The sequence below is a fragment of the Capra hircus genome, chromosome 5, assembly GCF_001704415.2.
Source record: "Capra hircus breed San Clemente chromosome 5, ASM170441v1, whole genome shotgun sequence".
In the NCBI taxonomy this organism is placed as follows: Eukaryota; Metazoa; Chordata; class Mammalia; order Artiodactyla; family Bovidae; genus Capra; species Capra hircus.
Genome location: NC_030812.1, coordinates 100,104,403 through 100,176,491, shown reverse-complemented (window position 1 = coordinate 100,176,491; position 72,089 = coordinate 100,104,403). Strand labels below are relative to the sequence as shown.

The 72,089-nt window shown below is 39.7% G+C and overlaps 1 protein-coding gene across 11 annotated transcripts; it reads right to left on the bottom strand.

The window, feature by feature from the left end:
* RIMKLB (ribosomal modification protein rimK like family member B) lies at positions 13,323 to 58,591 on the bottom strand. Of its 11 annotated transcripts, XM_018048511.1 has the most exons (9): positions 58,099 to 58,215; positions 42,645 to 42,875; positions 30,544 to 30,774; positions 28,016 to 28,102; positions 26,798 to 27,001; positions 18,757 to 23,287; positions 16,467 to 16,544; positions 15,862 to 16,021; positions 13,323 to 13,821 (listed from the first exon to the last, which is right to left on the bottom strand). In XM_018048511.1, exons 2-6 carry the CDS (start codon positions 42,817 to 42,819, stop codon positions 22,824 to 22,826), a joined length of 1,161 nt encoding a protein of 386 aa, XP_017904000.1. In that variant the 5' UTR covers positions 42,820 to 42,875; positions 58,099 to 58,215; the 3' UTR covers positions 13,323 to 13,821; positions 15,862 to 16,021; positions 16,467 to 16,544; positions 18,757 to 22,823. The 11 variants fall into 11 exon arrangements, with proteins under 11 accessions (XP_017904000.1, XP_017903998.1, XP_017903999.1 ...); XM_018048509.1 differs by having other exon boundaries at positions 16,467 to 23,287; XM_018048510.1 differs by having other exon boundaries at positions 15,862 to 16,544.

Here is a 72,089-nt window from a genome sequence, read left to right as displayed (position 1 = left end):
ATAGCACCTATACACTTCACAGCAAGATACTGGACACTCTACACCAGCCACCACTATTTTATTACTGTGGTTATGTATTAATAATATGTGAGCCCCAGGGAAGAACAGGCTGTAACCTCAGCCCACTTAGAACAGTGTCTTGCTGTGGGAGGTATTTAATAAATATGAAAGAGTGAAAAAAAAATGAGAGCAAAAAAAGTCCTAATTAAGGTAATTTCAGCAAAAATCATACAGTAAGACCCTCCAAAAATTTGTTCTTCCATAAAGGCGACCAAAACAGCCTGGCACAAATGGTAACGATGTATCCAAGGAACATTTAGTAAGGAAAAAGAGCCAAACCTGGTAACAGCAATGAACTTTGCAGCATTTTAACTTATCTTAAGCCCACTCCCCACTCCCCACTCCCCAGTTCTGTGGCAGCCTTAAAAATAAAGCCTGCATTTCTAATACTGTGTGTGACTGCGTGCTAAGTCGCAGTCGTGTTGGATTCTTTGCGATCTTATGGACCTTAGCCCGCCAGTCTCCTCTGACCGTGGGATTCTCCAGGCAAGAATACTGGAAAGGGTTGCCACGCCCTCCTCCAGAGTATCTTCCTGACCCAGGGATCGTCGGTGTCTCTTAAGCCTCCTGCCTTGGCAGAGGGGTTCTTTACCACTAGCGCCACCTGGGGGTGGGGGAGCAGAAAAGATCTTATTCCCAAAGAAACGTCATTATTTGATCTATTCGCTAGGGGTTCCCTGGAAGACCACTGGCAAGGCTCTTTAACTTCACACAAACTTATCCAGAGCTAACAACCTTGGGGACCGAGGGAAGAGCATTTGCTGAATGTTTCAACATCACAGCTGCCTGAGATGTTGATACACACAATAGACTAACTGCAAAGCTTAAAAAGAAAAGCTGAGGAATGAGGTATCCATAGTGGCTTTGAAAAAGCCTGACATTGAAAAATTCTTTGGAATTATTTTTAAAAACCACAGAACAAACAAATAACAAGTTTAAGAAGCACCAAAATGATAAACCCCAAGGAGGCAGCAGAATCTACTTTGCAGAGCTGCCCCGTATTATTATTTGAGATGTTTAGTTTTCAATAAAAAATTTATGAGAAATAAATAAGTATCATTTATACACAGGGGGAATAAATCAATAGAAATAGTCCTGAGGAAGTCCAGATGTACTTACTAGGTAAAAACTTTGTGTTATTTTGTTTTTAATTGGAGAATAATTGCTTTACAATGTTGTGTTGGTTTCTACTGTACAACAGTATAAATCAGCTGTATTGTCCCCTCCCGCTGGAGCCTCCCTCCCACACCCCCAATTATTTTAAATGTGATCAAATCACATCTAAAGAACTAAAGAAAGTATGGGAATGATGTCTCATCAAACAGACAATATCAATAAAGAGAAAGTTTGGGGAACTTCTCTGACTGTTCAGAGAAGACTCTGTGGATTCTGATGCAGGGAGCATGGGTTTGATCCCTGGTTGGGGATCTAAGATCCCATATGGTGCAGGGTGCAGCCACAACGAAAAAAAGAGAGAAAAGAGAGAAAAAATTTTTAAAGGATCTAGATAGAGATTTTGATGTTGAAAAACATATATTCTATCCTGGGAAATGTTTTACATGCCCCCTTTTTTTGTTTTTGCTAAATTGCTTCAGTTGTGCCCAGGTCTTTGTGACCCCATGGACTGTATAGCCCTTGAGGCTCCACTGTCCATGGGATTCTCCAGGCAAGAATACTGGAGTGGGTTGCCATGCCTTCCTCAAGGGGGTTCTTCCTGACCCAGGGATCAAACCAGCATCTCTCATATCTCCTGCATTGGCAGGAGGGTTCTTTACCACTAGTGCCACCTGGAAAGCCCTTGTGTGCAGTAGAGAAAATGTGTTTTGCTACTGTTGGGTGTTGAAGTAGTCCATGGATGTCTGCCAGATGTAAAGTTGGTCAAGTCTATTTCCTTGTTGATTCTCCTTGCACTTCTTCTAACCATTATTGAAAGTGGGGTATTAAATTCTACAGTCATTATTGTTGAATTGTCTATCTCTTCCTTCAATTTTGTCCATTTTTATTTTTCAGACCCATTTTAGGTGTATATGTTTATAATTGTTACTTCTTCTTCATAGATTGACCTTTTTCATTACTTTTTTTTTTTTTTTGGTCTCTAGTAACGATTTTTGTCTTCCAAGACTGCATTTTCTGATATCGGTATAGTTACTCTAGCTCTCTTTGGGTTACTGTTTCACGGCATAGCCTATTCTGCTCCTTTACTTCTAATCTACTTGCACCTTTGAATCAAACATGACAACATATAATTGGATCACGTTTTTCCTTTTATATATCCATATGCCAATTTCAGCTTTTTGATAATTTAATCTACTTTCATTGGATGTATTAAAGGAACAGTTAGAATTTATGTCTGCCAGTTTACCATTTGTTTACTATTCTTTTTATTCCTCACTTCCTCCATTACTGCATTCTTTTTTGTTATAGCTTTCTGGTGGGCCACTTAAATGTTCTTGTTCCTTTACTATGTAATTTTATTTTTTTGGCCACAGAATCTTACTTCCCCAACCAGGGATGGAACCCAGGCCGTTGGCAGTGAAAGCTGAGATTCCTAACTACTGTACCACCAGGGAATTCCCTACAAATTTTTAAATTGTGTGTTTAATGGTTGCTCCGTGGATTATTATTAACATTTTAATCGGTTGCAATCTGACTTGGATTAATACAAATTCCATTTCAATAGTTTAAAGAAACTTTACTCTTACATAGCTCCACTCCCTTTATCCTACATATTGTCACCCTGCTTATTTAACTTCTATGCAGAGTACATCATGCAAAATGCTGGGCTGGACAAAGCACAAGTTGGAATCAAGATTTCCGGGAGAAATATCAGTAACCTCAGATATGCAGATGATATCCTCCTTATGGCAGAAAGCGAAGAACTAAAGAGCCTCTTGATTAAAGTGAAAGAGGAGAGTAAAAAAGTTGACTTAAAACTCAACATTCAGAAAACTAAGATCATGGCATCCAGTCCCATCTGCTGCTGCTGCTGCTGCTAAGTCGCTTCAGTCGTGTCCGACTCTGTGCGACCCCATAGACGGCAGCCCATGAGGCTCCCCCGTCCCTGGGATTCTCCAGGCAAGAACACTGGAGTGGGTTGCCATTTCCTTCTCCAAAGCATGAAAGCGAAAAGTGAAAGTGAAGTCGCTCAGTCGTGTCTGACTCTTAGCGACCCCATGGACTGTGGCCCACCAGGCTCCTCCATCCATAGGATTTTCCAGGCAAGACTGCCATTGCCAGTCCCATCACTTCGTGGCAAATAGATGGGGAAACAATGGAAACAGTGACAGACTATTTTGGGGGGCTTACAAATCACTGCAGATAGTAACTGCAGCCACGAAATTAAAAGACACTTACTCCTTGGAAGAAAAGTTATGACCAACCTAGAGAGCATATTAAAAAGCAGAGACATTACTTTGCCAACAAAGGTCCATCTAGTTAAAGCTATGGTTTTTCCAGTAGTCATGTATGGATGTGAGAGTTGGACTATAAAGAAAGCTGAGTGCTGAAGAATTGATTCTTTTGAACTGTGGTGTTGGAGCAGACTCTTGAGAGTCCCTTGGAGAGCAAGGAGATCCAACCAGTCTATCCTAAAAGAAATCAGCCCTGAATATTCATTGGAAGGACTGATGCTGAACTCCAATACTTTGGCCACCTGATGCGAAGAGCTGACTCATTTGAAAAGACCCTGATGCTGGGAAAGATTGAAGGTGGGAGGAGAAGGGGACGACAGAGGATGAGATGGTTGGATGGCATCACTGACTCGAAGGACATGAGTTTGAGTAAGCTCCAGGAGTTGGTGATGGACAGGGAAGCCTGGCGTGCTACAGTCCATGGGGCCGCAGAGTCAGACATGACTGAGCGACCAAACTGAACTCCTACCTTATGCTTAAATGAGTTTGTTGATTCTTATTTCTGCTCAAAACTCCTTTAGTGCTTGCTTCATTTCAGCTATTATATTTTCCAAGGGCAGAGTTCCCCTTTGGCTCCATTTTATTTTTTGGCCAGGTCACAGGGCATGTGGGATCCTATTTTCCTTTTTTTTTTTTTTTCCTATTTTCCTGATGAGGATCTAACCTGTGCCCCCTGCAGTGGAAGCTCAGGGTCCCAACCACTGGATCACCAGCGAGGTAACCTGGCTCCTTTTATAATATTTCTTTCTTTATTGATATTCTCTATTTGATGAGATACTGTTCTCATACCTTAGTTCTTTAGACAAAGTTTTCACTTAGTTCTTTGAACATATTTCAAATAGCTAATTTAATATATCTTAATATTTTTTTGGAAACTAGGTGTATCAAATAACATAATGTAACAACTCTGGCAATCAGATTCTCCCCTCTTCCCAGTTCACTGTTGTTGGTTCGCTGACCAGCAGTTGAACCCACGACCACAGCAGTGAAAGCGCCCAGTCCTAACCACAGGGCCACCAGGGCGGTCCCTTTTTCTTTTTTTCTTCTTCAGGACTTTCTTGCACGTACAGCCTGACTCATGAATATGGCCTCCTAGATTCCAGGATATATTGACGCTTTCAAAGCCCTTATGGCTAATTCACTCTTCAGCTTTTCCTTTTTTAGCTTTTTGGTTAATCTGTTGTTTGCCCCAGCTATGATCGAAGTTTGGTTTTTTAAAAACATTATTTATTTTACATAGCAGCCAGGTCTTAGCTGCAGCATTTGGAATCTAGCTCCTTGACCAGGGATCGAACTTGGATCCCCTGCACTGGGAGCATGGAGTCTTAGCCACAGGACCAAGAGGAAAATACCTGCTTTTTTTTTTTTTTTTTTTCCTTAAATATATTTTCATTTCACTGGAGTACAGTTGATTTTCAATGTTGTATTAGTTTCAGGGGTGCAGCAAAGTGATTGTTATATATATACACATATTCATGTTTTAAAGATCCTTTTCTCATATAGGTTATCACAGAATACTGAGTAGAGTTCCCCGTGCTATATAGTAGGTCCCTGTTGGTAAGGCTTATTGGTGAGCTTTGTAAAGTGTGGTCGAATGGCTTTTAAACCACGGCAATTTTTTTTTCCCACTGCTGAGGCAACACACTTCCGAGTTCCCTACTTTTGGTCCCGTGATATATTTGAGTTTTCCATTCTGGTTGGTGGGAATACAAACTGTTCAAGTCCTTTTGTGACCTGTGGGACTGTTCCTACTAATTTGAGGTGCTTCTTTTGTTGCCCTTGTAGGGGCTTCTCTGACCATCCAGTGGTTAAGACTTAGCATTTCCCATGCAAGGGGCTGGGTTTGATTCCCGGTCAGGGAACTAAGATCCCACATGCCACATGGCCAAAAAAAAAAAAAAAAAAAACCCTAAAAATATGTTAGACCATATTACTTCTCTGCTCAAAATTGTTCAATGCTTCTCAATTTCTTACAACATAAAACAGTGTCTCTACAGTTTTCTGAAGGCCTGTTAATCTAGCCCTTAATTACCTTTCTTCTACCATTGCTCTGTGTTCCGTCCATACTGGCCTCATTGCTGTTCCTCAAACATTCCAGGCACACTTCCAGCTTAATAACATTTACCATTTACTATCTGTTTCCCCTACTGTAATATAAAGCAAATGATGAGGATTTCTTTTTTTTTTTTTTTTGCTGATTTAACCCAAACATCTAAAAGAGTGTGCGGCACGTAGTAGATCCCGTAAATATTTGTGGAATGAGACTCTAAACCTAATCATAGAGCATTCAGGGTATTAGGAAGGTTACAGAACAGACACTCAGCCACAAGAGACAAAACAGAGATCTGGTTATCGAACACGGAGTACAGTATCAGAGTCTGGCCAGTAAAAAAAGATTCTTAGATGCCAAGTGTTATTGTTGGACCAGAGATATCTAATGTGCTTTTACTAGAGATCAGAGTTTAACCTAGAGAGTGGGCTAAGTGACGCAAACTGTGGGAAGCAGGATCTGATATTAAGTTCAGCCTGAAATGCCTCAAAAAGGGTAAAAATGTCTAATAGAACTTCAGGAGAAGCTCAGATGTGTACTTGGAAAATATTATTCTTACTAGAAATATTTGAAGACTTGCTATATAATACCATCAGACTCCTTTAAAAACTGAATTTGTCAAGATTTTTAATGCCACTGAAGATGTGAAAGCGGGCCTTAGAAACTAATGGTAGAACTGTAAACTTTTATTTAAAAAAATGTGCTAAATTATACAAAATGTAAAATTTACCCTTTTAGCCTCTTTAAAGTGTCCAGTTCAGTGGCAGTAAGTACATTTACATTGCTATGCAACCATCACCACTATCCATCTCCAGATGGTTTCAATACCACCCTTCTTATTATTTTTTTTTAAGATCAGTTTTCTCATTTATTTATTGGCCACACCACTGAGGCATGTGGGATCTTAGTTCCCTGACCAGAGATTCAACCTGTGATCCCTGCAGTGGAAGCTCAGAGTCTTAACCACTGGACCGCCAGAGAATTCCCAATACCACCATTCTTAAAAGGAAAAAAAAAAAAAGTGCAACAATAATTTTTTCCTAAAAGTATTTATATACGTATGTAATTGTTGGCTTAAAAAGAAACTTCTTCCTTCAGTATCCTGAAGGGATTAGTTATATAAGTAAAACCAGAAGAAAGTGTAAATGAAGCCCAGAGACCCATCTAATTCCATGTGTTCTGTCTTTGAAGTAGAAAAGCTTACAGTTCTGTTTAAGTAGAAAAACGTGTGCTACACTCAACCTCCTTTCAAAACGCCAGATCTCATTTTTCTTTCAAATATACCTTACTAGGAAGGCTGCGTGGCAGGTCCTCCATTCTTTTATTCTGTGATAGCTGCCAATACCAGTTCTCCTGGTCTAGACAAAGGTGGAGCTCTACACAGAGGGCCACCTCATGTGAAGCCAGCAGCAGTCTGTGTGGGCTGAGGTCTCTACTGGAGACAGAGGAGCATGCAGTACCCATAGAAGCTCTAAAAGATGATTTCTGCTTTTCAGGGTAGCAATTACATTGGTGTTCCCATTTAGGCCAGAGTTATAAAAGGCACAGAACATTTATTGCCTGTCGTCCTTTGAGTGGCCCCAAATTGGCAAGTTCGATTTCTTAAAACACATCCCAGCTGCATGGAGAAGCTCACTTCTCCCTTGATTTCCAGACTTGACCTCTGTAAGTTCTCTCTTTCCCATCTCCCCACCCCCACATCATCTTGTCCTCATGCCTCAATCTTTCTCATAAATTTGTCTCTACTGCTTCTCTTTTCAGACCTAGTCTTTGTATACATACAGTAGATTTTACTTTTCCTTTCTGGCCACACCACAAGGCATGCAGAATTTTCCTGTTTAGAGGTCAAACCCATGCCCCCTGCAGTGGAAGCTTGGAGTCTTAACCACTGGACAACCAGGCAAGTCCTTATTAGGTTTCTTCTGCTATATAACTCACTATCATAAGTTTAGGTATTTAAAACAACTCACATTTATTACCTCACAGTTAATGGGTAGGGAGTCTGGGCATGAGTCGGCTCAGGCTCATTTGATTAATCTCATCCCACTGATTAATTTTTTTCACTTCTGAATTATTATTTTATAATTTAGTGAACTCCCTTTTCTTTTTCACTTTATTTTTTTGGAGGCTAATTACTATACAGTTTTGTATTGGTTTTGCCATACGTTGACATGAATCCACCACGGGTGTACATGTGTTCCCCATCCTGAACCCCCCTCCCAGCTCCCTCCCCATCCCATCCCTCTAGGTCATCCCAGTGCACCAGCCCCGAGCACCGTCTCATGTATCGAACCTGGACTGGTGATCCGTTTCACATATAATATACATTTTCAATGCCATTCTCCCAAACCATTCCACCCTCACGCTCTCCCACAGAGTACAAAAGACTGTTCTATACCTCTGTGTCTCTTTTGCTGTCTTGCATACAGGGTTATCGTTACCATCTTTCTAAATTCCATATATATGCATTCAGTTCAGTTCAATTCAGTTCAGTTGCTCAGTCGTGTCTGACTCTTTGTGACCCCATGAATCGCAGCACACCAGGCCTCCCTGTCCATCACCAACTTCCGGAATTCACTCAGACTCACATCCATTGAGTCAGTGATGCCATCCAGTCATCTCATCCTCTGTGGTCCCCTTCTCCTCCTGCCCCAAATCCCTCCCAGCATCAGAGTCTTTTCCAATGAGTCAACTCTTCGCATGAGGTGGCCAAAGTACTGGAGCTTCAGCTTTAGCATCATTCCTTCCAAAGAAATCCCAGGGCTGATCTCCTTCAGAATGGACTGGTTGGATCTCCTTGCAGTCCAAGGGACTCTCAAGAGTTTTCTCCAACACATTTCAAAAGCATTAGTATACTGTATTGGTGTTTTTCTTTCTGGCTTACTTCACTCTGTATAATAGGCTCCAGTTTCATCCACCTCATTAGAGCTGATTCAAATGTATTCTTTTTAATGGCTAATATTCCATTGTATATATGTACCACAGCTTTCTTATCCATTCATCTGCTGATGGACATCTAGGTTGCCATTTGATTAATTTAAAGCCACTGATTACACATCTTATAGTTACAAAGTCCCTGGACCTTTGTCATATAACATAACCTAATCACACAATGCTATGCCACCATATACACAGGTCCCATTTAAAGAACGGGAAATATAGACTTCCCTGGTGGCCCAGTGGTTAAGAATCTGCCTGCTAGTGGACGGGACATGAATTTGATCCTGGGTCCAGGAACTAAGATCCCACTTGCCACAGGGCAACTAAGCTCGTGCACCACAACTGCTAAGCCTGCACACCACAACTACTAAGCATGTACACAACAAGATTCTGTGTGCTGCAACTAAGACACAGCCAAAAATAAATGAATGAATAAATACATGTTAAGAAAAAAACAGGGACTTCCCTTGTGGTCCAGGGGCTAAGACTGTGCTCCCAATGCAGGGGGTCTGGTTTTGATGCCTGATCAGGGAATTAGATCCTGCATGCCGCAACTCAAGAGTTCAAATGCCACAACAAAGACCTGGTACAGCCAAATAAATAAATAATAAAAGTTTCTAAAAACGAAAGGGAAATAAGAGCTTGCTTCCCTCATGGCTCAGACAGTAAAGAAGCTGCCTGCAATGCAGGAGACCCAGGTTTGATCCCTAGGTTGGGAAGATGCTCTGGAGAAGGGAATGGCAACCCACTCCAGTATTCTTGCCTGGAAAATTCCATGGACAGAGGAGCCTGGTGGGCTAGAGTCCATGGCATCACAAATAGTCGGACAAGACTGAGCAACTAACACACACATACATACCAGAGGGTGGGAATCTTAGGGGCTTAATGGCAGAAATATCTTTCTTCTCACTTCCTGAGTATCCAGAGCTATTCCAATTCATTTCCACTTACCAGATAGCTCTTCATATAATAAACCAAAATGCTTCAAATTCCCACTATGAGAACTGAGACTAAGGGTACTTTTTAAATACTTAGGCTTTGCTACTGTGTAACCATTGGAAGATCACTTAAATCTTCCAAATCTGTCTTAACCTTTCAAATACTATATCACCAGTAAAACAAGAAAATAATCTCTATATTACTATTCTCCATTTTCATTCCATTCATTGGCTCCTTTTAGAGAAGAAAACCACCCTCTTTCCCTTTTATTCTTGTGGAAAACTCATTTAATTATGTATTGTTGCTGCTGCTGCTGCTGCGTCGCTTCAGTCGTGTCCGACTCTGTGTGACCCTAGAAACGACAGCCCACCAGGCTCCCCTGTCCCTGGGATTCTCCAGGCAAGAACACTGGAGTGGGTTGCCATTTCCTTCTCCAATGCATGCAAGTGAAAAGTGAAAGTGAAGTCGCTCAGTCGTGTCTGACTCTTAGCGACCCCACGGACTGCAGCCTACCAGGCTCTTCTGTCCTTTTGGTTTTCCAGGCAAGAGTACTGGAGTGGGTTGCTATCGCCTTCTCCTCTATTACGTATTAGGAGGGAGCCATTGTAATGGAGTGCTATCTCACTGTAGTTTTGTTTTGCACTTCCCAAATGATTAGTGATGTCAGCATCTTTCCATGTGCTTACTGGCCACTCGTCCATGTTCTTTGGAGAAATGTCCATTCAAGTCCTTTGTCCATCTTTTGAATTAGATTTTTGTTCTTGCTGTTGTTTTAGAAACTCTCAATTCTAGATACTAATCCTTTATCAGATATAAGTTTGCAAATATTTTCTCCCATTTCTACTATTGCTTTATGCAAATTTAATTGTTCACAGTGTCTTTTCTTCCTTCCATCTTCCAGCTGAATTTTGGGATAGTGGAAGACAGAGATTATCACTTATAGTTCTTCTATAGATTATCACATAGTTAAGGGAAAAAGGGAGAAATTCTAGCTGAGCCATTTAGTATTTAGTTCCAAATGCTATTAGGCTTACTTTCAAATCTAAGAAAAACCTATCATTGATCATTTTCATAGACGGAAAAATTGGTGCGATAAATTCTCCACAATCACAGAATTAGCATGTGGCAAAGCTAAATTTTAGACTGCTTTAACTTGACTTTTATAGTATTTGTCAAATGATTAGGCTAGGGTTATAGAGACTATTGGACAAATAATAGGCTTGACTGGTCTTACTTCACTTCATTGCAAGTTCCTTGAACTTAGAAATCTGTATAAATCTACTCTAGGTATAATATATTCGTGTCATCCTAAGTCAGGACTGGCCCAGCGAAAACCAGCCCCAGTACATTTCAGGCTCTTTGGCACAGATGACTTACATAAAGTGGCCTGGAATTATGCTAATCCATTTGTTTACACATAAATTGAATTTATAAAAAGCTTATTACTTGTGCTAGCAAATATATGTTTCTGACTAATGTTGTCATATGTTTTCACTCAAATGGGTTTTCCAGTAGATGGGAGTACATACTTAAAGAGATAATAAAAATTGTTTTGGAGATATTGACTGGCAACTTTTTTTTTTCCGCTTTTAGTATAAAATACCCTAATTACGCCAAATATGGATGCTGCAAATATTCCAAGTGTGTGCTTAAATACTCAAGTTGATTTTATTAACTGGTACAAATGACTTCACCATCCCTATTGGCACCTTACTTCCTGGTTATTAACTAGATCTGTCAATTCTTTAACCCTACCACATTCCTATTATTGGCCAGTGACCCTCCATCAGATCTAGTGTCGCTCAGGCCAATCCAATAATCTGTCTGGCTTGTGGACTTGAGCCATTACTTTTTAAAACTCATGTTTACCACCCCATCCTTTGATGATAAATCACATGACCAAACTGTGGGATTCTCTTTGAACATAACCATGGAAAGCTCCAGCAATAGTTTTCCAGGGTTCAGTTCACTCAGTCATGTCTGACTCTCTGTGACCCCATAGACTGCAGCACACCAGGCTTCCCTGTCCATCGCCAACTCCTGGAGTCCACCTAAACCCATGTCCACTGAGTCGGTGATGCCACCCAACGATCTCATCCTCTGTTGTCCCCTTCTCCTCCCGCCTTCAATCTTTCCCAGCATCAGGGTCTTTTCAAATGAGTCTGCTCTTCACATCAGGTGGCCAAAGTATTGGAGTTTCAGCTTCAGCATCAGTCCTTCCACTGAATATTCAGGACTGATTTCCTTTAGGATGGGCTGGTTAGATCTCCTTGAAGTCCAAGGGACTCTCAAGAATCTTCTCCAACACCACATTTCAAAAGCATCAATTCTTCGGTGCTCAGCTTTCTTTATAGTCCAACTCTCACCAACCATACATGACTACTGGAAAAACCATAGCCTTGACTAGACGGACTTTTGTTGGCAAAGTAATGCCTCTGCTTTTTAATATGTTGTCTAGGTTGGTTATAGCATTTCTTCCAAGGAGTAAGTGTCTTTTAATTTCATGGCTGCAGTCACCATCTGCAGTGATTTTGTGGCCCAAAAAAATAAGGTCTGCCAGTTTCCTCATCTATTTGCCATGAAGTGATGGGACCAGGTGCCATGATCTTAGGTTTCTGAATGTTGAGTTTTAAGCCAAATTTTTCACTCTCCTCTTTCACTTTCATCAAGAGGCTCTTTAGTTCTTTACTTTCTGCCATAAGGGTGGTATCAGCTGTATATCTGAGGTTATTGATCTCTTTCCCAGAAATCTTGATTCCAGATTGTGCTTCATTTTTTACCATTAGTATACATATTACCCCCTGAAAATACTAACTCTTCTAGCAAGGTTGAATTTGTGCTAAAATTATTTTCAGTTGGTTACCCTAAGAAAAATCTATCTCCTTCCCTGTATCATTAGTAGAATTCTTTGATTGCATGTAATGAAAACAGTATAAAAAATTTTTTTGGCTGTGCCAGGTCCCAGCTGCAGCATGTAGGCTTTTAGTTGTGGCATGCAAACTCTTACTTGTAGCATGTAGGATCTAGTTCTCTGACCAGGGATGGAACCTAGGCCCCCTGTGTTGGGGGTGTGGAGTCTTAGCCACTGGATGACCAGGCAAATCCAAAGAAAAGAATATTTTTGTTATGAGCTAACGGGGGAAAAAATGAGATAAAAGGATTTTGTGTTTTAATTTATCTGGGCTGCAATGGGTCTTCATTGCAGTATGCAGGCTCGGTAATTATGGCACTTGGGCCTAGTCTTGGCATGTGGGATCTTATGTTTCCTGACCAGGGATCAAACCCAGGTCCCCTGCACTGGGAGTCTTATCCACTGGATCACCAGGGAAGTCCCAAGATAAAAGCTTTTTTTTTTTTCTTTAATATGAAATTCCTTAGCCAATGAAATGTGGAAATAATCCTGTCTGTATTGAGAAATCTCTCTCACACACACATGCACACACACAGTGATCCAACCAAAAGATCATGTGAAAGGAGCTTAAATAATAAAACTGAAAGGAAATCAAGAAAAATTCAGATTCAGCAGGTCTTGAATAAGATTTCAATAACCAAAATTTATAGAATTCAAGGACAGTATTTATTAAATACTCAACTATATGCTAAGAATTATACATGTATTATAGTTTAGCTACTACTTAGACATTAATCTAGTAAAGCAAGTACAATTATTTCCATTTTTCTTCTTATAAACACTCCTTTATGGCTTGCAGGTGACTTATCAAAGGCCATGTAAACAGTAAGTAATGAAATCAGAATTTGTATCAAATACAAAGGCCATTCTTTACCGAAAGTATGACAGCTGCCTCTGTATATACACGTATGTTATCAGATCTCCTACAGTTCAAATAAACTAGGTCAGACATGGTCTCCAGTCACAAGATTAAAACGTAGTGAGAAGTGCTATGACAGGTGTGTGCCAGAGCCCTGTCGGAGTGACAGGAAAAAGGCTGCACTTCTTCAGAGACAAAAACATGGCAACAATTATTCAGCATGGACAGATATATGGAGATGAAAGGGGTAGGAGAAATTCCACATAATCCATGTTTTAGTGTCTATCTTTTTGCCAAAAGTAATAACCATATCAGAATATATTATACAGAGATCAGTCTGTCAAGAACCAAGGAGTTTCAGCTTGCAAAAAGTGAAGAAAAGAAACAAGGAATGACCCATGGGGAACAAGCCTAGAAATACGGACTCAAGTGAATTCACACAAAATGTAGTGGACAGGGATAACTGAAAGAAGAATGAATCACACCCCATGCTGTTTCATTCCCAGTTCTGGTGTTTTTATTTTAGAAAGAAAGCACATTGAACTAAACACTGGAGAGCTACTGTTGCCTTGTTTTGTGTTACTTCTATCCTCCATTTGAAAAAGCATCCAGTCAAGATCAATCTTCATCCATTCTGTGAGATGAAAAGAACCTAGAGGGCAAAAACACATACAACTCACTCAAACCACAGATTTAAACACTATCTATAAATAGGATGAGAAAAAAGAAAAAGAAGATACACAGAGTAGCTAATATAACAATAAAAAATAGTAAATTGTCTAGACTGCTGCCAAAAACCATAACCATATCTTTCCGTAATCACCACACTTTACCTTGGTGGTCTCAACTGACAAAAGGTCTAAGGTATATCATCCTTACTTCTCAAATTTACTTGACTCTTCTTCAGGAGAAACTATTCTTATTTCCTGGAATTTTCTCTCTGGAATCAACAGTTCATTTATAGGTCCATTATTTTATCTATTTTTTTCAAGATGTTGCCAACACCACAGCCAAAATTTTGTTGTTGTCCCTGGAGTTTTGTGACTTATTTCAGTTAGACATCAAGTAAGCATATTTTTCTAGTGACCGATTTAAACTGTACTATAGAGATATGGGCTTCCCTGGTGGCTCAGAAGGTAGAGCGTCTGCCTGCAGTTCGGGAGACCTAGGTTCGATCCCTGGGTCAGGAAGATCCTCTGGAGAAGGAAATGGCAACACACTCCAGTACTCTTGCCTGGAAAATTCCATGGACAAAGGAGCCTGGTAGGCTACAGTCCATGAGATTTTGAAGAGTCGGACACGACTGAGCAACTTCACTTTATAAAGACATGTGCTATCTTACAAAAATCAACCTAATTTTAGACACTGAATTTTATATTAATTAAAAAATAACAGTTATACAATAAATATGTCAATAATATTACTCCCTAACAATCTTATCATATAGACAACAGTGTTTTATTTTAGTCAGCACCAAGAAGAGAAAAAATATCACAGAAAGTTACTCTAACAAAATGCCTGAACAAACAAAATTTAATTTAAAAGGTTTTTCCTCTAGTGCTCCAGACTACACTTGCAGTAAGTTATTCAATGAGCAATAATTTTGGCTCTGATTAAGATCCAAGCTGTTCATTTTCTTTCAGCTCTAAAGCACTGACATCTCCGTATACTAACCAAAATACGACAGAACTCTTTTTAAAAATTTAGAAATTGTAATCTTATTAACTGAAGCCATGTATTCTTATGTTCTATTCTAACATATGTAAAGCTGTGTTTAGCATTAATCAATTTTTAATAGGTGACTTTTTATACCATTTTAAAAAAGAAAATTCACCATGTATTTAAACGATTATATCAGTTATTTCGGCTTCATGTTACTGTAAATCCTTTCTTCCAAGTATACATAATCAGTCTACTTAACTATCTCCTTCTCCCATTGCTAGCCTAGAAATCTGTCAGAAAAAGAAATTCAGAATATAATGTTCTATCTTTGTTGCAGATTGTTTTGTTTCCCAGAACAGAAACAAAGGTAGGCCAGAGGGGAGATGAAGTAAAATCCACAGGGACTGAGTGAGAAAGAGAAGCATGGAGAGACAGAGGTAAGAGAAATACGAAGCCAGGTAAGTGGAAGAACAACCAGAGAAAGAGGAGAGGGAAGGCAGAGCCAAATAAGCAAGAGAGAAGGCGGATGTATGTGCAGAGGGACTGATGGGCAGACAGTGATAAAGAAATAGGACTAGAAAGGAAAGAGCAGGATCATTTTCAGCCCCAAACTTTGTCAAATTACATACTTCTATAGTTATCCACCTAATAATGGGAGGTTATATTTACTATGAGATAGCATAAATTTTTACCATCATTAAAGTCCCCATATAGAATATGTTAGTAACTTGATGGGGGAAATCTTTTCACAGTAAGTATCAGATCACCATGTTGTACACTTTCTTAAAATTTTATCTGTCACTTATACCTCAATAAAGTTGAGATTAAAAAAAATTTACACGTATCAAGATACTGGAAATCTCTAATTTTACATATTGCTCTTTTTCTCCCCTAATTTAAAGAATGATAGTACTCTACTTAGGACAAATTCATTCCACATCAAAAATTTATAGCCATTCATGGTTACACACCACAGTAAATTATGTAACACTGGTACTGGACTGAAAACACGTTCTTGAAATTAACTTACCATTTTAGAGTCAAGATCAGCAATTGCAGTCCTGTTTCCATTTCTGCCCTGTTGCTGGACATGGTATGTCACGTTCTCTCTCTTCTCCTATGCAGACTGCTAGTAGCCATCAATCTGAAGAATTCTTTCTTCTGCTGCCACCTACCAGTTTATTTCTCTGCTGCAGCAGAAGAGTATATAGAAAAGGTTCTCGCTTACTAGTCACATTAAATAGAAAGCTTCCTTTGTTTAATATTTCATATTTTCACATGTGCATGAACTTCCTGTTTCCCTGAAACCTCCCCACCAAAAGTTAAAACAACAAAAATCCCAATCACAGAAAATCAAAACAGGTATGATCAATGTTCATGCTAAGCTGGGGGAGGGGGAGGGGGAGAGATTCAGACACTCAGCAGTTGCCATCAAGGAGCCATTTCTTGTCTGTTAACAATTTTCTTCTTCACCTGTCCCTACAAACAATAAATGCATAACTTAACATTTTAACTAGGTAGTCTACAACTCCTGCAAATTTTAAGTTCAGAGACTACCAAAAGACTCGTGGAAGATGCAGCAATAAAGGAGTATTTTAAAGTAATTCTAGAAACTAAGGGTGTTAGGTGCTTTACCTGCTTGAGTTTTCAATGTTCTGGACTGCTTATTGCCCAATGGCTCTGAATACATTAAAACACGAACACATACGCCACCTACATTTAAAATAGGGTAGCATTTGTATGCCCATATAAGCAATGGGTGTATTTTTTTTTTTGCAAAAGAGTAACTTCATTAGGTCCTTTTAAAAGGACTAACCACCGGAAAAAAAAAAAAAAGGCACATTTTCTCATACTCTAAACATACATAGAAGAATTAGGGCAAAAAAAGGGAGACACGGTGACAAATGTAATAACTGTTGTAGAACTGGAAATTAATACCACAAAAACGCTTTTTCTCTTTTTTAGTATCCTGAGATTCACTTGTATTCAGATTCCCCTTATTACTGAGGTCTCGGTTTCATTTATTCTTTATTAGCTACTAAAGAACAATATGCAAGAATGAGCTAGTGATAATAATGAACTAGTAAAAATGACATGTTTTTGTTCCACCCTCCCACTACCTTTACTCCCAAGTAAAATCTTTTTTGGTTAACTTAAAAAAAATAAAGCAAACACTGACATAAGCACTAAAGAAAGGCTGGTCAACAGTGGCACTGCAGTGACATTGTTTCTTCTTTTTCATTCCTTCCCCCATCTCAAGCCCCACCCTTTGACCTCTGTATATGGGATGAGCCTGAGCAGGAGAGTTGCTGATGTCAGGACTGCGCCGTTCCCACGGATGCTTCTAGAGGCCTGCTGTGCTTCTGGGAACTGGGGCACAGGGATGGCTGTCTGACTGAAACCTAAAACAACAACAATTCACCCCACCCCTCATGTTCCCGAACCCCACAACAGCAGCCAGGTAATACGCTATATAAGGACCATCTAATATAGTTTGAATATGGTGAAATCTGAAAGTAATCATTCTTAACATGTGAGCGATCTTCAGGGAGGGGGAAGTGGGGAAGGCAGCGGAATGGAGGTTCACAAATCCTCCACGTTCCAAGTAATCACATAGTGCATACACCCTAATGCTAGCCATTCTTATCAGCAACAGAACAAGGTCCTTCCATTCAAGCCTATTTAGTATACATCATAAATTACTGCAAGAGTGCAGTGGGATTCCTCGGTTAGTAAATTTCAGTTCAAGAGATAAATATTTTAAATCTTAAGATGCTACGGGAATGATTATCCCTACCTCACAGGAGTGAACTGAAGCACAAAACAAGTTAGTAACTTCTTATATGCCTTTAGCAGTAGAAACCACATTACAAGCCAGGATTCCCTATTCACTAACCTGGAGGGTTATCAGATTTACAGCCTGCTTGAATAGGACATCCAAAGAGAAGTTTTGAAAGGTCCTGACTTCTGCCACTAAAATCCTACCTATTAGAAAGAGGATTATCTCCCAAAACTCCTATTAGAGCTAAAACTTCAGGAAGGACAGGAAAAAGGAAAAGGGTAGGTGGACTGGGATAGACAGAGGAGGGGATAGTATATTAACTAATGGGAAGGCTGTTAAAATGGCTAAGTTATATTCCTATTTCTGCCACTAACTTTGCTTCATGGAATTAATAAATTGCTTCAAGATCCTGTGCTTCAGAAGTGCCCTCCAATCTATTCAACCTATAACTGTTTGAATGTTTAAACTATTACTTTATGACATCTGCTGACATCTACCTCTTTGTGAGAACTAGTGTTTCAGAAACACTAAAATCATTTGTTCTGAAATCATGCTGCTCCTGAAATAAATACTCGCTGTTATCTTGGTTTCATTACCTTTCACTTTTATAATGAAGTCAGAGAAAGAGAAGCACTACTACGGTCAACTGAAGGCTATGATGAGTTTTTACCATATATATAACCTAGAACCTAATTTTACCTTTTCAAAACTCTAGTTTTCCATACCTGTCAACTCCTAATTGATGTCTTTATACTGTGAGCTCACTGTGTATTCGGAACACCAACCTCTGAAAAAGCTTAAGCCAGAGTAGCACAATGGAAGAAACATACAAACCCAAAACAAAAACAAAGCCAAAAAAGTCACACTCTGAAATAATCATAGACATATATGCAAGAAATGGAAAGATCTAAATGGCTAAAGCAAATCCCCCAAGAAAGTTCTGAGTTCATCCCAACTAATTCAAACTTTACCCCCAAAGGTTTTTCTATAACCAAATTATTTGCTAGATGAATTTACACATTGTTTTTTGAAACAAAAATAATTACAAACCCATGGGTGCTTCAAAGTACATAAAGAAAGGAACTTTTAAAAAGAAAGTAAGGTTAGCCTTGTGATGGAAAAAAAAAAGGAGAATCAAATTACCTGCCAGCAGGCTGGGGTTGTGCCTGAATCCAAACCGCTGCATTTACCATTCACTCTACAGCTGCATTATTGGGGGAAGGGGAGTTTAGAAGGGCACTGACCCCGAAAGTTCTCAATACTTCTCACTCATCATCAGGAAGGGGGAAGAAGGAAAGTTTTTTCTCTGGGTATTTTTTTGTTTGTTTGTTTTTGTTTTTTTGGCTCCTGAAAAGGCTGGCAAAGAACAGTAATAGTGCAAGCAGTTAGAATATTTCTTTAAAAACAATTTTTAAAATGCAAAACATTATGGAATTTAAAACACCACATTTTCGTTAATGTAGAAAGAGCTGTCACTAGAGTTAGGCAGCCACCCCAAAACAGCATGGCAAAAGGGCAATTGGTATAAAGGAAATAAAATACCACACAAAAATCCAAAACAAAACTAAAAACATTTCAAATTAAACCTGGAAGACTAGGAGATTCCAACAGCAGATTTCTGTCCACTACTGAAACATTCCAAAATCCAAGCTTCAAAGGCGCCTAAATGTATCTTAAATGAAATTGTTTTTGTTTTGTTTTTTAAGAAAAAAAAAAAAAGAAAGAAAGGAAGCAGTACCTGGTTATAAATCCTGCAATATATTACATTAAAAAATATCCTAGTACAACAAAAACAAATTTTAAAAGAAATTAAACAAACAAACAAACAAATAAAAACAGTAGCAGCAGAGGTTACCTGTCTGAGCACCTACATTTTCTTAGGAGGGGATCGTGTCTCACCAGCCATATAGCCCATAAACCTTCTCAAAAAGAGTGAGTGAGCCAGGAGAAAAATGTAACACAAGATTGGATTTCACAACGTCTCTAAGCGCCCCAGAACCCAAACTGGGGATTCATTGAAGGAAGAGAATTTCTTTTTCCTTGTTTTCTTCTTGAGAAAAAGAAGAGATGATCATGAAAGTCAATGACTTCTTTCAATGTCTTCAATACCTTCTCAAAAGTCTGATAAAGTGGTTGATGAAAACAAGTCTCTCAATGGATTTTTTCCTAAATATTCCAGGATGTTTTCTTATTTGATAGCATATACAGAAATATTTCAAAGTTCAGTGGAGTTAGAGCCAGCAGAAATGACCAATCAAAAGAAAATAACTATTAAAACTTTTAAATGGAATAGTTCATATCTGTATGTTTGTGTATATATATATAGTCCGCTTTTCATCATGGGTGACATAAAAGCAATATCAGAAAGAATTATGTTTAAATACAATTCAGAATACAATTTTAACAATATATAATAGTTTTACAATAATTCAGATTTTTGCATGATAACAACTATACATATTTGGTTAATACACATTTTTAACTCTCATAATAGCAATAAAGATTTTAAGAAATTTACTAAACAATATGAAAATATACTTAACTTTCACTTAAATATCTGAGCTGGTTTATTTGGGTTCTTCCAGTATGGTTTGTTCATAGTCTTTACTTTTTTGAGAGAATTCAAAAGGATATTTGTGTTCTTTAACTCTAAGATGACCATCCTTGCCCTTCTCATTCTAACATATGAGTGTATGATCTAGAAGTAGGTTGGTAAGGCTATGTTTTAATAAGAGTGTGAATGCACAAAAGATGGATAGTGAGCAAAAGTAACAGTGAAATAATCTCAGATACTTTTTCTAATGTAGTTGGTCAATTAGATAATTTTTTACAAGGCTACACCTATATCCTTCCTGGTGCCTTATCCCATCCAACAGAAACCTTGAGTTTTTCATCAAATAGAGAGGCTGTTCTACTTGCGTTTTAAAATTCACTGACCTATATACATGTGGTATGTAACTATTCCAAGTGTATGTGTCATAATCTATGTGGCAACCAGATGGTCTCTATACACATATGAATGATGATTTAATTAAAGTTCTCCCTTTTCAGTTCTCTATCCCAAATAGTGTGCATCTTCCAAAGTACGGTCATTCAGTAAAACAAGTACCAAGTGAGCCAGAGGTACTTATATATGCCACAGTATGTCCCACGATAACCTCGTACAAGTCAAAATTTTTTAGATGAGATTAGAATATCCTAAAGTAAACCAGAAACTCCTCTTATACACCTTTTTCTAAGGTGAAATGAGACACTGCACAGATTAGAGGTACTATTCTATTTGTCAACAATCAACCTTTCACTCCATTTTAATATTATTTAATTCTATGGAAAAGAAAACAAATTTTATTACATTCCTTTTTTTTTTAAAATGGGGAAAAACTGTACAAGTAAGCATGATCAAACCTCTGTTAGAACTGGTTAATACTGATCTTATTGCCTCGAAGTCTCTCTAGTAAGTGTCCAAGAAATTATGTTTAAGGTCCATCTGAAGGAAAAAAAGCACTGGAGAGGCAAGAAAGGACTTGGGTAAAAAGCTTCAGAGGATTGTAGGGAGATGGAACTTGCTGTTTAAAAAAATTACGTTGAACTCTGGATCATCTCTACTTCTTAACACACCTTCCAAACCATTCGTTGGAATAGTTTCCCATGCTTAAAGGCTCATATTATATGCAGTTTGAGGGCTTTTATGAATTCAGAAATAAAGAAATATAAAGAGAATATTGAAGGCTTCAGAGTAGGGCTATAAGAGACTGCTAAGTCCCCAAACAAAAAATGTTCAGTCTACCCCACCGCAAAATCTATGTGTAATAGGAAAAAATGCACAGCAAGAAGCAGAGGGAAAGCATGTAGCCTTGAATAAATCATACACTGGACAGTCTAGAATCAAAGTAAAAAAGCAAACAACACACATATACACAAAAGCCTAAAAAGCATCTATTCTCCTCATATCTTCAGGTGAGTACCTCTACCCAGCAGAGTACAGTTATGAAAACAACTTGACTGTTTTTTTTTTTTTAAGTAAAAAACTGTGTTTCCCATCATGCTCCATTTTCTAGTTTCTATCCTTTTTGATGGTTGGTGTAAACAAAAAGCAAACACATAAACATGCATGCGTGTGCAAGCACATGCACACACATGCACACACACACAACACCCTCTTAAAATGTGAAAAATGCAAATAAATAATGATGGAATCACTTCAATTTTATACTCAGGAACTTATAGGCCCTTGATTTGCCCCCCCAAAATATTTTACCTTGTCCTTATTCTTTAAATGCCCAACCACCAAAAGAAAAAAGGAAAAAATAAAAGGCTTAAATGCACATGTTTCAAGTCAGTGTCTTGTTAACAAAAAAGGTAGCATTTTCTTCACTTTGGCCATTGTTAAAGATGCAGGCATAGATCAGGGAATGTTAAGACTAGCATGTATTAAAAAAAATGCAACATTAACAGAGCATATGTCTTTCAAAAAAGGCTAAAACACTAACAAATACAAGTCAATGCACATATTTTTAACTAGTGCAATTTTATCTACAATGGAGTAAATGTTATTTTGTGTGCCAGACATTGCAATACTGTTCATTTCCCTTTTATCATGCAAACATGCCAATTTTGTCATTAAAGGAAATTTTTATTGGGACACACTCACATTGCCCTCCCACCCATATCAAGGGTTGAAAAAAGTCGCTAAGAGAGTCCCTTAGAATTTCGTAAATATGAAGATAAAGCTGCTAGTTAATAGTGTATAGGCTGAATTTTCAGATTTTTAAAAAAGAAAAAATTATAATTTAGGTGGATGTTTACCTCATCCATTAAAACACAATATGAAATTACACTCCTGTGAAATTTGTACCAACTGTACAAAAACAAAAAGGGCCATGAAAAAAATTATGATCTTCATGGCCTGAGAGCCTACACATTTCTGAGTAACTTATAAGAGTAACTACAAGAGCCTGACATTTTTCTGTGTCTCACCTCTTCTGCCTCTCTATCTGTAGCATTTGTAAATAAAAGTAACATCTTAATAGCAGAGATCATGTCTATCTCCCACTTTTTCCCTCCTAACTACTCCTACTCATCTTCCTGAGCATTTTTCATGAACAGCATTGCAAGTTGGTTTAAAAAAGAAAGAAAAAAGAAAGAAAAAAAGGAAAGAAGAAAAAGAAAGTTTTACAAGGGTTTTGTTGGTTAATTATTTACCGGTGGAATCACTCCACCAGGAGTTTGATTTCATTGGCTAGCAGTTGGTTCATGTTGAATAGGCCCCCTGGGAGCTTGGTGAGCAGCTCTCGCTCGGTGGTTTCAGGGTCGCTGTCAACAGAGCTGGAACTTGCGCTCATGTTGTCGACAGCAGTGTTGGCTGGGGGACCCAGCTCCGGCTCACTAGTCTCACTGGCCGTGGACACCACGGAGAGCAGGGACATACGCCGGGTGAGCCGGCCAGAGGGCAGAAGGGAGGCGGCATAGTCCGCAATGATACCAGCTACATCTAGATTACAAGCCTTATCAAAGGCGATGAAACCTACATTTGCATTGGCCTCGCAGACACAGAAGGAGCCGTCGTCTTTCATCAACAGGTCAATGCCACACACATCCATTCCTAGGATATTAGACACCTGGATAGCTAGCTGCTTCCCTTGTTCACTCAATGAGCACATCATCCCGACACCACCTGACAAAAGAGAAAAAAAGAAATGATAAATTTTTGGAGTAAAACTAAAGCAGACCTTAAAAATAACCCCACTAAGGTTAATCATCTCTTCAAAATCTTCTAAATCAATAGCAAAAACAAAAGTGCTATGCTAATGTAAAACTGGGACTCTGAAGTCTAGGACTCCTTCATTAGGGAATCCCCTTTGAAATTGATGAGTACTTTTTCAATGTTATATTTTCTGAAGACAATGAACTTTGACTAAAGCCTATCTTACTTGCAATAACATGGAACTTTTGCAAAAATACAGTTAACTATTTAATATTGTTATTGGTTTCTATCAGTTCCAGATTTTAATTTGTAAAAATAATAGAGATGCGTAACAGAGACTCAGAGAAGGCAATGGCAACCCACTCCAGTACTCTTGCCTGGAAAATCCCATGGACAGAGGAGCCTGGTAGGCTGTGGTCCATGGGGTCGCTGAGAGTCGGACACAATTGAGCAACTTCACTTTCACTTTTCACTTTCATGCACTGGAGAAGGAAATGGCAACAACCCACTCCAGTGTTCTTGCCGGGAGAATCCCAGGGACGGGGGAGTCTGGTGGGCTGCTGTTTCTAGGGTCGCACAGAGTCACAACTGAAGCGACGCAGCAGCAGCAACAGGGAACAGAATCTAGGAACATGGTTCTCTTGCTCAACAGCCCCTATTCTATGTGTCATCCCTAAGCTGAAAGGATCCTGGGGCTTAAGGCAGTTGGCTGAGTAGAGGGGAACTCTTTGCTGGTATCTGAGAGAAAAGAATTAGAACTAGATTTTCTAATTTGGTGACCAGCTTCAGGAAGCTTTAGATAAGGACCAGAAAGCAAAAGAACTCTGACAAAACCTTGGCTTTAAGAGCTCAACAGAAGGAAAGTTGACCTCACTACTATGTGAGTATTGCCTGACCCCGAAAAGACCAAAAGGGAAATGCGCACATGAGTAGGATTCAGGTACCCCTCCCCACCTGCCCACCACTATCACCATCACCACCACCACCAGTGAGGCTGGGAGAGTAAGGGAGAGAAGCCCAGGAAATAAGAGGGCTTCATGTAACTGCCTCAGCAAGGGAATGACACACTAGTCAACGAATTAAAGACTGCTTCTCGGCACCCACAGTACTGATGGATCTTTAATGCTCCGAAACCATTTGCAATGCTCCAAATAACCTGAGCAGAGCTCTGATGTGATGGGATAGTAACAAGAACAAAAACAACAAGCCACCTACAACTTGAATAAAAGAAAAGCATTAAGTTCAAGTTTAGCACAAAAAAACTCTCTGAACTAAAACAAAAATGACTACCCAAGTTAAAAACTTCCGTAGCAGAAATGAAGGAGAGTTGCTTTTGTAAGTATAACTTATAACTTGGAAAATCTAGCTTAAGAAATATTTTGAAGCACATATAAAAACACTGAGGTGAAGCCACAAACAAAAAATTGCTAACTGAATCAGAAAAACTCCTCCCCAAGAAGGAAAGAAGAGTTTTCTTGAGGCTTAAAACAAGTAGGTCTGATAGAAACAGCTTACTAAAATCCAGGTTGGACAGACTGAGAAGAGACACATATCTAAAAATATACTGACAAAATATTGAGCTTTTCAAGTAAAAGAACCAAAAATAAAAGAGAACAAAACAAAAAAACTTACAAAGAATATATATTACCTACCCGCCCCCACTTCACCCCCGCTGCCCAATCAGAGTAGATTTGGACATTCAATTGAAAAAGTGTAAACTATAAAGCGGGTTTCCCAGGTGCCACTAGTGGTAAAGAATCCACCTGTTAATGCAGGAGACACAAGAGACACAGGTTTGATCCCTTGGTCGAGAAGATCACTCACAGTAGGAAACGGCACCCTACTCCAGTATTCTTCTCTAGAAAATTCCATGAACAGAAAAGCCTGGCAAGCTACAGTCCATAAGTCCACGAACAGTCGGACATGATTAAGCATGCACACATCAACTATAAACCAGCAGAACTGAAGCAAGACTTTTACAATTTCAGAATTCTATCTCAGCCAATACATCATCCTGAAAACTCAAGATATGGGAAGGAGCAGCTGGGGAATAAAGAGTGATGAGTAATAATTCTTGCAATATGGGTATGTGTGTGTGCATTTCCAGTTGCTTTAGTCATGTCCGACTCTTTGGGACCCCATGGACTGTAGCCCACCAGGCTCCTCTGTCCATGGGATTCTCCAGGCAAGAACACTGGAGTAGGTTGCCATGCCCTCCGCCAGGGGATCTTCCCAACCCAAGGATTGAACCTGTGTCTCCTACATCTCCTGCTTTGCAGGTGGATTCTTTATCACAGAGCCACTGGGGAAGCCCCAATATGGGTATAATTAACCGTAAATAGATAAAGACAGCCTGGGAATGGATAAAGTAAGCACTTGATTCTTGAAGCAGAAGAGATAACTCAATAAAAGAAATTCTAATCCATACTTGAACTAAAACTATTAAATGGTTTTACCAGAACAATGGAATATAAACCCAGGAAAGCAGAAATTTTTGTCTGTTTTGTACAATGTTATATACAAAATACTGTTAAAACAGTACTTGATGCTGAAAAATATTTGTCCAGTGAATAAATGAATCAAGAGGAGGGGAGCAGGAAGTAAAGTAAGACTGTTCTCATCCTCTCACTGGGGGAGAGAGGGAATAAGAGGTGGTACATTTTCAGAGTAAAGATTTCAAGGAGTCTGGACATGAAGTCTTATACTAGTGAAGGGATCAAGGATGACTCCAAGGATTTAGTCTAAACTAGAAAGATACAGCTGCCAATAAACGATAAGGAGATAACAGTGTGTGGGACATACTGGAAGAGGTAGCTAGATGGGGAGTTCAGGTTTGGACATGTTGAGACTAAAATCTCTAACAGTTATCTATATGGCGCTATTGACAAGCAGTGACATATGTATGCCCAAGTTCAAGAAGAATGCCTAAACTGGAGAGATAAATCTAAAAACAGTAACAAATAAATGGCATTTAAAGCCACGAGCTAAGTAAGATTACTAAGAAAGTAAAATAAACACAGAAGAGGAAAACACCGAGATTATGCTCTGAGGCACTTAAAAGATCTCAGAAAATATACATTTAAACAAATGAAAATCAGCAATATTATCTGGACCAACAAGTTAAATAGGTTAGGACCCAGCTTAAATGAACCTCAATTATACAGAAAATAATACTGGGCTGGCCAAAAAGGTTGTTCAGTAACATCTTACAGAAAAACCCAAATGAACTTTTTGGCCAATTCAATATAAAACCAAAGAGGGAAACTGGTAGACATTTCCTACATGTGTGAATTGGGTTACAAGTTGAGCCTGGGTGAAAGCAAATTTATACATACATAAATTATGTTCGTGTTAAGTCTATTAATGATATTTACATATGAAAGACATAGGTAAAAAGATCTGAGTTACACACAAATACTCATTGAATAAGCTTAAATAATACTACTTTATATCACAGAAAAACTCCTGCATTGCTTTTACCTAGTGAGCAGTTGCTTTGCATCCTCCCATCTGTAGAACAGCGTAACATGGTGCCAACCACACGGCCTCCCACGACAATGACACGTACATCCCTTCCATGAGACTCTTTAACATACTTCTGGAACAGGTATGGAGCTTCATGGCGAATAAGGTGACTTAGATCAGCCAAATGGTGCTTATCTCGAGCCAAGAAAACCGCTTTGCCTGTGACCAAAAGAAGAGCAAGAAATGAGTATGTCATCAGACTACGAGCAGTTGATATCTACTACCTATATCTTCTTCTGTTCCAATCTAGTTTCTCAGAATCAGCTGTTTATGGTCACTCTCGCATTCCCCAATCTCTTAACAGAATTTATTGTGAGGCTGGGTTCTTGTAAATTGTTTTTCTTCAGGTTAGCCAATAATACTAGCCTCACTTATCAGTAAAACATTTTTCTGAGTTAAAATATATGTTTTATATATTATGCAATATTAAGATACTATATTTGCATTTAGTAAGATAGCAGTATATTACTACTTTTGTGCCAATAGAAGTGTCTGTTTTTAAACCATAGTTATAAATACTCTGACAGTTTTCTCATTAAGAAGAAGGGGAATCTATGTCCCATTGCTTGAATCTAGGAGGGGATGTAACTGCTTCACCCAACAGAATACAGAGTAAGGACTTCTATCCGACTTCTGAGGCTAGGTTGTAAAAGGTCACACAGATTCTTTGTTCCCTGGAGCAGTCACTGTAGGAGCCCTGAGACTTCTTGGCTGACTGGAGAAGTCAGGTAGAAGTAGTGCATTAAAGTCCCAGCTGAACCCTCATCCAGTTATCTGTCAAGGCACTAAAGCTTGGAAGTACTTGGATTTATGAATCATTTTACACCTTAAAAAAAAAATCACTATTAATCCAAAGTTATTAAGATATTTTATATACTGTTTTCAAACAACATAAATTGGGATGAGGATGATGGTGTTAGTGATCTAGAATCCTTGTACTGTTGAAAAGGAAGATAGATCATTAACTTGAGACTCAGTCTAAATTAAGTATGCACCTTAAAATGTCCAAGATAACCACTTAACGCACAGAAATAGCTTTGAGCAAAACTCACCAACTCACAAAAGCCTTCCACAAGTCTGAGGTACCACACACCTAGCAATTTCCCTACAATTCTTTAGAAGTTCTGAAGAATAGTTTCAATACTATGTATAACAGCAACAACCCATACACACCTCTATGACCACGTGTATTCTTCACTACCATTGGGAACTCCAGTACTTCTGCTTCATCAATCATTTTAGCAAAATTTTCATGACCACCTGGTTTGAGCAAAAAATAAAATTTAAGAATAGCAGGAGAGGTGTTTTATGATAAATTTTATCTAAAGTCAGCAAGACAAAGAAGGTAGAAGGTAAGAACTTAATGGCTCAATTTTGTCTTCAGTTAACTATCAGTTTAAAACAACTACTTCTTTTTAAATGGATAAAAACTATTAAACTATAAATATTCTAATATCAAAATCAAAGAAGTTAAAACAAAGTTTCCTAGTTTTATTAACATTTTTCATAATTTTTTATTTTTGGTTGCACTCCATTTTCATTGCTGTGTGTGGGCTTTCTCTAGATGTAGCAAGCAAGGGGCACTCTTCATGTAGGACTTCTCATTTTTGTGGGTTCTCTTGTTGCAGAGTACAGGCTCTAGGCACACAGGTTTCAGCAGCTGCCACACAGGCTTAGCTACTCCGCAGCATGTAGAATCTTCCCAGACCAAGAGTTGAATCTGTCCCCTGCAATGGTAGGCAGATTCTCATCCACTGTACCACCAATGAAGTTCTATTTTTCATATTTCATCCTTTATTCTTCCACCACACAAGTAATAGAAGCTCTAAGATCAACTTTAGTATACAGCATTCTATTTGGATTAAGAAAGAAGAGTGAGTCCCTGGGGAAGACTCATCCAAAGTTGAAAAAATGCTAACATGCATGCATGTGTGTGCTCTCGCTCTTATCAAATACACAAATTAAATTTTCTTTTTTCTATTATAAAACAGAGTTCATTCTACCATGAGCTATTCAGGTAACCCACAGGTTATGTCTTGTTCTTTCTGTTTATACTTCCTAGAAACAAATGATAAAGAGCAAAAATGGATTGTAGTTGCAAAAAATCAGCATGGCTGACAGAATAATCAGACTAAGAAAAAGTTCATTAAACAACTGCAATTTCATAAATTTGTAGCTTAAGAGAAATTATGATTAGCCAGTCTCCACATTTTAAGCCAGATTTGGTTAATATAATTTGCTCCTTTCCATTCTCTTAAAATCAGTACTGTACACTGATGAGGTAAGCTGTAACATTTCAAAAGAAGAAAGAATTGTGAGGAAGAAAGAACTATTCATATTGTCTCTTCTTGTGCAATTGCTAAAAAGAGCAATGGTATCTACATATGCCATACAAACTGGCGGAGTTCCCTTCTTTAAAATATTAAAAATAACAAGAGGACAAGAATTTCTTTTTAAAGCCTCTCCAACTTTTCAAGCATTCAGCTGGACATTTTAATGAAAAACTATAGTGATTTATAGTAAGCCTGATTCTTTCCAAACTAGAAGAACTGGAAAGTCAGGAATATATTAAAACAACAATGTTTATAACAGTGCTACATCAAGTGTGGTCCAGGAACCCCTGCCTCTGTGACTTCTTTGCTGCTATGTGTCCAGAAAAATATAAGAAGAGTAAACACAAGAAAACAATTTGGCATTGTTCTGATATTTTTACAGTACTTTATGCATACTGTAAATTGGTTTTAGAGCACTACAGTATTGAAAGCCACAGTAGATTTTTTTAAAAATAAAAAAAATGGTCCTCTCCCACAGATGACTTCAGAAGCAATGGTTTAAAGCATATCTAGTGTCATTTTCTTTCATTCAAAATATGAAAATATTTATGAAGCATTAACATGAAAATGTCAGAAACTATAGAACGATTATCAGATTATTTTACCTCAGGGCTTGTCAAACTGAGGACAGATTTGGCTCATAGCCTTTTTGTAATAAAGTTTTACTACAAAATAGCCACATTTACTATTTAAGCTTTGTCTACTGCAGCTTTCAGGCTTCCCTGATGGCTCAGTGGTAAAAGAACGCGCCTGCCAATGTAAGAGATATGGGTTCGATCCTTCGGTCAACAGATCCCCTGGAGAAGGAAACGGCAACCCACTCCAGTATTCTTGCCTGGGAAATCCCATGGACGGGAGGGGCCTGGCAGGCTATAGTCCATGGGGTCACAAAAAAGTCAGACACGACTTAGCAACTAAACAAAAAACAGCAGCAGCAGCTTTCACAATACAATAGCTTTACTGAGGGTCACAAAAGAGAACATATGGCCTGGAAAGCCAAAAATATTCACTATTTGACCCTTTACAGAAAGAGGTTGATAAGTCCATTCTACCTACACCAAAGAAGTGAAGTGAAGTCGCTCAGTCGTGTCCAACTTTGTGACCTCATGGACTGTAGCCTACCAGGCTCCTCCATCCATGGAATTTTCCAGGCAAGAGTACTAGAGTGGTTTGCCATTTCCTTCTCCATACCAAAGATAAGTCTCATAATTCTCCTGCCTAGTTTGTTAAAACTTAAAGTCACTTCTATAAGAAGTTCTTTCATGTTCACAAATTTCCTTGTATCATATAACCCTATCAGTTTAGTAGGGCTTTCAATATTATCAGTGCTCTAAAACTAAGGCAATAAAGTCTTATTAGTAAACTCACCATAAGAAAAAGTATCTGGCAGAGGAACACCATGACCTGCCAACTCTTGAAACGTCCAGAACTTATTAACACAGTTCAGGATGGCTTGAGGTCGGTTCATCAGCCTGCATCCCATCTTCTCTAGATGCCGCAAAACAGTGATGTCACTGTCACTCTGCACCCAAGGGGTTGGTACTCTCACTACCACCACCTGCGGGTAGGCAGTGATTAGTTCTCCACTGATACGCAGACCTGAAATACACAGGAATAAAACCAAAACCATCAAAAGAGAATATAGAATAAAACAGAGAAACAGATACAGACCAAAGTTCAGGTCTCAAAACTAAATGTACTATTCTGCTAACATTTTACAGAGACAGAGACACATTCCTCCTTAAATGATTTCCTTTTGTAAGAAAAAAACATTAATGAGAAGAATTTATGTACTGGGTAATAAATTCTGGTATATGCCAATACAATGAAATATTATGTATTCATTAAAAAGACTGTCATAAATCGCTATGTTTGAAGACAGAAACATGTCGAGATTTGCTTTCAAAAAGCAAATAACTTTGTGTTTACATATGCTTTTAGTACAAAAAAAGAATTTTTAAAAGAGCAGTTTCTTCAGTTTTATCCAGTACCATTCTATTTTTGCAAAGGTCCCAAATAATGGAACAAGGTACTCAAGTTGCTTCTTAAAACCTATATTCATTAAAAAATATATGCTTATTAAAACATTCAAATATAAAAATATAACACATTTATCCCATCCAACATCCCAGGTTATTAGTAGTATTTCCCCTAATGTTAACTAAGTAAAGAAAAATATGTAGGTAATTTTGACAAATATTTTGTTTGTATCATTTTGTGGCACTTTCTTTCATCATGTAACATTATACCAGACATCTAAGCCAATGTAAATATAGCTTTATTGGGCTCAATGGAATTATACTTAAAGATACACCATATAATCAACCCCTTACTCATGAATATCCATTCAATAAATATTAATTACTATGTATCAGGTTCTTTTCTAAAAGTTAAGAAGATTGGTAAATAAGGTATATCAGCTACCTGTAATCACCATGCTACACATTACATACCCAAGACTTTTATAGGGAGTGTGTGTGTGTGTACACCATATTTTCTTTATATACTCATCTGATTTGTCAATGGACATTAACTTTGTTTCCATGTCTAGCTATTACAAATAATGCTGCTATGAGCATGGGGGTAACAGATAAATCCTCAAGATAGTGATTTTGTTTTCCTTAAGTAATATTCAGAAGCGAAACTGCTGGATCCACAATTCTGAGTCAAAGAGACTATATCTGTTCTGATAAGGGAATGAACTTGATATTGCCTGTTGATACATCCTTATCTTTTAATCCTTTCCTGTATGGCAGAGGCTAGACGCACTTCCCAGACCCCGTTACCAGCAGGATTCCAATTTGGAGAATTCACCAATGAAAGATAATTACACACAATTTTAAAGGTCAAAGTAGCAGTCATTATTCTCTGGGGGCAGCTATGGGTAGCGCTGTGGTCATCAGCAGATGTGAGGTTTTTGGCCAATGGCTCCAGGCGTTCTCCTCATAATCATGCTGCTAGAGATCAGCAGCAGCAAATTTCTGCAATCCTACATTTTCTCATTTCTTTGGCTTTTGTGCTGACTTGCCTCAACAGGCAAGATCTAAACAGCATTTTCCTTGAAATCAGAAAAAAGCCTAGTGACCAAATGAAAAAAGGTGAAAAGGGAATTCAATTTAGGGCAGAAGATGCTGACTCTGGATCATAGATACGATCTTGGTGATAACATAAGGACATCAAAGTAGAACTATTCTGTAATAGTTGAAGTATAGATAGGAACTACACACATATGTACACAGAATTCATACCTGGTAGGTGGGGTGTGAATGTGCACCTATAGGAATCAGCCCAAGACTTAAGAAATAGGGACATATAGGCCGAAAAACGAAAAAGAAAAAATGGAAATTCCTAGGACCAAGACCTGATGAATCTCAGCAACGAGAAAGAAGCAAAAATCTGAAGAAAAATCAGTCAAAAAACTCAAAATATCTAGTCTTAAATATTATTATGGAAAATAAGAAAAGTCGGTGTTACCAGAAGAAAATCAAATTTGTTACATGAAAGGTAAAAAGAAGAGTGAGCAGAAAAAAGATACTTTAATTGTCAAAAGAAAATTCATCTTCTCATTTCCCTAAACTGGAGTTTTTCCTACTTTTAAGAAAAGGGATTAAAGAAGGGAATGGAAGTGTTTCACTCTAAATCTGCTGCCAAAAAGAAACTGGGAATACGGGAGTACTTTACCCAAAGCAGTCAGATCTGCATAGTACACTATAATGGATATTACTGAGGACGGAAAGAAATTCAATGCCTCCTGTGACAAAAATACTTTATTACTCCAGGCAAGCAGAATGTGATCTGAGGCTACCCAGAAAAACAGGGGCAGGTACAGATGAATGTGAATCCCCAAAAAAGGCAAAGGACTACTGATCTCTTGGGTACTTTCAGTAAATACAACTTATCTTTGACGTAGAGCTTATGAAACTGAAATATGGGGCAAATGACTCTTTTCCTTAGATCTCTGTTATTCATGATACACAGGTACAACTGCACTCTACTTATTATGGCCACAGCTATTCATTCCAAATGAATGTGCCACCAGTCAGTTCTTTCAACTCTACTTCTTTTTTGCTTATCATCTTAAATGGTAACTTATGATGCTATTCATCTAACTTTGCTTTGTACTGGGATAGAGATTTCAATATAAATATTTTAGATGTAAGTTTTGAATTAAGTATATGATTAAACATCAAAAGTCAGTAATGAGTTAACCTTAGAATAGCAATGGGGCTGGGAAAAATTTCTGTTCCTTTATTTTTTGTATAAAGTGTATTATGTATTAAAAGGCTGCTGCTTTGTCACGGCAAAGTGAGAAGGTGCTAAGGGCTGATTATTCTCCTAGTGGAAAGATTCCTTTGGGATATTAATAATCTCCTTGCCAGTAATTAAGTGGGAAATCTCACTACTCCTGTGCTTTTTGAGTCTAGTTTGGCTACATGATTAAGTGTTTTTATCCTCAGGGAATAAGAAACAGACAACTGATAGCTCCCTGCTGACTGGCATTTTTTTTTTCTTCCATCCTTTAGAGTTCAGGAGTATTCATCAGGATTTCAGGAATCTTTTAAAGCTGACATAACTTTAAGTATCTTAACTGGAAATGAAGGTGCTATTTGTACATGATTTAAAAGCCACATAATCTCTGTGCCAAAAATCAAGGAAGCACTCAAAGATTTAAGACAGATGAATTATGACAACATTAGACAGACTGAAAGGGCTTCCATGAATGGAAGGGGTAGTCGAAAACAAATTTTGGACCAGAAATCTAACATATTCTTTCTCAGGCTGTGAGTTCTACCTGGAAATAGCAAGTAGGCAGGATAACAGAGTCATAACTTCTGAGCACTCCCTACACCCTGCTAAATTCACATTCAGTTGTTTAGGTCAGTAACCTAGAATCCATTACTTGACAAAGCTATTAAATTCACCACATGTAAAATCTTAAAACAAAACAAAACACATAATTCTGAATGCTTTAAAAAACTCATTGTAAATCTACTTTTCAATATTTTAAATAGGACATTAAAAAAGACTGCAGCAAGAGGGCTTTGGTCACATTGGACTGCTGCCCATCATAAATGCAGGTCTATCTTCACATCAGAAAGGTCTTCTTAAACTTAAAGGAAAAAAAAAAAACATCACTGGCTTATTTGCCCCACAGGTCCTAAAAATGTAGGAAGAAATCATTGCCCAAATTTTGAGGAGAATAGGGCAATTAGTAACTCTGTAGTGCCAAGGGTCAAACGATTCTCAAGAGTTATACAAAATACTTTAAAAGTCTTTATTAAGGCTGGGTTAGAACTCACACATCTAGAAATTATCAAGTATCAAAAAACCAGGCATAATTTAAGAATCCATTCTTTTGAGACTATATATGTGTTTCCTATCTGTTCATCTGCTACCCATCAAAATAAATTTTATGTTTCCTATCAAACCATCCCTCTTTAATATCCTCAGTAATCCTTTTCCCCCTCAAATTTGTTTCTAAGACTTGTCTCACTATTAATTCCAAATAGCAAAAACAAATTTTCTCCAAAGATGTTCTCTTTGGAGAATGACTAGGAACTAATAACATTTCTTTCCCAGGTCCTTCATCAGTGGTCCAGAAAGAAACAACAGACTACTTTAACAGTGTGCCTCATTATCACTGAGCACTGCTGTGTAGCAGCTGACAGTCATGTGTCTGAAAAAAAGGGAGAGGGAGAGAGAGAAAAGGAGAAAGAGATGAGGAAAGTAGAAGCAAACAAACAAGCATTCAGATTATGACTGTCTTTTTTAAAAACATTTTTTATTGAAGGCAATGACTGGCTAGCTTCTACTCTAAGTGCCTTTAAAAACTATAGAATCTGGAGTGAAGATAACCAACTCTATCCCCAAAAGGAGGTAAGATATAACAAATACAGAAAAATGTGATGCCGCTAAATACTTCCAATTAAACTTAAATTTTAATGCTGGTATTCAAGCTCAGCATGTTAGAGTACATTCTCTTTACCTTTTCTATAGTTTACAGTGGTAGGATGAGGTAGCCTGATGGCACATGTGTTAATTGTTATTAGTAATATATCTTGGGAACTTGATTATCCCCCTTTATATTCAGCTCCCAAGCAAACCTGATTTACTTAATACTTGATGCATAAGGTCTCAGTATTGGAAGCAAAAAGATATAAACATATTTTTCTCACTTAGCATGAAAAGTTTTATGAAGTTTTTTCCCTTACTATTATCCAAGTATGAAATACTATCTCTATACATTTTCTTCCCCTCATAAGATAGCAATCTACTCGGAAACAGTTAAAAATATATATGGAGAGAAAAGAAAAGTGGGGAAGTGTATCATTTTAATCACTATTAATGAAGCCAGTCATAAAAATTTACTGAAGTTTTCCAGCAACAGACTAGTATAGACAAGGGGAGAGGGGAAGCAAAGTATCTTTTTGGTGTCCTTTAAGTGTTAAGTCTCACTTTCCACTTTGAAAAAGAGTAAAATTTTTAACAGCTCCAGGTTACAGTCAAATGTATAAGTCTGTTCCAACCTACTTTGGCAAAGTAGAGCAGGTGACATAAATAACTACATGGTATCTGGAACTTTTTGACGTAAAATTCAAAATATATATTTATATAACCTTAAATAAAATTTAAAGCTATAGAACAATAAAGAACAAAGAAGGAAACAGTGTTAAACCCATCGAATACAGAAAACTCTGAAGAAACCAACAGGGTAAGTAAATCAAGGTTCTTCGCTCATTATCAAAGGTAGATAATGAAAGGACAGCAAAGGCAAACACAGAAAGTGAACAGATCTACTGCAACAACGACCCCATATCTGATTCAAATCCAAGCTCTACTGTTTCTCCACTGTGTAACCCCAGGCTAGTTACTGAACCTCTCTGCGCCACAGGTTCTTTAAAATAAGAATAGTAGAAGTAATTCCCTTTATAAAGTTGTGATGAGAATTAACCTTGTTAACATTAGTTCGAAGTGCCTGGCAAATAATAAGCACTTAATAATTTTTAATCATTTCTGACATCCACCTTCCTCTTTTGCACAAGGGAGACTGAGAGTCAGAATAACCAGAAATTCCCATTAGAGTAGGAAATACTATCTTGTTCAAAGCTATATCCCCCAGCACTACCTGGAATATAGTAGATAATTATTATTATATTGAAATTTGAACTTGTCTCACCATGGAAGGGGTGGGACACACAAATTGGCATGTGGAATCTTAGTTCTCCAAACAGGGATGGATCAAACTTTCACCCCATGCATTGGAGTTTTAACCACCGAACCACCAGGGAAATTCCGCTCACCATTTTTTAAGACACAGAGCATGTGTTTTACTTAATGTCTGAAGACATAACTGCGTAAAACAAGATGTAAATAATTCAAACACCAGAGGTAAATCAAATCATATTAACATGTAAGAAAAAGGAAGAACAGAAATTAATGAACTAAAAGCAAACTCCCTGATCAGGGAGCTAAGGTCCCGCATGTGGCGAGGTTCAGCAAAATAACTGTGCTTCCATAATGGAGTGGTTATCACATTTGCCTCACACTCGAAAGGTCCTCAATTTGAAGCCAGGCAGAAACAGGCTTTCTTTTGGGGCTTCCCTGGTGGCTCAGACAGTAAAGAATCTGCCTGCAATGCAGGAGTCCCGGGTTTGATCCCTGGCATTGGGAAGATCCCCTGAAGGGAATGGCTACCCACTCCAACTCCTGCCTGGAGAATTCGAGGGACGGAGGAGCCTGTTGGGCTACAGTTCATGGGGTTGCAAAGAGTCGGACATAACTGGGTAACTAACACTAACTAAAAATCTAAAGAAAAAAACGGCCAAGATAGAAGTTGGTTCCTAGAAAACTAACGTGTTTGTAAAAAGAAATATAATTTTTAAACTGAAAGTTTTCTGCAGCAGTATCTAACAGACTGCAAAGGTTTATCTTCAACAGACCATCAGTTCCATTCAGTCATTCAGTTGTGTCCGACTCTTTGTGACCCCATGGACTGCAGCACATCAGGCTTCCCTGTCCATCACCAACTCCCGGAGTTGACTCAAACTCATGTCCATTGAATAGGTGATACTATCCAACCATCTCATCCTCTGTTGTCTCCTTCTCCTCCTGCCTTCAATCCTTCCCAGCACCAGGGTCTTTTCAAATGAGTCAGTTCTTCCCATCAGGTGGCCAAAGTATTGGAGTTTCAGCTTCAGCATCAGTCCTTCCAGTGAATATTCAGGACTGATTTCCTTAGGATTGACTGGTTTGTTCTCCTTGCAGTCCAAGGGACTCTCAAGAGTCTTCTCTAACACCACAGTTCAAAAGCGTCAATTCTTCAGTGCTCAGCTTTCCTTATAGTCCAACTCTCACATCCATACACGACTACTGGAAAAACCACAGCTTTGACCAGACGGACCTTTGTTGGCAAAGTAATGTCTCCGCTTTTTAATATGCTGTCTAGGTTGGTCATAACTTTTCTTCCAAGGAGCAGGAGTCGTAATTTCATGGCTGCAGTCACCATCTGCAGTGATTTTGGAGCCCAAAAAGATAAAGTCTGTCACTGATTCCACTGTTTCTCCATCTATTTGCCATGAAGTGACAGGACCAGATGCCAAGATACTAGTTTTCTGCATGTTAAATTTTCAGCCAACTTTTTCACTCTCTTCGTTGACTTTCATCAAGAGGCCATGGTTCCAAGTGAATAAAAGTAATTACTTAATCTCCAGTTTCACCACTGTGTGCCTTGGGTTATTAGAATCCCATTCTGGAAAGGTAGTCTTAATTGATTTCTGCCCTATCTATGCCAAGTAACCAAGTCTCTGAAGGACTACTGTTGGCAACATGCTCTCTGGAATTAATTTTTGTATTGGGGAAGCTTATTTGATTTGTAAGCAATTAAAATATCTCTAGTTAACTTGGGCAGGAAAAATAATAATGGATGTATATAGGATCATGCACAGAATTAAAAAAATAATAATAATGTAAAAACCGGGGTAAAAAAAAATACCAGGGCAATTCTGGGAATCCAGAAAGCAAGAAGAACTTGCTTCTTATAAACTCAACAAGGTGTCATACCAAAAATAACTAAATTCCAAAATTTCTCCTTCTAACCTTGAGTCAAACAAACTTTCATCAGGTCAAACATTTCAACTTTTTATTAAGGAAAATTCTAAATAGAAAATAAAAATATTATAATAAATCCAATGTACTATCACCCAGTTTCAAAAATTATCAATACATGCCCAAACTTGTCAGAGTAGTCTTGCTCATCCCTGTCCTCTTGATCCTTTTCTTTTCCCTAAAGGTAATCATCGTTGTTCTCGTTGTTTAATCTCTAAGTCACGTCCAACTCTTTGTGATTCCATGAACTATACAGCCCACCAAACTCCTCTGTCCATGGGATTTTCCAGGCAAGAGTACTGGGGTAGGTTGCCATTTCCTTCTCCAGGGAGATCATCTTGACCCAGGATCAAACCCGCATATCCTGCATTAGCAGGCGGATTTTTTACCACTGAGCCACCTGGGAAGCCCATACTTAGAAAATTATCCTTTTATTAATTATTTCTTAAGCCAGCAAAAGTTAACACTCACCTATCCTTAGAAAATGGTACCACACTGTAATGCCCTTTTCTTAACAATAATTTCACCTAATAATGCTGTGTTTTATCAAATAGATTTTCAGCATGTATTATAAAATAAAGACTCTTGGGCACACACAACTTTCTTAACTGCAACACAAAAGGCACCAATCAAAAAAAGAAAAATATAAACTGGACTTAATTCAAAACTTTTACTGACTAGAAGATGTCATTAACAGAGTGGAAAAAGCAAGCCACAGATAAAAGATATTCATGGTACACATAATCCTGTAACAGACTTGTTCCCAAAATATAAAACAACAAAACAAAAAGATACACCTCAATCAAAAATAAGTATAGAGAGGATTCTGGGAGGATCAAGGAGTAGGGAGCATCAGGACTCTGTCTTGCCATCTAGACAACCCCTGGTCAATTTGCTGAACGACCACAACTTTCAGAAAAAGACTGGGATCATAAATGCAGTTAATTTTGATCAATTTCAGAACAGCAGCAACTACTCATCCCCCATTCTCTAGCCATACTGTGCACTTGGTTCTGGAGCACCTGACACACCCTGCAGGAGTCAGGGTGACTATAACGACCTGCCTCAAAATATCTGGGATCTCTGCTCTGATGGCTGCATGCAGCTTCTGATCACAGAGGTGCAGACAAAGAGGCCACAGTACTTTTTGTTATACCACTCTCTCCACTGGGCTTCCCAGGTAGTGCTAGTGGTAAAGAACTCACCTGTCAATGCAGGAGACATAAAAGACTTGGGTTTGATCTCTGGGTCAAGAAGATTCCCTAGAGAAGGGCATGGCAACTCACTCCAGTACTCTTGCCTGGAGAATCCTATGGACAGAGGAGCCAGGCGGGCTACAGCCCATGGGGTTGCAAAGAGTTGGGACATGACTGAGTAACTGAGCATGACAATGACATTAAAAGAAACTATGGGGGGCAGGGGAGATAAATTTGGAGCAGATATACTTTATATATAACTGACTCACTTTGCTGTATACCTGAAACTAACACAACATTGTAAATCAACTATACCTAATAAAAAAAATTTTTTTAAGGGGGGAAACTACCTTAAAGATACTCAAAGAATGAAAAAAGGCAAGGAAACAATGTGTGAACAAAATGTTAATATCAGCAGATGGAACACATAAAAGGAAACCAGTAAGTAACTCTGGAGCTGAAAAGAACAGTAACAGAAATGAAAATTGACGTAAAGGAATTCAAAGTGGATTTGAGCAGACAGATCAATAAACTTATGCATTGTTGGAGTCCCAGGAAGACTGTGGGGAGGATAATATTTGAAGAAATAGCAGCTGAAAACTTCCCAAATTCAATGAAAGATGTGAACATAAACATCCAAGAAGCTCAACAATCTCCACCTTTTGACAGACACATGGTGGGATGCACTATAATCAATCTTTCAAAAGACAAACAGAATTCTGAAAAAAGCAAGAGAGAAGCAAATCACCACATTCTATGGATCCTCAATAAAATTACTGGCAGATTTCTCATCAGAAACTTTGGAGGCCAGAAGATAGGAAGGTAATACATTCAAAATGCTGAAAGAAAAAACTGCCAACTAGGACTCCTATACCCAGCAAAACTCTAATTCAAAAAAGAGGCATTCATAGAAAAGCAAATACTGAATGAGTTTATGAGCTGCAAGGTGAAAAGACAGGACATTTGTCAGTTAACTCAAAGTAGTATGCAAAAATAAATCTCTCAATAAAGGTATATAAATAGTGTTTATTATTATTTCTCCACTTAATTCCTCATCTATTTCATCATCTATAAAATGATACTATTACCTTCCTTACAAGATGGTATGAGATTTAAATAATTAAAAAATATACAAAATGTGAAAGAAAAAAAAAAAAACTAGGAATTCCTGGATTCATATGATGTACATCAGTGAAAAGTCTTTAATATAAAATTAGATTCAATGTTATGGGGAAACAAGTTTCTCAAGGTTTTATCATGTTAAAATGATAAAGGTAGAATTTGTGAATGAGAGAGGGCGGAGAAGAAAGACTGTGAAAAAGAGATATGGGGCTGTTGTGTTAGAATAGCTGTGGCTTAGGAGGAAAAAACAACAATATTTTGTCATATAAATGGCTCTTATGAATGGATAAAAAGGCCAAAAGGCAATGTTACAGAGACAGAAAAATTGAAATAAGAAGATTGTTTTAGGGGGAAAACATGGATTCAGTTTTGACAGACTGGCATGGAAACAGTTGAGAACAAAGTAAAAATGTCCATTAGGCACCTAAGAAAAAACCAAGCACAATGGTTTTCAACCTACGAAACTGCTGAAAAATAGTGATCTTCTAACCTCCTAAATCTTTCTGTAATGTGCCTATTTGACAGAAGCTAGGTCACATGAGGAACACAGGGGACTCTTTCAACCTTTAAAACATAGAAACATACACCAGAAGCCTGTGGAAGTTGTGTTTAGTGAGCTAGAATACCACACTGTCCTTGAGATCTCTTCTCACTCAGACTTCAAGAATATGCTTCTAACATAAAGTATCTTGAGTTTTTATTTTCAACAACAGTTGTATGGACCTTACAATTATCAAGTTGTAAAAGCATGTAACAGATACTAGATAAAAGATTTCAAGGGAAATCTATCTGTTATAGGTACAGGAAGGTGCAGTGACATCCAATTCCTTTCATAATAATTTTACATTTATTTGTGTGATCAACTGATTAATGTTAATGTCTAATTTTACACGCCATACCAATTAACTAGCACAAAGTGTGTACTCAATATTTAATGAACAAATGACACATGCTCTATCCCAGATTTTTCTGAATCCATGTAAGGTGCTGCAACTGGGCACATGTATTAAAAAAAAAAACTGGACTGAATTAACATGGCATGCATTTTTCTTATAAAGGCAGTAGCTACTTATTAATTCAAGTGAAATAATTTAGAAATATTTCTAATGCAGTTATTTGTAAAGAAACAATAACTGCCAAAAGATAATGAGGGTGCAATAAAAAATGTTAAGAAGACTGAGATAGAGAGTGATTGTTAAAAGATTCTACTTATTTAAACCCAATATCATGGTATAAATCAGGCAAGATTCTGGATCTATTATTAATTAGCTCATGAATGAAACTACCCTACAATAGCAGACCTGTACTTTGCCTTACTATTGTGCGAGCTCAGTTGCTCAGTCAAGCCGGACTCTTTGTGGCCCCATGGACTGTAACTCGCCAGGCAAGAGTACTGGAGTAGAAGTAGATTCTTCACCACTAGCGCCACCAATAACCACCTTTCCCTAACAGAGGTGACCAATTTAGCTGTAACAAATCCTAACTTTTCCAAAGGAAAAGTGTCCTGAAAGATTCCTGAAAGACAGTCCTAAAGAATTTCCAACACATTTCCAAAATATCTTCCCCTAGTAATCCAAAAACAATATGAACTATTAGAAATATTTTTTTAAAACTCAGTTAAGTCACTTTTATTCATTAAAAATACCATTAATATTTTACATTATACATACAAAGTATTTGCTAAAGAAAAAAGAAAAGAAGAATCGCACATGGATTTTGATTAATTTACTAGACGGACCCCTGACTGGAGTACAGGTTCCTTTAGAGGCATCTTAAAAACAAGGCTTTTTAAAAACTAGAAGACAATAATAATGGGGAAAAAGTAGTAGGTTATCTTTAACTTCCCTCACAACTATTTAATAAATAATACAATGAGGGGTTTAATAAATACTGCTGTTTTCATTTCTTCTGTAAGATATACTAGATATTTAGACTAGATGATACTTAGTAATGATAAAGCCTATTACCAGATCCTTTGACCTAATTATTCCTAAAACAAAAAGAATCTAGGTAAAAATCCAGACCGTTACTTAACTATAGACTTACCCAGGTTTCCTTGTTCAACTGTTAGCACCAACTCATCCATCACCACAGCCCTAAAGTCCAATTCCTCCTCACAACATTTAGCCTTTAACGCTCGTAAGATCTCTTTCTGGGGATAGTCTTCCCTGATTCGACGATCTGTCAAGAACCACAACTTGGCAGCCACAGAGCTACACATCTTGATCTGCTGTTCTTCCTTTCCTGGGATTACTTCGTCCTGAATATAGACTCCTCCTAGATGGAAAAGAAAATACACACAAAAAATAAATCAAGAAATCTTATTTTTTTTCCTTTCACACACACAAATAAACACAATTATATACTAACCATAAAAAAATAGGGAAAACTATATCCCTGTATCTTTTCCATCACTACAAACTCAAAGAAATAATGTACACTTGTGCAGTTACTGTTCAACTGCTTTCCTTATTCCATACGTGTATGTATAATTTGCTGGGCTTCCCAGGAAGAGCTAGTAGCAAAGAAACCGGCTGCCAATGCAGGAGACACAAGACACTTGGATTCTACCCCCTGGGTCGGGATGGTCCCCTTGAAGAGGAAATGGCAGCCCACTCCAGTATTCTTGCCTGGAGAATCCCATGGACAGAGGAGCTTGGTGGGCTACAGTCCACAGGGTCGCAGAGTTGGACATGACTAAACACACACACAGCACATGTATAATTTATTATAAACATCTTTATAGGTATGTTTAAAAATGAGAAGGTAGTACCTATATTACTAAATGAGCATCACTACTGATGAAAATCACCATTTAATCAAAATATAAATTTGAGAATGTGGCGGAAAATTTTTAAATAATCAAAATAAACGCCAAAGCTCTTCAGTAAAATTTATTTTTCAGTCAAGAGACAGCATGCTCTTATTCAATGATTTTATTCAACAAACATAGCTTGTTTACTAGAATGCCACCAAAAAAGAGAGTGCTACTTCTCAAGAGTTTATATCATGAGTAAGAGAATTGGAAATCATTTTCATGAAAAGTAGCAAAAAGTTACAAGTTTTACTAACAAGCATTAATAGCTGATTTTAACAAATAAAATATTTCTAGTATTATTCCATATGACATGGCAAAACTAACGCAAAAGAACAAGGGGAAGCAACGGCCCTACAGATAAGACTGCTTCACAGCAGCTGGAACTGGTACCATTCGTGGGCTTTTGCCAGTCTAAACCAGAAGGGCCTGCTCCACAGATGCACACAGTATAAGAGCAGAACATCATGGGACAGAGGCACTACGATTTGCATACACACAAAAAACACTCACACTACCCACTCCGTCAAGACCTTGACCCACCTACCCCAGGACCCACCCAAAGGCATCAGTCACTGATACCAGTAAATAAGCACAAGAAAGGGGTTTTGAGTTTTGAGCTCAACTTACACACTAGGAATATGGAATGTGGCCTTCCAGACCACTGGAAAAGGTCTCACTCAGAAGAAAAAGCTCCACAAGTCACATCAGAGAGATGCCCAGTTTCCACTGAGAGGGAAACTATTAATATAAAAATGCCCTTAAAGTGTTTACAATGGGTAGCTTTTGAAACACCCACTCATTGACCTCCAATACTGTGCCTCCACTCACGCTGAAGTCTTGACCACTGTCTATTTTTATGATTGGAACTGCCCTGCATTACTAGCTCAGTTGTGGCCCCAGTAGAAATCAGGATGGGGCTGTGGTAGCCACTGGTAAGTGGGAAGCAGTTATGGTAAATCAGCTTTCAGGAAAATGCCCAGGCCACAAGAATAATACACATGATGCTTCCAATGATTCTATAATCACACAATAAAAAGCATCCCAAGACTGCAGTCTCATACAGTCTTGCAGACTCCTAAGAGATGATGCTTGTGAGCATACCCATCTTGTCTGGCCTCATGGCCACAGCTCTGATAGCCTCATGTAGTAAAGTTTGGGTATTTATATGCTGGTACATGACCAACAACTAACTACATGCTCAAATTAGGCTCCCTATCTCTTTTCATTTTCTTTTTAATGAAGAGGCTCTAAATCCTCTTGCACCCAGGGTTTTAAGAAAGAAAACGATGTTCCCTCTCTGTCTGGGTGAGGTGAAGCAAAGACTGCCACAACTGGACCCCAGCTTTTCAAGAAGGGGTGCCTCAACCCCCTAATGTAGAACTGGAAGACTGCTATTACCCTGCAGAAGAAGGTAGAGACTACGTTGATGATGTCAATGGCTATGGCTCCTCAAAGCCCACCTGAATGGCAGACAACATGGGGGTTGTCACCCTGTGCGGCACTGACGTATCTTCATGCAGAATACTTAAAAATCTTCAGAATATTATGTTATACCCTGGTTTTCTTGTAAAGCTTTACAGAGGTATGTGGCAACACTGTGTTCCAACTCAGTCTTCCTGTACACCAAGAAAATAGCATCACCAGGTTATAAAAGGCAAAGTGTGCTTAACCATCCGTAGCTTACTGTTCCATTGGTGTTGGTATCCTCAAATGACACCTGTCTAGATTTTTATCTACTATAATCTTAGTCATCTCCAGAGACCACTTATTGCCAGCGGGTGAAAGGGTACAACCTCTTCTTTGCCCAATGATCCACTCCAGTTTTCATAGGAGGGTAAGTGGCTTGGTGCTCAGGCATGCTGCTACAGTGGCTGTTTGTCTTTTTCAAGGCTGTTCCACTGGAATCCACATCTAACCATGTGACAGTGTAACCCAGGAAATAGGCAGGTGAAGACGCCAACCACAAAGGCACAGACTCTGTGGCCCCAACTGTCCCCACCCATATGGCCCCTTCTGGCCTGAGAGGCCACCAACGCATTCCTATGAGCCAGAGACCAATAGATTGGTGTCTCCTTCCCTATTATTTTAAAACATCTACTTTTCTTTTTCCCAAACTCTTAACATGAAGGAAAACGATAAAAAGTCAAAAGCATAACCGTAAATCTACACCGCCTAGGATCCCAAAGTATGCCAATAAAAGGACTACCTTGAAGTTCAAATCATATTCACTATTTTAAAAGACAGGAGGGAATTTCCTGGAGGTCCAGTGGTTAAGACTCTGCTTCCACTGCAGGGGGCATGGAGTGAATCCCTTGTTGGGTAACTAAGAACTTGCAAGCTGTGCCACACAGAAACTTATCAATGACAAGAAAGGGTCTGTTGTAAAATAAAATGGTTTCCCCCTTTTCCCCTGACATTTAACTGAGTAAGTCTGGCTACCCAATAACATATCTGTATGAGAAGAGTTTATTCTCCAAAAGTGTAAGATAAACACAGCATTTGCAAATGTCCACATACACATAGGAGCTTATTTTTTCTCTTAGAATGTAAAATCAGATCTACTAACTCTCATCCTCTTCATCTAAAAGTACCAAGGAAAATGATATATAAATATCAGATACTAAGTGAATGCTAAAATAGTGTTTTTGAAATAGAGGAAATTTATAAAATTTAATTTTATATTAGAGAGTTTTCCTGTGAAAATTATGGATAAGCACAGCAATTTATCTTTATCTGTTATCTTCCAATAGTCCAGGCAAGGCTAATTAAATGAGAATCCTAAGATGCTTCTTCATTCATTTTTCTTGAGAGGCCTCTTCCCAGTGGTAATTATTCTGCTAAGGAAAAAGCAAAATCACAGTCTACCATCTGATAATATTAAGGACATCTCTTACTACTAGAAAAATTCTTTATTCCAGATAAGATACATCAAATGAATTCAGATTAAAAACACAGAAAAGGAAAAAGTGTTGGAAAATATATATATACACTTACATAAAAACTAGGATTTACTCCATTTGGCAATTACCACAGATGTGCTTTCAATGACATTATTCCATTCTGGATGTGAAATACAGGAGCTGGATCCGGTTTATACAGACAAATAACAAATGTGTGAACAGTCAGTCTTTGCCTATTATCTTCTCTAACTCTTTCCTCCTGTCAGCTCTCCTCCTGTACATAATCCCCAGGGCTTCATTCTTAAATCTTTCTTTCCCTTCTCTAGAAAAGTCATTCTCAGCCCAGTTTCAACTACTATCATTGACCTACTAAATATATTTTTCCAACCAGAAGTTGAACTGAATTTCAGATCCTCTTTTAATGTGCCTAATGGGCATCCCTAACTCAGTGCCTCCCACTACTGCCTCAGTTAAGCAAACAAAGAACTATAGTACATATTTATTGAATCAGTGGATTTGCACAGTTCCAAGCCATGCTGTTCAAGGGTCAACTCTGTGTGTATGTGTGTGATAATATATATTATAAACAGATGACCTAATAGAATCACAATGTTTAAAGATATTGAATGGCATGCCTTATCAAACTCCAAATTGAATAATGAATTATTTTAAAACTGAAAGTTAAATGCACACTACTTCCAATTAAACCTTGGGTATTACTAGTCAAAGCTATGGTTTTTCCAGTAGTCATGTATGAATGTGAGAGTTGGACTATAAAGAAAGCTGAGAGCCGAAGAATCGATGCTACTGAACTGTGGTCTTGGAGAACACTCTTGAGAATCCCTTGGACTGCAAGGAGAACAAACCAGTCCATCCTAAACAAAATCAGTCCTGAATATTCATTGGAAGGACTGATGCTAAAGCTGAAACTCCAATAGTTGGGCTACCTGATGGGAACAACTAACTCATCTGAAAAGACCCTGATGCTGGGAAAGACTGAAGGCGGGAGGAGAAGGGGACAACAGAGGATGAGATGGTTGAATGGCATCATCAATTCGATGGACGAGTGTGAGCAAACTCAGGGAGTTGGGAGTTGGTGATGGACACAGAAGCCTGGCGTGCTGCAGTCCATGGGGTCCCAAAGAATCAGACACGACTGAGCGACTGAACTGACTACAGTAAACATTTACAGATTAAGAATGTACGTTAATACAATTAAGAAATGCATGTATTTTCTTTATTAAGTGATACTAAATAGCATAGCCTGAATTTCCAAAGATGTTCTTTCAGTCCCAACGGCCTCCCTCCAAATCATACTACCCACCTATACTGACTTCAATTAAAACTTTTAACACCTACTGTGTTATGCTTAAAGTTTTTAACCAAGGATCTGATTATCAATGCTTTTCTCTCAATAAATTCTAATGCTTCCCTCCACACCCTCAAACCCAACAAAACACAATTTGGAATATATATGAAATTTATCCTTTGTCCTTTCCTTGTCTTATCCAAAGGTCACCCATCCCACAAGTGGGACTGTATTACTGTTACAAATAAGAGTGGGAATAAGAGGCACAGGGACAAAAAGGATGAGAGTAAGGAAGAAACACTTTAGTATGTATATGTGGTAGTGGAGGGCGTGATTTATTAAAGGTACAGAAAATAAAGAACTAAAGAGTCCCTCGATGACAGTAAAAGAGGAGAGTGAAAAAGCTGGCTTAAAACACACCATTCAAAAAACTAAGATCATGGCATCCAGTCCCATCATTTCATGGCAAACAGATGGGGATAAAATGGGAAAAGTGACAGACTTTCTTTTCCTGGGTTCCAAAATCACTGTGTATGGTGACTGCAGACTTAAATTGAAGAAAGTAGAGAAAACCACTAGACCATTCAGGTATGACCTAAATCAACTCCCTTATGATTATATAGTGGAAGTGAGGAATAGATTCAATGGATTAGATCTGATATCGAGTACCTACAGAACTACAGACGGAGGTTTGTGACACTGTACAGGACGCAGTGATCAAGACCATCCCCAAGAAAAAGAAATGCAAAAAAGCAATATGGCTGTCTGAGGAAGCCTTACAAATAGCTGTGAAAAGAAGAGAAGCAAAAAGCAAAGGAGAAAAGGAAAACTATAGCCATGTGAATGCAGAGTTCCAAAGAATAACAAGGAGAGATAAGAAAGCATTCCTCAATGATCAGTGCAAAAAAAAATAGAGGAAAACAACAGAATGTGAAAGACTAGAGATCTCTTCAAGAAAATCAAAGATACCAAGGAAACATTTCATGCATAGATGGGCACAATAAAGGACAGAAATAGTATAAGCCTAACAGAAGCAGAAGATATTAAGAAGAGGTGAATAATCATAAGAACTATACAAAAAAATATCTTCACAATCCAGATAATCACAATGGTATGATCATTCACCTAGAGCCAGACATCCTGGAATGTGAAGTCAAGTGGGCTTAGGAAACATCACTATGAACAAAGCTAGTAGAGGTGATGGAATTCCAGTTGAGCTATTTCAAATCCTAAACGATGATGCTGTGAAAGTCCTGCACTCAATATACCAGAAAGTTTGGAAAACTCAGCAGTGGCCACGGGACTGGAAAAGGTCAGTTTTCATTCCAATGCCAAAGAAAGGCAATGCCAAAGAATGCTCAAACTACCGCACAATGGCACTCATCTCACACGCTAGTAAAGTAATGCTCAAAATTCTCCAAGCCAAGCTTCAGCAATACCTGAACTGTGAACTTCCAGATGTTCAAGCTGGTTTTAGAAAAGGCAGAGGAACCAGAGATCAAATTGCAAACATCCGCTGGATCATGGAAAAAGCAAGAGAGTTCCAGAAAAACATCTATTTCTGCTTGATTGACTATGCCAAAGCCTTTGACTGTGTGGAGCACAATAAACTGTGGAAAATTCTGAAAGAGAAGGGAATACCAGACCACCTGACCTGCCTCTTGAGAAATCTGTATGCAGGTCAGGAAGCAACAGTTAGAACTGGACATGGAACAATGCTGGGCTGGAGGAAGCACAAGCTGGAATCAAGATTGCCAGGAGAAATATCAATAACCTCAGATATGCAGATGACACCACCCTTCTGGCAGAAAGCAAAGAAGAACTAAAGAGCCTCTTGATGAAAGTGAAAGAGGAGAGTGAAAAAGGTGGCTGAAAATTCAACATGCAGAAAACCCAAGATCATTGCATCTGGTCTCATTACTTCATGGCAAATAGATGGGGAAACAATGGAAACAGTGACCGACTTTATTTTTCTGGGTTCCAAAATCACTGCAGATGGTGACTGCAGCCATAAAATTAAAGACACTTGCTCCTTGGAAGAAAAGTTATGACCAACCTAGACAGCATATTAAAAGCAGACACATTACTTTGCCAACAAAGGTCTGTCTAGTCAAAGTTATGGTTTTTCCAATAGTCATGTATGGTTGTGAGACTTGGACTATAAAGAAAGCCGAGCACTGAAGAATTTATGCTTTTGAACTGTGGTACTGGAGAAGACTCTTGAGAGAGTCCCTTGGACTTCAAGAGATCCACCCAGTCCATCCTAAAGGAAATCAGTCCTGAATATTTACTGGAAGGACTGATGCTAAAGCTGAAACTCCAATACTTTGGCCACCTGATGGGAAGAACTGACTCATCTGAAAAGACCCTGATGCTGGGAAAGATTGAAGGTGGGAGGAGAGGATGAGATGGTTGGACAGCATTACCAACTCAATGGACATGAGTTTTAAAAAACTCCAGGAGTTGGTGATGGACAGGGAGGCCTGGCATGCTGCAGTCCATGGGGTGGCAAAGAGTCAGACACGACTGAGAGACTGAACTGAACTGATGGTGACTGCAGCCATGAAATTAAAAGATGCTGGCTTCTTGGAAGAAAAGCTATAACTAACCTAGACGGCATATTAAAAAGCAGAGACATCACTTTGCTGACAAAGGTCCAAAGAGTCAAAACTATGGTCTTTTCAGTATTCGTGTATGGATGTGAAAGTTGGAGCATAAAGAAGGTTGAGCACCAAAGAATTGATGCTCTCAAACTGCGGTGCTGGAGAAGACTCTTGAGAGTTCCTTGCAGCAGGGAGATCAAACCAGTCCATCCTAAAGAAAATCAACCCTGAATATTCATTGGAAGGACTGATGCTAAAGATGAAGCTCCAATACTTTATTACCCTGATACAAAGAGCCAACTCATTGGAAAAGACCCTGATGATGGGAAGGATTGAAGGCAAAAGGAAAAGAAGGCGGTAGAGGATGAGATGGTCAGATAGCATCACCAACTCAACGGACATGAATTTTAGCAAACTCCAGGATAGTGAAGCATGGTGCTGCAGTCCATGGGGCCTAAAAGAGTCGGACACGACTCAAGAGACTGAACAACCACCACAAAGGAAAATGAATGATAAAATGAAAATCTCAGAAGAGTCTCAAACAATCAATTAGTAGTATTAGACCTGGGGGCTTCCCTGGTGGGCCAATGGCTAACACTCTATGCTCCCCATGCAGGGGGTGCAGATTCAATCCCTGGTCAAGGAACTAAATCCCACATGCCACAACTAAAGATGCCATCTTTTGCAACTAAGACCCAGGGCAGCCAAATCAATGAATATAGTTTTCTGAAGTGTTATATGCCTGTTACCCCATTACCCACAAAACGACTATCCCTCTGAAACTTGTAGAGGTACTTCCTCTACAATCTCATCCTTTAGCTAAGGTGCCACTTTAACAATAATATCACTGTTTGGACACCATTTTCATCAGCACATTAACTTTAAGGTAGACTGAAATGCTTTGAAAGCAGGAGCAGGAGGTTAGGTATTAATCAAAGATTACAGTGATAGAAAAGTATGACAGTTCCCTCTTTATTCTTGAAAGCGTATACCTCAAAAACAGAGCAAATAACTAATTTTCCAAATTTTATATGACACACTCATTCACACTCTCTCCATTTAGCTCTTTAATCTATGACACCCCTTTAAAAAAAAAGTATATATATGATTTGGAGGGTGAAAAAATGAGAGGATAGCCATTTTTCTGTACAGACTCAATAGGGACCCTCCATCAAAAGACATAAGAAAAACACTAAAACACTGAGTGTCTACACAGAAACAGAAAACAATGAAGGTAATAAAGAAAGGCAACACTTTGGAATATATAAACAAGCATCTATAAATTCCCCCTTTTATACAAAGAAACATATGTAAGACAAAAGCAAAACAATGCATACAAGTGGGGTTAAAAATATTCTCCATTTATAGTTCACAAAACATTTCCCACTTTGCCTTTTTTTTTTTTTTTAAGATTTTTGTTGTTGTGGACTATCTTTAGTCTTTATTGAAAATTTGCTTCAATATTACTTGTTTTATGTTTTGGTCTTTTGGTGGAAAGACATGTGGGAGCTTAGCTTCTCCACCAGGGATCAAACATACACCCCTACACTGAAATGGGAAGTCTTAACCACTGGACTGCCAGGAAGTCCCTATATTTTGTTATTTAATCTGCACACAATTATGTGATTGTCATTTAGTCCGTACATAATTACGTGAGAAACACAGACATAACATATCCCATCCTAAAGGAACGACCTGCCCAAGATATCACAATAGCAGATCCAAGACTAGGATTCAGGTTTTTTAATTTCTCTGAACTATTTTGATACTTAAAGATATCGAAGGGAATTTAAATAAAGAAAATAAATTCACTTTTGAGTGATTACATGTACCAAATACAATGTTAAGACAGTTTATTTGTATCTTCTCATTTAATCCTCACAATCATCCTCATGAAACATTATTATCATCATTTGGCAGGTGAAGCTAAACTAGCAGAGAGGTCACTTGTCTAAATTAGAAAGAGGAAGAGCCCAGAGTCACTTCAAATTCCACATACTTGATAGCAGAGACTGCCACTTGCTTTCCAATATCCACTATCTACTTACTCCTCAGCAATAATGTATCTGATATTTAGCTCAGCAAAGTGCCATAGAACTAAGAACCTTTATTTGTATTCCCTAGGTTTTCTCGCAACTAAATATGATCAAAGCACTGAGTCAAAGTACTGCACTCCAACTTCCAGGAAGCATACTAAAGGGACGTACTCTTCCTTGGTCCGTGCTCCATAGTTGTTATGTATCTCTAACATCCATTTGGAGTAAGTCAACTCTAAGAAAAGCACAGCTACATGTTAGAAGAACTTGACTGCACAGTATCATAGCCTTAAACTGTTTACTATCTCTTTTTCATGAGGAAGAAATAAGTTTAACTTATGTCAAAGATATCTGGGGATTCCTTTATAGTCAAAAAAGATAAACTACTAAATATACAAAACTAAACATTCAGTTGCATAGTACATTTAATTAATGAATATCTACTATGCACTTTATCCGAAGACACTGAAAATCATGGTAAGAAATGAAGTCCCAGCCCTCTGAGAACTAAAAATGAGCTGATGTTAAAATGTCATGAATAAGAAACAGTGTTCAGTATGACTAAGCACTAGGAAAATGCAAACAAAAACATGAAACTACCTCACACACAGGATGGTTACCATCAAAAAGAAAAAAAGAGCAATAACAACAGAAAATAACAAGTGTTGGGGAGGGATGTGGAGAAACTGGAAGCCTTGCAAACTGTTAGCGGGAATGTTAAATAGTGCAGCTGCTATGGAAAACAGTATGGCAGTTCCTCAAAAAATTAAAAATAGAATCAACATACAATCCAGGAATTCCACTTTTAGGTATATACCCAAAAGAACTGAAAGCTGAGTCTTAAAGAGGTATTTGTACACACATGCAACACTATTCACAAGAGCTCGAAGGTGGATGCAAGCCACCTTTATGCCAGATGAATAAATAAAAATGCAGTATACACACAATGCCTTTGAAAGACATCAGATTCTGTTACATGCTTAACATGAATGAATCTTATGCTCCAGTACTAGAGTGCTCAAACTCACAGAGACAGAAAGCATAATGGTGGTTGTTAATGGCTGGGGCACTGAGAGATTGGGGAGTTAATGTTTTATGGGTACAGGTTGTCAATAATGCAGGACAAAGAAAAGAGTTCTGGAGATGGCCATAGTGGTGGTTGCAAAATATGTGTGTACTGAATACCACTAACTTTTTAAGATGGTAAAATTTAGGTGTATACTATACCGTAAAAAGAAAACTGGAAAAAGAAAAAATTGTCATGAACAAATTAACATGCAAATGTTCACACATTCCCAACTAAAGAGCCTGAAATACTACCGTTAAATAATCTGTAGGTTAGTTACTAAAATTCCTAAAATACTTTGCGGTATAAAGAAAACCTATGTTTTCTCTGGAATCCAAATAACATTTCTAATGATTTCACTTAACAGAGAAACGTTACATCAGAGTATCTCTGGAACGTGGCACAAAATTTCAAAAATTTCCTGAGATGCAATGCACAGTACAGCTCAAAGTTCATCACATTTAACATGTTAAATGTTGGGCCTTCTTTCCAAATTTTCTTTCTGGACACTATGTTGAAAAAAACAATTGGGAAACTGTTGAGAACTCCAAAACATCAGGGAAGAATTCCAATGCTGCTATAATTGGGCAAACTCACATGTATTTTCAAGATGCAGTTTTCTGATAAAGTATCAAAAGACTGAAATAATGCCAAATATGGGACAGCAGAGCAGTAAGGTCTGATCTTATACAGCCAATCCATGCTCTATCTTTGTATTTCTAATAACATGAAGGTAAGAGCTGGTATTAGAAGCGGCCAAGAGAGAGAGACAGAGAGAAAGGAGGACTGTTAAGAAGATGAACTGAACAAAAACATTTAAGAGGCAGTTTTTGTTTGTTTGTTTGTTTTCACCACATTTTGTGGTGCGCTGTCACTTTTGAAAGAAAAGTAGTAAAAAAAAAAAAACTGGCATAACAATATTCACACAAATTTGTTTTGCTAACTCATCAATTCACAGATAGAGCAGACTCCTCAAGACATTGAAGAGAGAGTGACTGACAGGGCAAAGGACAGAGAACAATGAAATAAAACTATATACTTTATGAGGACACAATCCCCATCTATTTTATTCTCTACTAATATCCCCAATGGGAAGCACAGAACCTCAGAAAGGACAGGGTTAAGAGTCAGGGAGTTACTTTAAAGGAGTTTGTTATACTGAAGTATAACTGGAGATGAAAAAAAACATAGCTATTTTCAATATTAAACACCAACACCAAGCAAACTGTGCCACATAATATCTAAATGTAACTGTTAGAAATTTAAGTTTTCAGTTTCTCATAAGAAACAGACAACCCAAACCTACTGCTACTTCCCATCCTTGTTACACAACTAATATTGAAATAATTACTTTTGTTAACAATTAAAGTAGGGACTAGGGTTAGGGTCAGAAAGGAGAGGAAAAAAGATATAAGCAGATACAAGCAGGGTTCCATGCAGATCAGACTCTAAGGGAGTAGAGCTGGCTAGCTCTGTGGCTTTTGTCCTCCAAGCCAATTTTGAAAGGGAAAAAACACTGGAAAAGAAAACACTGCAACTAACACCATGGCATCAGTTACCATGAAGCCAGAAAATCAGTCCTTTTCTGAAAGCTGAACATTTACACAGATATGTACGGCACATAAACCTAAAGTATATAATATACGGATATTTTTGAAGATATTATTTCTTAATGACCCTAAAAATATGACAAGCAGGAAAATTCCCAAGTACTGCAAGACAATTTACCCAACCTCTGCGCCTAATCTCCCCTATTCAACCTCTCTTGCAACAACTGCACATGCCAGTACAGCTAACATTGGATAATACTACTTTTCTCATTGTCCTTATCATTATCTACCCCCTCAATTAAATAACATTTCTAAAGGTTCTTTTCTCAAATGCTTATGACAATCTCACTTGCAGAGAGCACTCTTCAAAAACTAACCAGCCATAAAGTTCCTACAAATCTACCTCACTTAAGTACGCCCCCACCAAGAAAACCGCTATCAGCAAACAACATACAATAAAACTCAATTTTCTCTCTCTTCGTGGGTTGTTCATGGGTACAGAAGCTCTTTCTTCACCCATTTTCTGTATTTAGCTTTCTGTCTGCTCCCCAGAGGAAAGTGTTATGTCTCAAAGTGTGGAACAATTCATTCTGCTCTGTCCCATTCCCCTGATCTGGCCCAGTGTTCAGTCCTTCAGCTCAGAGGGAGAAGATAGGACTTGAGATCACTCTAGTGACATATCCAGTAGCAAATTCCACGGGACTACAAACAGGGGAAAGTAAGAATTGGGAGATAATTTGAAAGGTATGTTTCATCTTGTGTCCCAACAAAGTAATGCACTAAGCTTGGTTGGTGTTCCGAGGAAAAAATGAACCTTCACTTTAGAACTTTCTTTACAATATGGCTAAGAAGTGCTAGAATATTTATAAGATACTACTGGTAATTTCCCTCTGGTAAGCAAAAGGTGACAGAATGAGAAGGGAAAAGGGGGAAGAAAAGAACAATTTCTTGTTGTTACACTCCCCTCCATCCCTAGGTGCCATCATATTCAGGAGAAATGATTAACTTATCCAACCAGGAATTGGGCTTCCCAGGTTCGATCCCTGGGTCAGAAAGATCCCATCGAGTGGGAAATAGCAACCTACTCCAGTATTCTTGACTGGAGAATCCCATGGACAGAGGGGTCTAGCGGGCTGCAGTCCATGAGGTCGCAGCAAAGAGCTGAACACAGCTGAGCACACATGGATATCATAACCAGAAACTAAGATCAGTGGAATTTTAGCTGGTAGCCACAAGTCTTGAAGTCTGATATTTAACAGCTCCTTACCCCCTGCAGAGAGAAAGGCAGGATGAGAAAACTGGCTCATGACTAGAGGATTCTCAATGTGACTGAACAGAAGACTGAATTTGAATTTGCTGTTCCCCTTCTTGGTTCTCAGAATCACAGACTGCCCACCTCCCCAACAAGGAGACTCCAGCATCTGGGGGCAACAATAAGAGAAGATGAGAGAAAACAAGGCAGACAGAGGGAGAAAAACATCAGCCATGTTGCCAAACTAACAACTAAATCCATGACGTGGAAGAAGGAAACTAATAGCTAACCAAGACAGAATGGAATAAACAAAAGATCACGTCAAAACAGAATAGGCCTCCTCCCCTTTGACACACCAAACAATATAAAAGAAATTTAAACTATAACTACCTAACAACTATGAGAGCCTTTTATTCTGAAAGTTTGAAAATGAATGATGACTCTCCATGACTGAAATTTCAGAGGCTGTTTTTAATCCAAATGAATATTTTAAAGTGTTTAGACAATCAACTGTTTTTCCAACGACCTTGAAACTATCCGATGTTATCAAAGTGAGGTTTAAAACAAATAATATTTACATTTTAATGGTTAGTTAACAGTTAAGTCGTCCATAAACATAATCAACCTATCAAGCCCACAAAAAGAAAATCTTCCATATTAGGCTGCCCAGTTTCCATACAGATTTCAAATCTAACCCAACTCCACAAAGATGTGGGAACAAGTCTGGTAATTAATGGGAAAACAGCACAATGAGAAAATTTACAAGGAGGTTATATGGAGCACGGTTAGTACAAAAATCCCACTCCCAGAAGAGAATCAACGCCTCATCTCTATTCACACACATACGGGGGATAAAACAAATCTGCTACCAGAGATGAGGACAAATTAGTAAGGCAAATCTGTAGTTATTATCCTCTTAACTATTTTGTATTTATGGGGGGAGGGGGTTAAAAGATTTGCATCATGGTCAAATGCCTTTTAAAAAAAATCACGACGTGCAATTATTAACTGTCACCCGATTCTTATCCAGAGGACTGTCAAAAGGAAAAGGGGGAATGGCTGTCACTCTTTCTAAAACGTAAGGAGGAAAACGTGAAATCAGAACAGAATTAACTGCAGGACCATCACCACCCCCGCCCGCCTCGGTCTCACACCACAGGAATCCGTCTGATGGCACCAAGCGAGGCAGCGATTACCGGGCTCCCGGGGACAGGTTAGCGCCACGCGTGTGCGGCTCGGCCGCGCCTTCCCGGGTCACCACACCCCCTCGCCGAGGGGGGACCGCACTGCTCCGCGCTCGAAGCCGCCGCCGCCTCCCTCCCTCCAGCTTCCCGCACCGGCATCCTCAACCCCTCTCGGCGCGCATTCCCTGCCCGGGGTCTGCCTCGCGCCCGCCGCCCCCGACTCTGAGGAGACCACCGGCCTCCACAAGACTCCGTCCTCGGCGGCTCCCCGGCTCCGGCCCGCTCCTCCGGAGCACGTTCCGCCCCAACTCGGCCGCGGGGGGCGGGGGAGGGGGGTGAGGCGGAGGGCGGGAGCGCCTCCCCTCTCACCACGACCCCCGGGGAGGGACGTGAGGGTCCAGCTCACCTGGCTCGGGCGGCTCCTCCCTCGCTCTTGGCCGGCGGGGGCTGGGGGCCTCAGAGGGCAGCGCCGGCGGCCAGGCGGGCTGGAAGTCCGGGAAGGAGGGCAAGGGAAGGGGGGTCGGGATGCCGGGAGCCGCCTCCTTTCTCCGCCGCCGCCGCCGCCGCCGCCGCGGCTCCAGCAGCCAGGCCCGACGCCCTCACCCACTCACCCCCCGCCCCCTTGCTCACAGCCGCGCGGTTGGTGCGGCTCTCCCTCACCCCCACCCCGGCACACACTCAACCCCCCCACCCCACACACACACACACACACACACACACACACACACTCACCCCCGGCCGCTCCTCACTCCCTCACACTCCCTTCACACTCCCTCACTTGCCTGGCGTGCGCGCGCTCCCGCGCGCGACCCCGCTCGCACACAGCGCGCGCGACGCCGGCGGGGGCCGCCCCGCGCTCCCTGAGACCGAAGCGCCGCGCACCGCCCGCCCGCGTGCTGAGGACCCGCGCGCACCCCCGGCCCCGCCCTCCAGGCGCTGCTGCGGCGCGGCCGCGGGCCGGGGGCGGTGGCCGGCGAGCGAGGGGCTGAGCCAGCTAGCCAGCCAGTCGAACCCGGCCGAGCGGATCTGACACCTGCGTCGGGACCCGCCCCTCAGGCGCCCCGTCCCCATTCGCAGCCCTTGCGGCCTCTGGGGTCGAAGCGAAGCGGTGGGCGCGCGCACCCGGAGGGCTATGGGAGCGCGAGAGCGCTTCGAGGACGCGCCTTCCCCGCCCGCCCCCAAACCGTCCTCACTGAGAAAGGGAAACCGGTGAAGGGGCGAGGTCTGTTCCCAACTCGAAACCGCGTGGTGAATCCCTTCCGTTGTACATACCCTCCCCTCCCTCACAGCCCCTCCTCGGGCCCCACTTAGTCCACCCCTGACGCGAGCTCCCTGAGTCCCCGGACGCGGTGGGCGGTGTGCGTGTCCGCCCCTCGGCGCCTCCCGCCCGGCCCCGCCCACCGCCCGCGCTCCCCTGCGGACCCTTGTCCCGGCGAGTCCCTTCAAACGGTGGTCTCCCCTCCGGAGGCAGGAGGCAAAGATCTGGGGACAAAGATCGTAAATACCTCTGAGGTCCTTCCCCGTGTTCAGAGTAAGGACAATGCCTCTGTATAGTGTGAGGCCAATTTTTAACTACATCCTATGTTCTCAGGGCTTTTGGCAGGTTTTAAGATGCAGGCGGGGCCGCGTGGCACAGCCACCTCTACCACTTAGAAACCAGTGTAAACCTTGGGCAAATGAAGTTACCTAACTTTCTCTGAGCCTTTGTTGTGAACATAGTATGTTCCAAGGTTGCTGTGAGAATGAAATGTGATAATACACTTGAAAGCATTTTGTAAATTCTCAAGCTTTGCGTGAAAAGGAATGTTCACTTCAGTATGTTTCTTCACAGTATGGCTGAGAAGGGACAGATTTTTAAAAAGATGGTGCTGGTAATTGCACGCTGGTGAGGAAGGTCCAAAAACTCCTCTGCAAAGGAGCGTTAAGAATATGAATCTGTTGAAAACAACCCAAATGTGAATGGGGAAGGAAGATGTGTATAGGTAGGAAGGAATACTATTCAGCCATAAAAAAGAATGAAATAGTGCCCTTTGTAGAAAGGTGGATGACCCTAGAGAGTATCCATACTCAATGAACTTAAACCAGACAAAGACCTATACCATATGCTATCACTTATATGTGGAATCTAAAATATGACACAAATGAAGTAACATCTACAAAAGAGAAACAGACTGGGAACAGGCTTCAGAGAGTGGAACTGGGGGAGATGGCTTGGAAGTTTGGGATTAGCAGTTACAAACTCTTATAGTGAATGGATACACAAGGTCCTACCATATAGCACAAGGAACTATATTCAATATCCTGTGATAAACCATATTTATATGGAAGATAGTCATTTCCAAATAACCTTACTTATTTCTTACCCCCAGATATCCCCAGCTGTGCTACAGTTGTGTCCTAACAAGTCAGCCTTCTTGCAGATCACAGTAGCTTCTCAGTCCCTTCAGCCAACAAATTCTTTTCAGCATTCCTTTCTCAATCTTTACAGTCTGCTTTCTAATTTATTTACCACAGAGTCCCCTGACTGAGAAATGTAGCAGGATTTAGGGTGTTGTACTGCTGTTACTATATGTTATGACACTGAGCGTAACCTAGAATAGTGAACAATTTTCATCAAAGATACACATAGAGGGGCAAAAGTGCTATATGACCTATTGTTGTCTAGCAGCTAAGTTGTATGACACTCTTTTGCAACCCCATGGACTGTAGCCCACCGGGCTGTCCTGTCCATGGGCTTTCCCAGGCAGAAATACTGGAGTGGGTTGCCATTTCCTTCTCCAGGGTATCTTCCTGACTCAGGGATTGAACCCACATCTCCTGCATTAGCAGGTGGATTCTTTACCACTGAGCCAACAGGGAAATACATATGATCTACAACCTTCAAGAGAAAGGGGGGAAAGGTCTACAGAACTAAAATGTTACTACATAGTCTACTCTGATACTATCTCCTGGAACATAAAGTACTTCTCTTCAATCTGAAGAGGAAAAGAGAATTATTTTGTAATCAAAGCTTGATCACAGAGATCTGACCACAGTGAGCCCAAGAAACACAGGAAAACTAGCACAGAGAAAAGGTTGCCGACATGCCCAACAGAGGATCCCAATTCACAGTGCCATGAACATCCAGGAAAACCAGGTTGTATAGGTGAAAGTGTGGATAGGGAGTACTAGACTAGTAACTAACTAGCTGCTTATCTTTTTCTTAAATGCTATCAATCATTCAATACACTATCACTATATGCCAGACACATCCTAAGAAATTCAGAAAACACAGCAATTTTGCTTTCATGTAACCTAATCAGGGAAACAAACAAACCTGGGAGTATATTTTTAAAAAACAAAACCAATGAGGGACTTCCCTGGTGGTCCAGTGGCTAAGACTCTGTCTTCCTTTCCTGTTCGGGGAACTAGATCCCACAGGCCTAAGACCTGGCGCAGCCAAATTAAATACATAACTTTAGAAAAAGAAAACACAAAGCTAGTGGCATGACACTGTATTTTTAGCATTTCCATAGTGGGAAAGCAAGGTCCAGTTTCTTAGTTTCAATCATAGGTTCGAAGTAGTTATAGGTTTCACAGGTTGATGGTAGTTATGTCTGGACAGGTAAAGACTCACATATCTTTTGGGGAACCGTGTAGTTTATCTTGATTTAATCATGCACCGTTTGTTTTTAACCCATAAATTAATACTCTTCAGAAGAGGGTCAGTTGAATCCCTTGAGAAGACATGTTATTAGTAACCTTACATCTCTGGAGTCAGGTAAATCTGATTTATCTGATTTGAAATCCTAGCTTTATTTACTGGTGTCATGGGATCGTCGCCTCAGTTTTCTCGTCAACAAAATGAAGATTATTTCATTGAACTTTAAGGACTCATGAAAGTGAAAGTGGCTCTGTCGTGTCTGATTCTTTGCAACCCCATGGACTATACAGTCCATGGAATTCTCCAGGCCAGAATGCTGGAGTGGGTAGCTATTCCCTTCTCCAGGGGATCTTCCCAATTCAGGGATTGAACCCAGGTCTCCTGCATTGCAGGTGTATTCTTTACCAATTGAGCCACCAGGGAAACTCAAGGATTCATGAGGTAACATAAATATAATGCACTATATAGAAACTGCACATTAGCTATTATTATACATGGCTGATACCAAAATAGTCAAATACCAAAGAGAAGTTATACAATGTTCAGACATGTGGTGATAGTACAAATATACATATTTACTGATGTCCCTTTGATTGTGAGACCAACTCTACCCTGAATAATATGTGAGACAAAGTTAAAGTACATCCTTTGCATAAAGCAAAACATTTCCAGATTTTTGTTCCTAGACATAATAGAACCACTGGGGAGCTTACATCAGAATATCTGGGGTTGAGGTCCAGACACCAGTATTTGCTAACACTCTTCTGGGAATTCTAATGTGCACCCAAGCTAAAGACCAAGGTTTAGACACCAGAGATGCTGGAATTATCTGTATGACTTTATTAAAATGCTCTTGGTGGACAGTGTGAAAACAGTAATGGGGGAGGCACATAAAACAGAAGATTTGATGAAACAAAATCTCCCAACAAAGTTGCCCAGGTTCTCTCTGATTCCACTCAAGTTGCACTGGTGTATAGTTACCTCAGTCAGAAAAGCATAACTCATCTACCTCGGAGACTGCAGGTCAAGCAAAAATCTTTAAGTACCCCATAGCCACCATCTGGTGCAAGTCTTCACCTCCTGGGGTTAAAGACAAAGAAACCAGCTGGGATTTGATCAAAACGAAAGGCCCAAAGTAGTAAAAAGAAAAACTATAAACAGGAAGGAATCCAGGATTGTTATCAGTACCTAAAATAGTGTCCACCAGTGGGATATCTAATGTGATTTTTGGGGGTGGAGAAAAGGTAGTGAGTCTTCTATCAGAATGTACACAAACAAATAAGGAACAGTAGCAGCAGCTGCAGTCAGTCTAGCTCTCCCCAGGCTTCCTCTCCCAGAGTCAGCCGGCTAGAACCAGCCTGGCAACAACAGTCTTCACAGTTAGAAATCGCTAAACCCTGATCTAGCCTTTCTCCACCCACGTCCCTCCTCCTTTCCCTCCACTCCATTTCTGCGCAGTAAGCTGAGTGCCTCTAACTATGCTAAGAAAATGTCAGTGCCAACACAAAGGAGGATGGGGTGTGAAGAGGCAGGAAAGACGGTACATTGGCTGAATCACAGAAGGAAAAAGTGTAAAGGAAAAAGAAAGAGCACAATGTAGGCTTTTTTTGTCCCCTTCCTTTAGTTGTATCTGCCCACTGTCTCTTTTACTATACTACACAAGAGTACACAGAACGTTTAATGCAGATTCCTTAGCCTTCACCTTTGACTTTCTGAATTTGCCAGAGTATCTGAATTTTTTCTTTTTTGAGCCAAACACAAGCAAAATTATAGAATCAGCCAATAGCCTGCAAGCATACCATGTAATTCTTAGACACATGAAAGTTTGAGAATAGTGTCTTAAAGAAACAAGCCATCTGTAAAATATTCTTAATTTAAAGCACTCGGCATTTATAAACTCAATGGAAGCCCCAAGCAACCTTGTAATGTTGAGTAAATATTGTTAGTCTCTTCTAACAGAAGAGAAAATTGAGGCAATGAGGTAACATCATTGGTGGCAATTTCCCAGTCTCCGGATTCTCTATCCACTGGAGTTTACTAAAAGTATCTAAATCTAGGCTTCCCTGGTGGCTCACTGTGTAAAAGAGTCTTCCTGCCAACGCACGAGACCTGGGTTCAATTCCTGGGCGGGGAAGATCCCACATGCCACAGAGCAACTAAGCCCGTGAGCCACAACTATTGAGCCTGTGCTTTAGAGCCCGGGAACGAGAACTACTGACACCCGTGCACCCTAGAGCCCGTGCTCCACAAGAGAAGCCACCGCAATGAGAAGCCCGCATACTGCAACTGGAGAGTAGTCCCAGCTCTTTGCAGCTAAAGAAAAACCCCAACAGCAATAAAGATCCAGTACAGCCAAAAATAAATAAATAATAAAAGCAAAATTTTATTGGTTGTATCTCAATCTAGGAAGAATGGAAGGAGAGAGAATGGACTAAGCAAATGTGGAAAGGTAACAGCATGTTCTCTTTAAAGAAATAATAGGGGGAAAAAGAAATAGGGGAGAACCCTCCACTCAGGGCAGAGAGTCACCTGATTGAATTTGTTGACATTTCAACCTTAGAACTGGTATCAAACCACACGAGAGCTGTTGGATCTGCCATGAATGTCACAATACCACCTTGAATGATTAACAAATATTTACAGATTGAATGGATGAAAGAATGAATGAGTTCTGGGATCATTCTAATGACCTGCCACCATATTGATTGCTCTGGTCCTGTTGCTGTATTTTTCACATTTAAAAAGTTAGACTAGGGCTTCCCTGGTGGCTGTGTGGTAAAGAATCTGCCTGCCAATGCAGGAGATGCCGGTTCAATCCCTATCTCAGAAGATCCCATGTAGCATGGGGCAACTAAGCGTGTGTGCCACAACTACTAAGCCTGTGCTCTGGAGCCTGGAAGCCACAACTGCTGAAGCCCTAGAGTACTCGGCAACAAAAGTAGCCACCAAAATGAGAAGCCCTCGCACTGCAACTAGAGAGTAGCACCCACTCTCTGCAATCAGAGAAAAGCCTGAGCAGCGACGAAGACCTAGTACACCCAATAAGTAAATAAATAAATTATAAAAAGTTAGACTGGGGAGCTCCATTCATTAGTCTGAGTTCGTGTAATTATCTTTGATGCAAAGAAACAGAACAATATCTATTCGTTTTGTTTTTAAATCACTCTTGCTCTCTTGGGTTTCAAACCCAGGGTGATCATTAAGCTAGACTTATTTAATCTTCCTTACTTTTCTCGTAGGTTAAATAGAAAACTCCACCTGACTCCCCCAACTAACTGGTTCCTTGATTTTTCATCTCAGTGTCTCTCAATTTGGGATTCATCCTGGCAGCATGAGGAAACACTGAAAAGAAAGAAAGAAAAAAAAGGAAAAAGAAATTTTATGTTGAGTGACACAGTGCAATTACTAGGCAAATCTCTAATATGAAAGTTCCAAACCTTCCTGCTAGTTTTCCAGAAGTTTTCGGGACAATTAGGACAGACAAGCTAGGCCAAGATTGTTGTTGTTGTTTAATTGGTCAGTCTTGTCCAACTCTTTATGACCCTATGGACTGTAGCTCTCCAGGCTCCTCTGTCCACGGGGTTTCCCAGGCAAGAATACTGGAGTGGGTTGCCATTTCCTTCTCTAGGGAATCTTCCTGACCCAGGGATCAAACCTGTGTCTCCTGCATTGGTGGCGGATTCTTTACCACTGAACCATCTGAGGAACAGAGAGGTTGAATAACTTGTTCAAACTTACACAGCTATTACTAGCTAGCAAGTGGCAAAGCTATGATTTGAATTCAAGCATCAAAGTACATACTCTGAACCAACTTCTTATAAACCCTCAATGACTGCACAGTTGATTTTGTCTGCAGTTTCCTCCTACTACGTAGTATGTAAACTAGTATTAGGATAGCAATGCCTGATATTTTGACTTATGTCTCTAACATAACATACGATTGATAAATAACAGTGTGTATGTGTGTCAGAATTTGTCACAAAGGATCTACAAATCCATCAATCAAACATATAAAGATTCAACCAAAAAACTATTACTGTTACTCTCTGAATATGTATAGATTCTACTGTGATCAACAAAGTACCAATTAATTTGTCATAGATGGATTTGCTAAAATCACAGAAGATTTTTTATCATTAAGCTTCTTCTCAAATTTCAGTTACTAAACATAAAAACTACTATTTTGTGGGAAACTGTGAAATGCTTTGAGGTTCAAAAGGGACCCATTAATAGGCTAGGGCAAAAAAAGATTTAGAGGAAACTCAGGGTTTACTAGACAAACCAGGGTTCATGCCTGACAGAGAGGGCAGAAAGTAGGTCAGTGTCCCTGGCAGTCAGAGCTGGTAGAGAGTAATGTCACCCGAGAAATGGGAGGAGGGGAGGGGGGAGGGGGAAGGGAAATGGAATTTAAGGTGGAGAAGTGGAGACCCTTTGAGGTGGGGAACTGTTGGGGCAGGCGGGGAGGAATTTACAGAGGCGGGCTTAAAGCCTGCCTTTCACCGGCTAATGGCAGAAACAGCTGAATCTCTGCTTCCTCCTCCTTTTTCCCCAGGCTGCTTTCTCCCAGGCCTTATTCCCTACCTCGGATCAACATCAGACCCCCTCTGCTGGAGACAAAGACACTGGAGAAGGGAATGAGGAAAAAGACAAGCCTGAAGAGGAATAATTTCCATAATGGAGAGAGTGGTGAGAAGTGAAGAGAATTTTAATCAAATCCAGGGAAACATGATGAGAGAGAAGAAGGAACAAGGCAGATGAAAAGAAAGGGAGAGGATGACTGAATAAAATAAAAGACATATTAATGAATGGAGGACAAGTAGTACCGGAAATACAGTTATAATAATCTCTAATGTTTTAAAAATGAAGCAAGCAAAGACCTGAGGAAGACATTGTAATGACTGCAATTTGAAACCATCCAAAATATGTACTGTTTTTGCAACAAAGCAAAACTGATAGGGTCCCAATTAAGACTTCTCTCCCCAGCCCACCTCCAAGTTAAAAGTTATGCTATTTATCCATGGAAATCTAGAAGTTCTCATGACTAAGTTGAATACCTCACTCCAGGTGTAGGTAGTCCCTGTCAAATTGTTAATAATCATAGTAATAACAATAACTACTTCTGGAATGTAGAGACTGTATTTCAACACCCCTGTTTTTGAAATATCGTGGACATCATGAACTATTTCAATCACTAAACAATTTTAAAGAATTAAAATGAAACAAATTGCTGATCAAAACTGAATGTCCTTGGTGTGAGCCTATCCAGGGATGCCCCCCCCCCCCAAATAAAACCCCAAACTGGACATCTTTCCATTACAGCCAATAGCTCTCTGGTCTAATAACAGCACCGAACAAACAAAAAAAAACCCTATCTCTCATTTAAGAACTGGCCATGAAATTAAAAGACGCTTACTCCTTGGAAGAAAAGTTATGACCAACCTAGATAGCATATTCAAAAGCAGAGACATTATTTTGCCAACAAAGGTCCGTCTAGTCAAGGCTATGGTTTTTCCAGTGGTCATGTATGGATGTGAGAGTTGGACTGTGAAGAAAGCTGAGCGCTGAAGAATTGATGCTTTTGAACTGTGGTGTTAGAGAAGACTCTTGAGAGTCCCTTGGACTGCAAGGATATCCAACCAGTCCATTCTAAAGGACATCAGCCCGGGGTGTTCTTTGGAAGGAATGATGCTAAAGCTGAAACTCCAATACTTTGACCACCTTATGCGAAGAGTTGACTCACTGGAAAAGACTCTGATGCTGGGAGGGATTGGGGGCAGGAGAAGAAGGGGACAACGGAGGATGAGATGGCTGGATGGCATCACCGACTCGATGGATGTGAGTTTGAGTGAACTCCAGGAGTTGGTGATGGACAGGGAGGCCTGGCATGCTTTGATTCATGGAGTCGCAAAGAGTCGGACACTGACTGAGTGACTGAACTGAACTGAAGTGAACTGAGTGTTCCTTTCTGGATAATTGTTAAGTTTTAAACTATCCCCTGGTGTAACCAAAATATATGTGTAATGTACCTGCCAAGATGAATTGTGTCTAGAAAGAAGGGAGGAAAAACTAGGAAATAATCTCATTAAGTTACCAGAGGAAGTAAGGATATATATATATACACACACACTATATACTATGTATAGTATATAATGACTATATATGTATATATATATAGTGCCTACATTTGGAAGAATGTGGCTTTTCTTTCTCTCTTCCTTACAAATTTCTTCCAAGTGAGGAATTTTTCCAGCTTATATTCTGTTTCTCATTCATTTCTCCTTTCTCCAATTTTTTTCTTATTGCAACAGCTTCTCTGTTTCCACCTCAGGTTGCCCCCATATTTCCTTCTGACTCTGCTGCCTCTTGGCTTGGTCAGCCAGACTTCTACGCCACTCTGAGAGCTGGAATCTGAAACAGCGCATTTGGCAAACAGTCAGTCACACATACCACACAACCACAAACAAGCACTCTGACTGCAAAATCCTTTCAACGGGACATTCCTGTTTCTTGCAGTCAGCAGTTCACATAGACCCGCCATCTGAAATAAGCAACGCATACATTCACATGCATTCTGCATGCACATGGCCTCCGCAGTCAGCTCACAAAGACACAGTATCTGCAGAAAGGTCTTGCGGGCAGCATACACAGACAGCGCATTCCCCGCCCCCTTCCATGGCTCTTCCTGACTGGCTCTTTCTCCCAGCCACCTCCGCCCCTCCTGCTGCCTGGCAGTGACTCCCCTCCTTTTCCGGCAGTTAAGTAACTGCGGTACCATCCATCACTGCCCCAACAGAACCTCGGGTGAAGCGATTGTTTCCTGAAGCTCTCTTTTCCCCAGACTGGGAACTTGCTCTTGCAAAAGGACAGTCAGAGCAGAACCTTCTGGAACACAATACTGTGGCCTGGTCCCTAGTGTCCTAACTTGTTTGCACAGAGTTTAATTTTGCCGTGGGAGGCTTGGGGAGAAGGAAAAAGGAGAAAGGAAACAAAAAGAAGGGAAGGAAGGAGAGAAAGCCGCGGGAGGCATTTCCATGAAGACAACTTCAACAAAAGCAGAGAAACAGAGTTAGGAGGGGACAGCAGAGGAGAGACAAAACGGAAGTGTGAAAATAAACGGAGAAACTAAGAAAAAAGAAGTATAAAGATTTATTGAAATTTTTGTTACCCACTAAGTAACTGAGGTGATTCTAGAAGTAGGTCAGAAGATTCAGTAGGTGAATCAGAGATAAAACAATCTCCTGATGAGATTGTATCATTTGAAATGTCTGAAAAAGACAAAACAGACAACAGTCACAACAGGAACACAAACTACACATTTGAAAGATGCTTGGAAAGAAAGTACATTTGAATTTCAGTTAAACTAACAGATGTCTATCCCAAATAGTGCAATTTTTGAGATATACTAAAATTATTAGTGCGGGTCAAACTTATTTAACCATCCTGCATGTTTTCTGGCAGTCACATCCTCAGAGGAAGTTTGAGAAATACTGGTATGAAGAAGTCTGAAGTCCTCGCTCTTAGTAAGAACAACTGGAGGTGTTCTTATCCCCATTTGCAGTTTCTAATCCCCACGCCAGTCACACCAGACTGAAAGAAGAAGCTCAAGCTTCATTGTGATGTACATTGGATTATTTTGATGCGCTAAGGCTTGATAACCACTCTTCCTCACAGTTCTTTCATGGAGCCCTCCCTAAATCTGCATGTGTTAATTAAATTAGGGGGCCATTAGAATGAATGGCCACCAAGTAGAATATAAGGTCTTATGGAAGAACCCCCGAAACGAACATTTTGACCAACATAATACATCCCACCAATATTTTTCTTGCTTCTCCCTTTTCCTTATAAAAATCTCAACTCCCATTGAAGCTGCTCAATTAGAATTGATTTTTGTTCATGTATACTCGTAAAATACTCCGATTTTAAAAATCTGAGTCATGGGGCATGACTGTAGCTTGCCTTGGTGTCTTTGTTTTGGGGCTTCCCTGGTGGCTCAGACAGTAAAGACTCCATTTATAATGCAGGAGACGGAGGTCTGATCCTTGGGTAGGGAAGAAATCCTGGAGAAGGGAATGATGACCCACTCCATTACTGTTGCCTGGAGAATTCCGTGGACAGAGAAGCCTGGAGGGCTACAATCCATGGGGTCCCAAAGAGTTGGACACAACTGAGCAACTAACATTTTCACATACTCTTAATATGCCTCAGTTGGTCTTTTAGCTTTCTGTTGTCAGCAGAGGAAACAGAAGGAGCTCCTGAGTGGCCTCCTAGAGAAATGAGGAACCATGTAAAAGTACCCACTTAGCCCCTTTAACGCATGGCTTCTCTGGAGGATGTGGCTGAAACCCTCTTGGATCCTTGGGTTATGAGCTGTCAGACTTTATCTGAGCATTTCATCTTTCCAGATTGGGTCCAGAAATCAGCCAAAGTCAAACTTGGTCCAACTTAAATTAAAACCAGACTGGGTTGGGGATGGGATTGGATCTGACCTAAACTGAACTGGGTCCAGTGTGAGCCTGAAGGTGAATAAATTTTAAAACTGAACAAGTATATTAATCTCACCAAAGATAATCTTGAATTGCAGTGGCCAGAGTGGGGGAACTTTTAATTTTTAGATCCAGTCAAGAGATGCCCTAGACAACAAGGATTCCCAGCCTCTCTGACGAGTAGAAGGAAAATTATGTATCCTCCTCTACAGTTTCTCTGCTTCCCAGGTGGCTCAGTGGTAAAGAGTTCACCTGCCAGTGCAGGAAATGCAGGAGATCCTGGATCAGTCCCTGGGTAGGGAAGGAGGAAATGGCAACCCAATCCAGTATTCTTACCTGAATAATCCCATGGACAGAAGAGCCTGGTGGGCTTCAGTCCTTGGTGTCGCAAAAGAATCAGACACGACTTGGCAACTAAACAACAAGTTTCTCTGCCTGCCTGGGGCACTCAGGTTTTCGGTTCTTAGGGACATATGCAGGCAGCTCAGCCCCAAAATATAGCTGGACAGAAACGTGGGCTATTTGTGGCTAGGGTCCTACTGACTGTCTTTAGTCAGACTGGCTTGCTGTCTTTGGGTTATTTTTGGAAGTAGCTCCAGATCTAGAAAGGTATTATCATTCGCATCCTCTTTGGAGACACCTCTTGGATCCCTGGGATTGTTCCAAACTACCAGGAAATTTTACTGTTTGTCCCAGCTGAAACCTGACAAAATATTTGAGGGAGGGGAGGAGAAGATCTACATTTTTTTAAAGTAGGCCTGTGGTCAAAAGTTGGCCTAATTGGAAGTAGATATTAGAAGTCTTTTTTTTTTTTAAGGCATTTTCTCCTAAGCTAAAATGAAACTATGTACCCAAAGGGAAAGACAAACATGCTGAGGTCATTGTGGAAGCATTTAGGAAAACATTCCAGAGACCCACAGCTCTAAATCTAGAACACAGGAATCTAGATTTTCATCTTAATTCATGTATTTGGGTGGGTGGATCAGCCTCTTGATTTCATTTAGCCTATTCTTTTGAGGATTAAAAACAACCATACTTACCCCTCTAAGTGAAGTCCTTATAAGAACAGAAATTCAGCTCTGGAAGGAATTCAAAGCCTAGAGTAAAACTCAGGTCGACTCTGTGGAGTCAGTCAGGCCCCTTGGGAAAAACAGGCCTGCTAACCTGTTTACAGGATTCTTGGCAGCCTTTCCAGGTAAAGGAAGGTCACTTCCTGCCAGGCCCTTAAATCTGGCAATTATCCCTAAATCTATAACTCAGGTCATATAGTTGCACAACAAAAGTCCTAAAGCTTTCTTGCTAGGATGGTCTTGGATAATAGAATTGTTTGACCTTACTTATCAGCTTAACAAGGAGGAAACTGTGCCATGGCAGAATGCCTCCTGTCACACTTGGATTAACACCACTACACACTGGTATTGTGCTAAATACATGAGATTAATAAATAAGCCACTTGCCTTTGGTGGGTTGATGACCCTTCAGGTACATTCCCTGATTTATTTGATAACAACTGGTTTGGTTCATAGGAAGTTCTGATTAAGGAATATACCTCTCACTCTTGGTATTATCCTCCTTATAGTCTGTGAAAAACTGAGTCATTTGAAAAGACCCTGATCCTGGGAAAGATTGAAAGCAGGAGGAGAAGGGGATGACAAAGGATGAAATGGTTGAATGGCATCACTGACTCAGTGGACATGAGTTTGAGTAAACGCCGGGAGTTCGTGATGGACAGGGAAGCCTGGTGTGCTGCAGTCAGTGGGGTTAGGTCAGAAAGACACGACTGAGTGACTGAACTGAACTGAATAATAACCATGCTTGGTTCCTTGGCGCACTGTGTTCTCCCACAGGTCTTAAATGCACATTCATAGCCATCAGCTGCGTGTCAAATGATTTCATTGTGCTTGCAGAACAGAAACAAGATGAATAACCAAAAAAAATTATTTTTTCCTTTTTGGCCGGGCCATGCAGCTAGTGGGATCTTAGTTCCCCCAACCAGGGATTGAACCCCAGTCCTTGGCAGTGAGAGCACAGAGTCTTAATCACTGGACTGCCAGGGAACTCCCCCAAAACAAATTCTGTGAACCTGACATCATAATCAGTATCACAATGAGACAAAAGCAACTTAATTCTGATGGTGACTGAGGAGTTCTGCTAATACTAAATTTTTGGTGAATCTCCCATGTACAAGAGGATGGTCAGAAGGGAGAAATCGTTAATTAAGCAGGGAGCCATTAGACTGTGGAGGCTCTAATTCCAAGGTGGCTGTATATAAGCAAACCAAAATCTAAGCCTGTAAATGTCTCAAGGTTACGAAATTGAAACTTAAGGGTTGTTGCTGTTCAATGGCTAAGTCATATCAGACTCTTTGCAACCCCATGGACTGCCACAGCACACCAGGCTTCCCTGTCCTTCACCATCTCCCGGAATTTGTTCAGATGCACGTCTATTGAGTCATTGATACCATCCAACCATCTTATCCTCCTCTTTTGCCCCTTCTCCTCCTGCCCTCAATCTTTCCCAGCATTGAGGTCTCTTCCAATGAGTCAGCTCTTCCCATCACGTGCCCAAAGTTTTGGAACTTCAGCTTCAACATCAGTCCTTTCAATCAATATTCCAGGTTGACTTTCTTTAGGGATTTGATCTCCTT

Bases quoted from the DNA above. Each gene is read 5' to 3' on its own strand.
- RIMKLB (XM_018048517.1), bottom strand. From the start codon at position 42,819: ATGTGTAGCTCTGTGGCTGCCAAGTTGTGGTTCTTGACAGATCGTCGA. The intron at 28,103-30,543 runs GTGAGTTTACTA...TGCTCAAACCAG, and splicing joins GCCAGATACTTTTTCTTATG to GTGGTCATGAAAATTTTGCT. The intron at 23,288-26,797 runs GTAAAAGCAATG...CTCTTTTGTCAG, and splicing joins GCAAAGCAACTGCTCACTAG to GTGGTGTCGGGATGATGTGC.